The 72089-nt window shown below is 32.2% G+C and overlaps 3 protein-coding genes across 3 annotated transcripts in view; all 3 read left to right on the plus strand.

Moving 5' to 3' along the window:
* The window catches only part of LOC119603383 (WW domain-binding protein 4-like), a 62510-nt gene extending 57680 nt beyond the window's left edge, over nt 1-4830 (plus strand). The window contains exon 5 of the mRNA XM_037955402.1: nt 4589-4830. The gene's annotated coding sequence lies outside the window, so the exon portion shown is untranslated. The remainder of the gene's footprint in view (nt 1-4588) is intronic.
* Nucleotides 4694-6449, plus strand: LOC119603382 (calmodulin-lysine N-methyltransferase). Its single transcript, XM_037955400.1, has one exon. It carries the CDS (start codon nt 4749-4751, stop codon nt 6186-6188), a length of 1440 nt encoding a protein of 479 aa, XP_037811328.1. The 5' UTR covers nt 4694-4748; the 3' UTR covers nt 6189-6449.
* Nucleotides 6450-25851: 19402 nt separating this feature from the next.
* Nucleotides 25852-58345, plus strand: LOC119603387. Its single transcript, XM_037955406.1, has 6 exons — nt 25852-26086; nt 53548-53803; nt 53885-54087; nt 54157-54412; nt 56562-57250; nt 57375-58345. The coding sequence occupies exons 1-6, from the start codon at nt 25852-25854 to the stop codon at nt 57644-57646; spliced, it is 1911 nt and encodes a 636-aa protein (XP_037811334.1). The 3' UTR covers nt 57647-58345.
* The last annotated feature ends 13744 nt before the right edge of the window (nt 58346-72089 follow it).

A 72089-nucleotide genomic window follows, 5' to 3' on the forward strand; every position in this document is an offset into this window, starting at 1 on the left:
AATTTCTTGGGAATGAGATTATAAAATCAAAGGAACTACCCATCCAGGAAATTGAGTTTCTAAACATCGTAGAGTACTATTTAGGTATGTAACATTATTTATGTAAAGGAGCGAACATCGGGCACGTTAGCACTTCTTCGGTTAACATCCTCCTTTCACCCTAGGTTGTTAGCATCCACTCCTGTTTTATATATGTATTTTCCAGTACTCGCCCAAATCCTTTTTCATAAAAAAGCCTTGAATTTGATGTTGAGTCAGAGGAGTCACCCAAATGTAATTTCGTAAATTGATATAAAACTGACCCGATCATTATTGGAATGAACAACAAAGGACAGAATAAGCAGGAACAAGAAGGAGTGAAACTATAAGAAAGAACCGATTGTAGAAATTAGGAGTCCTACGTTAAACACCATACCCCGTTGTAGACCAGAAATTTCAGAATACAGTAGTTTTCCGATTTAACGAACCCATATGTTGTCAGGCCTGTTCGTAAAATTGAAAAGTTCGTTATATGCAGTACTAACTAAAACGTGGGTTTTTGGTAGGAAAATAATTAAAAATAGGTACATAAAATATTTTTTAAATGTATTTTTTAAAAATTAATTCTTTTTTTTATAAAAATAAACACAAAATTCCGAATCTTATATACCCACCTTCAAACCATATTTGTGTCGAATTTCATCGCTGTATTTTTAATTCAGTCATGAGCGTTAAAGTTATTTCTCGAAGTTCATCGCTATACTCGTATTTTTAAGCGAGTAATGAGCGTTGAAGTAATTTTCTTAAGGGGGCCTGATATGGAGGGTAAGGTCAATTATGGACCGATTCCCATAAAATTTGTTAGAGATTTCGGTTAGTATAGAACATGTTTGAATCGAATTTCATCGGCGTACTCGTATTGTTAAGCGAGTAATGAGCGTTAAAGTCATTATCTGAAGTACGGACGGACATAGCTACATCGAACTAAAATTTAATAAGAACCCAGAATGTGTTACAGTTTTGGGTATAAAAGCACCGCTACAACTTAGGTTATTTGTTATTTTTGATAAATGTCATTTTATCTTCATTTAAATAATAATATTTTCATTAGTTCGTTAAACAGAGTACAAAAAACAAGTTTTGTTCGTTATTTAAGGTAGTCAATAGGAAAAATTAGCTTGTTCGTTAAATGCGATGTTCGTAGAATTGAATGGTCGTTAAATCGGAAAACTACTGTAATAAGCTCCAGTATTCTTTCACAATACATTACTAGAGCTGGACAACTACATAGAAGATGTGATATAGTCTTTTGTTCCTCTTATTCTTCTAATATGATTGCCAAATCTACACTGACAGGTAAATGACTGGGACTTTTGGAGACCTATAAGATATATAAGATTATCCAGAATATATCCATTCTAGGATCAATTGATAACGCAAGAATACTTTTGAGACCAGCGATCGAGAGATTCCATAAAACATATTTTCGAAAATATGATGATTCTTAACGGCTAAGAGGTGAATACCACGAAATTGGTCTAGGTTTAAAATATCGAAGTGCTATTTTTTTGGGACGATTGTTGGACCAAAATACATGAATGTTATTTGGGAGATGGCATTATTTAGTCATCAATAAATACAAACATTGGCAAATAACGTTTTATAATATTTCACCCTGTATTTACTACATTCTAAATATAGTATGTATCACATTTCAATTAAATTGTTGTTGTTGTTGTTGCCGTCAAAGTTAAATGTGAACTCAATAAATGAATGAACTCGATATTTTTTCTGTAAAATTTTCTATGTCATTTTCAGATTTGTCTCTACATATCCCTCAAACATTCATCCTCCTATATCTAAGTATATCCTTCCAACTATTTGCCTGCATTCTATTATTTCTGTTTTCTTTTTTTTTGGAGACATTTTTATACGACTCGTAAATGTGTGTTAAAGATTGACGCCAACATTAAAAGCAGTGATGGAATATAGAGATTTTAAAGGAAAACTAAAACCATTTAGACTTTATGTGCCATTAAAGACTTTTCCAACTCTGGGTTTTGAAAGAAAAGAAGAAAACAAAAACAGGAAATGAAACATTCAACCAATCATTTATTAAAGCTTTCATCCGACCACAACTCAGTTAGGAAAGTTTATAAGTAGAGTGGCAGAGGAAAGTGGGAAGTGAATGAAGTGGTCTACTTATTTAGACATGAAATATGATGGCAGAAACGGATGTTCATTTTGACACTGTTTGGAGAGGTCTAAATAATAAATAAAAAGGACACTCTCTTAAATGTTTGAAAATAGTAATTATATATTTGACAATTTATAGCATAAAGAAAACTGTGTATTGGACGTATGTATGTGTAAGTAAGGAGTATTTTCTGGATTTGTGGGTTAAAGCAGTGGGAAATTGTAAGAGAATAAATGATTTACATGTTTATTTATTGGTCTTTATACATGTCTGTTCGGGTGTTACTGAGAGGGTGAGGCTTAATTAAAAGTGAATAATGTTGTGGTTGACTAAATTACTCAAAAACAAAAAACAAAATCGATTTATGTAAAGAACACATTTCATTAAAATAAGCACCTTTTACTTCTTGTTGACCTTTTAACCAAGTAATTGCCCGTAGATACTAATTACACAGTAATTTACATATTTTCGATTAATATCTTGATGGAAGATTGTCTACAAATACATATACTTTATTATACGTTTTAACGATTTTTACAACATTTTCAAATTGTTCGTTTAATAGAAACTTTTGAGGAAGACCACTTGCTGTCAAGACGATAAAAAAAAATCCCAAAATTGTGAGTTTTTGGATTTGGATGTTAGTCTTTTTAAAACGAAGGCGCCAATCCTCATAATGACTCCACATTTATACTGATCTATAGTCAAGACTATAGACTGATCTATAATCAAGACTATAGACTGATCGATAGTCAAGACAATAGAATGATCCATAGTCAAGATTATAGAAAGATCTGTAGTCAAGACTGATCTATAGTCAAGACTATAGACTGTACTATAGTCAAGACTATAGACTGATCTGTAATCAAGACTATAGACTGATTTATAGTCAAGACTATAGAATGATCTATAGTCAAGACTATAGACTGATCTATAGTCAAGACTATAGACTGATCTGTAATGAAGACTATAGACTGATCTGTAGTCAAGACTATAGATCGATCTATAGACAAGACTATAGATAGATCTATAGTCAAGACTACAGACTGATCTATAGTCAAGACTACAGACTGATTTATAGTCAAGACTATAGAATGATCTATAGTCAAGACTATAGACTGATCTGTAGTCAAGACTATAGATCGATCTATAGACAAGACTATAGATAGATCTATAGTCAAGACTATAGAATGATCTATAGTCAAGACTATAGACTGATCTATAGTCAAGACTATATACTGATCTATAGTCAAGACTATAGACTGATCTATAGTCAAGATTATAGACTGATCTATAGTCAAGACTATAGACTGATCTATAGTCAAGACTTTAGACTGATCTATAGTCTAGACTATAGACTGATCTATAGTCAAGACTATAGACTGATCTATATTCAAGACTATAGACTGATCTATAGTCAAGACTATAGACTGATCTATATTCAAGACTATAGACTAATCTATAGTCAAGACTATAGACTGATCTATAGTCAAGACTATAGACTGATCTATAGTCAAGACTATAGACTGATCTATAGTCAAGACTATAGACTGATCTATAGTCAAGATTATAGACTGATCTATAGTCAAGACTATAGACTGATCTATAGTCAAGACTATAGACTGATCTATAGTCAAGACTATAGACTGATCTATAGTCAAGACTATAGACTGATCTATAGTCACGACTATAGACTGATCTATAGTCAGGACTATAGACTGATCTATAGTCAAAACTATAGACTGATCTATAGTCAAAACTATAGACTGATCTATAGTCAAGACAACAAACTGATTAATAGTCAAGACTATAGACTGATCTCTAGTCAAGACTATAGACTGATCTCTAGTCAAAGCTATAGACCGATCTCTAGTCAAGACTATAGACTGATATCTAGGCAAGACTACAGACTGATCTCGAGTCCAAACTATAGTCTATAATCTATATTCAAGGCTATAGACTTATCCATAGTCAAGACTATAGCCTGATACATATGACTGATCTATAGTCAAGACTACAGACTGATCTATAGTCAAGACTACAGACTGATCTATAGTCAAGACTATAGACTGATCTACATTTAAGAATATAGACCATTCGAATTTTCGAAAACTTTTTACAAAATTTAAGAATCTAGGGACTTATAACCTTTTAATTTATGCATTAAATTTACGAAAATCTGAATTCTTTGTTATGTGAACAATTTATTTTACTTTGACCAAATATTTTACTTTGACCATGGCTATCAATTTAATGCAACCTTCAACTACTTTAAGTGTTTTTTTTTTTTTTTTGGCAAACAATATGTTACTCATACTAGCGATATTCATGCACCAAAAACTTTCCTATTTGAACGAATATTTTCAATAAATTGTTTATTTTATATATTTTTTATTTTCTATCTATTTCCAGGATTATCTACACTTTCATACAGCACAAACTCTTTTATGAAATGTTAAGAAACTGTGAAAAGGAAATCTTCAAAACTATAGAAAAATCATATCAAAACTTGTTTAAGATAAAACAATAAAAAAAATAAATTTTAAATCAAATAAAAAATAAATTAAAAATTATGTCAAATTCATCAGTACAAAATATTTCTATTTCTTCTTCTACTATCGCTACTACAACTATTGCTACAACTGATAAAATCGTTACCTTGCAACAGCCACAACAACAGCAACTGTCAACCATATCAATAATGTTGGATTATGATATTGACAACACTCTCAATACGATCAAAGAAAACGGTGCTCATTTATTGCAACAAAACGAAACTACTTTAACTGAATCTCCTGCTACTCCTACGCCACCTGCTGCAACAAATTCAAATTGTGATACTGCCACCATGTCGTCTGAGGCTACAAGGGAAATTGTACTCAATGGCACGGCGGCAGCACTGAACGATGTTAATGTCAAGAAGTCTGTTATAAGAAATTCAAATACTAGTCTACAAATGAAACCTCTAACGGTGAAATGTGATGATATTAAAGCCATATTACCTCTAACACCTCCAGCCACACCTGTCATACAAAACACTGCCCGCAAACGTTGGAAGATTTTAGCCAAAGTCTTGCGCAAAGACTCCGAAGAAACTGTTTCGTCATCGGGTGAAGAGTGCATTAATGAACAGACCGCCTCGGTTAGGCGTTTCAAGTCATTCGATCTACTGAGACAAGATAGTTTTGAAGATCATGGTACTCTGAATTATTTGGGTAAACCCGAGAATTGGTACAAATACAAAGTGATATTGGATGGTCAGACCCAACAGGAGTTTACGGTGAATATACACCATATGGAAAGACATTTGACCGCTACCGATTTAATGGGTTTCAATAATACCGGTAATATATGTGTCTGGCCCTCAGAAGAGGCTCTTACCGCTTTTGTATTGTCCGACTTAGCGGCCTATAATAATAAATGGATTTTAGAATTGGGTGGTGGTTTCACCTGTCTGTCGGGTTTGATGTTATCAAAATATGCCAAACCCTTTGCCGTACACTTGACCGATGGCAATGAGGTATCGGTGGAAAATGTCAAAAAGACTGTATGTCTTAATGAAATCTCCTGCTATACGAAATGTTCCGTCTTAAAATGGGAAGATAAGGCTGCTCGAGTACCCTCAGAGGCGGGTAAATTTGATATAATACTTTCGGCCGATTGTCTGTTTTTCGATGAAGCCCGTTCTGCTTTAGTCGATACTGTCTGGTATTATTTATCTCCTCAGGGAGAAGCTTTAATTATGGCTCCACGACGTGGTAAAACCATGTCTTTATTTATCGAAGAATCAATGGCTCGAGGCTTTATGGTGAAATTAACACAACGTTATAATGAAACCATTTGGAAGCGACATTTAGAATTGATGAACTCATCATTGTACGATGAGGATTTACATTATCCTGTATTATTAAGTTTACGTAAATCTCATAAGCAACACCCACAACACGCACAAGAAATTCAAACAACAACCTCCGGCTTATTACCCATGGATGTATGCAAAGAAGAATCCTAGGTGTTGATGGCATTAGTAATATTGTGATGCTACTCCTGCTGCGGTTGATTACATCAAGTATTTTTTTTGTTTATTTTTTTTTTTTTTCAAATTAAAATTTTCAAAACAACAACAATTTTTACTTCAATAATTCCACTTTTAATTCCACATTAAGATGATGTCGTCATATGATCCTATATACGTATCCCTTAAATATTACATACACATACATACCCTAAATATTTAAATTTACTTTATTATTATACTTATAAAAAAAAAAAACATAAAACAAAATTTTAATATTTAATTTAATTTACATACATATACGGTTGAAGGACAGATACCAACACTAACACTTAAGTAGAACAAATTTACATTATAAAATTAAATTATAAATTTAATGGGCTTATGAATTTTTCAACACAAACACATCCATCCTTCATTCAAAATATGAAGAATGATAAATGTGAGAAGTTTTGTTTTTTGTTAGTTAAACATTAATTAAGTGTGAAATATCTCATGAGAGTTATTAAAATGATTTAAGTTTAACACTTATTAACATTTCTTGAATGTCATTTTTAAGAATTTTTTTTAAATAAATTTAGGAATTAACGGTTTTAGGCGAATTTGTACGCTATCTCGGTTTCCAGAACAATAATAGTCTACCCATTTTAGACTTAACAAATATTTTGCTCCGAAAATGTTGTGTGGAGTTTCCCTTTCATCTATTCCTTTTGAGTTCATTTCGATAACTTCCATATTTCATTACAGTCCCATCATTGTTTTAATAAGATCTTCCAAATTGTCAAATTAATGCATAATCTGACTCCTTGGCGAAGATTTTCAAACCCTTTCTCACATTTTAAGGTCTATTTCGTATGGAGGATATGTAAAGCATAAACATTTTCGGAGTCTATTAAGTAATGAGGATCCGCCCTTTTAAATCTTGTAAACAAATCACAGATCACAATCTTCGATATAATTTAATGAACTTTGATACATATGCATCTTTTGACGAAGCTTGTTGAAAATGGTTGAAATCGGTTCATTTTTCATCTAACCGTACCCCTTGAATAGGGCCTTGGAATTCATAATTATGTTAAATGTCTAAATGCCACTGTCGATGATCCCTAAAATCGGTGGAAACTAATCAGAATCTGGGGCTCATAAAATACTCATTTAGAGGAGTCGATTAAGTCATGTGGGTCCGTCCATTTGAATCTTGTAAACAAATAACAGGACGCATCATGATATTTTGATGAATTTTGATACAAACGTTTCTTTTGACGAAGCTTATTGTAAATGGTTCAAATTGTTCATTATTTTATCTAACCGTACCTATTGAAGGGGCTTTGGAGTTCATAATTATGTTAAATGTCTAAATAACACTGTCGATGATCGCAATGATCGTATCTCCTTTAACCTTAGCCTCCCTAAAATCGGTCGAAACTAATCAGAATCGGGGACTCATGAAATACTCTTTTAGAAGATAGGATTCTATTCTCCTAACAAAAGTAACAGTGATCAAAAAATGAGCGCATGAATGATTATTTTAATCGTGAAGAAGACTCATAAATGACCCAATTTTGACTCATAATTGACTGTTATGAAAATAGTAAAAACTTTTAACATAAACGAAAGATTCTTCTTCATCATAGAAACTACTTCTGCAATAACTCATAAATGACTCGATTTTGAGTCATAATTGTTATGAAAAACTTAAAAACTTTTAACATAAAAGTACTTTTTTGAGAAAGATTCCTCTTCTTCTTCATCATATAAACTACTTCTGCAATAACTGTCACTGCTCATACGATCTTGATGTACGTCATAAACGTACTTTTTGGCAAATATTCTTCTTTTTCATCACATAATCAACATACTTCTGCAATAACTCATTTTTGACTCGATTTTGACTCATAATTGATTGTTATGAAAAAAAGTAAAAACTTTTAACATAAAAGTACTTTTTGAGAAAGATTCTTCCACATCATATAAACTACTTCTGCCGTAACTATCACCTGAAAAGCTCATACGATCTTGATGTACGTCATAAACGTACTTTTTCATTATAAATCACTCGATTTTGACTTATAATTGATTATTATGAAAAAATTAAAAACTTTTTACATAAAAGTACTTTTTGAGAAAGATTCTTTTTCTTCATTATATAAACTACGTGAAAAGCTCATACGATCTTGATGTACGTTATAAACGCACCTTTTGGGAAAGATACTTCTTTTTCATCACAAATCACTCGATTTTGACGCATAATTGATTGTTATGAAAAAAGTAAAAACTTTTAACATAAAAGTACTTTTTGAGAATGATTCTTCTTCATCATCATATAAACTACTTATTCCTCCAATCATTCATTGCGTGTCCTGTAAGTTTGCCTATAAAAAGCATTAACGGATTCCTATTAAGAGTTAACAGTGCTAAGTATATTCTGCCAGAGGACCATAGCGATCTTATCGAGTTCTATTTCTTATGTTGCCCATACTGCAATGATGTTCGATACCAGTGAACTGTTTTATGCAACATTTTCGTAAAAATACGAGGTTGTTGCCAACATCATGAGAAGAGTATTGAACCTTATAACATTAGAGTTGAGGGCCTGGTCGACGTAACGAAAATTAATTCTCAAATTCTTCTTGCCCCAGATTTCATATTGAAATACGTAGCAAGCTTTTGGAAATCTGATGAAGACTAAGTTTAGAGTATCTTCTGTTTTAGGCTGAGGTTGCATTAACCCAAAGTCATCTTTTGATTCGAAATGTCCTGCAAAGTTTCGTATATATTGTACATAATATATCTACTGCTTCAAAATCTGCCTGTTTTAACTTTTGGAGAATGGTATCATGATCAATGCGTTGATATCATGAAATGCTCAAGGTTCTGAATCTAAGAGCCGATAGCGTCGCACAGTGGTATAGGAAAAAAAAAAAGAGGGAAATAATTCGGTAACTTCTAAACGGTTAATCCGATTTTAATGAAATTTGGTGTGCACAAAGAGGAGGTGTTGTCGAGTTTAGGTTTTGAATTTGGACCTTATAGGCCAACCAGGGGCCCGGCGGGGGGTCCTCAAATTAGGACACCTCGGCTATGTTAAATTTTTAAAACGATCCTATTTCTTCATTTGAGTTCCGATTTAAAAAAAATTTCGTATATAGAATCTCCTCATCGAGCACTATAAAAAATGTCGTAGCAGTAAATTATCTCTTATAGTTTAGGAGATATTCGCATTTGAATATTAAAATTTTAAAATTTTTACCGTCCTTACTTTAGTTTTTTTGATAATAGCAGGTCCAAATATTTCCGATTTTCGCCATTTTTTTTTTATTTGCTTAACAACAAGTTTATATACCAAGCAGTGAAAGAATTATGTAAAAATCATGACTGAGTCCAAAGTTATAGGCATTTAAATTTAAAAAATTAAAAAAAGGCGATTTTTTGTCATTTTTTTGGGAAAAAAGTATCTTTTTCTTTTTAAGTTATCTAAAAAGTTTCTAAGAAGATGTATATAGAATTTATACTTTTTGGAAAGCTGACTTTACATAAAATACGATAAATGAAACAAAACCTAAAAATTTTTGATACCGAGGGGACCAGGTCCATCCAAAAAAACCCTATTTTTTATGGAAAATTAAATTTTGAGCAAAAATTCTCAAATCGCATAGTCGATATCAAATTATAGTGACCTGTTTTATATGACCCAATAAGTTCTTAATCATTTTGTAACGGGTTTCGATAACCCCGCCCCTGGTATGGATATAATAGGCAAAAAACCAAAAAATCCCATTTTTGGGATTTTTTAAAACTTTTTTGGGAATTCCGGGATTTCTAATAAGAAAATTCGAAATTTTTATTTAATTTTGGATTTTGAGTAAAAAAATCTACCTAACTGTAAAATTTCATCAAAAAATATTCATAAATAAAATTTTTATTGCAATTTGAAAAATTTGTATCTTCGCAAAAACTGAATAAAAAACATTTTTTAATTTTTTTTAAAAAAAGTATTCCGCGAATTTTTTAATTTTCAAAAATTATATACAGTTTTGAAAAATAGACAAAATTACCTTTCCATTGATATATAACATGCCTACCTAATGTTTTTTAAGTGACAAATTAATTAGGGAAAACTCAACACCTTTTAGAAAATTTGCCTAGCACTATTATTTTCATCCATAAGGTTAACTCTTAAATTTGTTACATATATGAAGAAAATAGGATGAAGAAATAGGATCGTTTTAAAAATTTAACATAGCCGAGGTGTCCTAATTTGAGGACCCCCCGCCGGGCCCCTGGTTGGCCTATAAGGTCCAAATTCAAAACCTAAACTCGACAACACCTCCTCTTTGTGCATACCAAATTTCATTAAAATCGGATTAACCGTTTAGAAGTTACCGAATTATTTCCCTCTTTTTTTTTCCTATACCACTGTGCGTCGTCCAAAAGTTTTCTCTGGTTCTGATTCGGAAAGTTGTGTTAATGTTTGGTATGTGAATAGTGCCAAGACCAAGGCAATCGTATTTGGAAATGCTCAACTCTTTAGGTTTAAGAGCAGTTCTAGTAGTTCCTGCAGTATCATATACAAAACGGACTCAACATCAGAAAAATAGGCCAAAATACTTATTATATATAAATATGTAGCAACAATTTATTATAAATTATGATAAATGTTTTTTTTTCTTTTAATTCCATAGTATGGAATCCATACTATAACAAATTCCTCAATACATAACCTAGATTTTATATTATACCTCCCCCATAGAAAAATTTCCAATTAAACTTCAACTAAACAGTAATTAATAATAATTTATGCAAGTCAGTCCTTCAACCTCTATGTAATTAAACATTAAATATACATATTAATTATATATATAAAAAAAGAAACCAAAAAAAAACTTATTTCCAGCTTAGTTCCTTTTTGACTTAAGACACTAATTCAATATCCTTTTTATTAAATTTATTTATATTTATGAAAACAAATAATAAATACAAAAAAAAAAAACTTAAAACCTCCCAGTATAAGAAAAAAATCTTTTTTTTTATTAGATTTGTATATAAAATTTAAGGTAATAAAAGACTTAAATAACAAAATTTATATATATTCTATATAATATAACAAACAAACATACTTATACTACAATAATATTACATATTCTACATACATACTTATATAGTATAGAAATATATATTATTGATAATAGTTATTAACTAATTTAGTAACCTAATATAGAAAATAATAATAAAATTAAACTAAAAGAAAACAAATTGGAACCAATATCTTTAGAAAAAAATAAATAAATCAATTAACTGTTAGAAACCACAGAAAGAAAATTACTATATAAGAAAAAACTATATATATTTAATTATTTAGTTAGATACATGCTGCGTACTTGCTGGTATTAGGTACAATAATAATAAAACCAGCTGGATGAATAACAAGGCCTTAAATATAAAGGCTTCCTTAAAATGTAAAAACTATTGAAATACTACAGAACTAATTAAGAATATATACTTTTTGGAAAAGGTCTTCCAGAGTAAAGGTAAGTAGTTTGATTAACTCTTAAACAAATATAAAGAAATTACTATAGAAGACCTTTTGCCTTTTTAATAAGGCCTTTTTTTATTCAACTATTCCTGCTGGTATTTATTAGAAACTAATACAACTACATTTTTATACATATACAATAGTTAGCAATGTATGTGTGTGTGTAGCCATGAGAAAGTAGTTAAGATTATTATTAACCAAATTCTCACTATATACTTACATCAAAATTAAACAGATATTCTAAAGATTGAACTCATTTTCGATCATCTATAGTCTAGACTACAGACCGATCTATAGTTAAGACTATAGACTCAAGAGTATAGAGTAATATATAGTCAAGACTATAGAGTCATCTATAGTCAATGCTATATAGTGATTATACAGACTGAGCTATAACTTATATAGATTGATCTATACTCAAGAGTATAGATTGGTCAATAGTCAAACATATAGATTGGTTTATAGCCAAACATATAGATTGGTCAATATTCAAGACTATAGATTGGTTTATACTCAAGACTACAGATTGGTCTATAGTCAAGACTATAGAATGATCTATAGTCAAGATTATAGATTGATCAATAGTCAATACATTAGATTGATTTTATATAGATTGCTCAGTAGTCAAGACTATAGATTGATTAGTATTCAAGACTATAGATTGATCTATAGTCAAGACTACAGATTGATCTGTAGTCAAGACTATAGATTGATCTATATTCAAGACTATACAGTCATGACTATAGGTTGATCAGCAGTCAAGACTACAGATTGATCTATACTTAAGACTATAGATTGCTCTATAGTCAAGGCAATAGACTGACCTATAGTCAAGACTATAGATTGATCAATAGTTTAGATTGGTCTATACTCAAGAATATATGGTCCGTATTCAAGACTATAGATTGGTCTACAGTCAGGACTATGGAATTATCTATAGCCAAGATTATAGATTGATCAATAGTCAAGACTATATATTAATTAGTATTCAAGACTATAGACGGATAACTATTCCAGACTATAGATTGGTCTACAGTCAGGACTATGGAATTATCTATAGCCAAGATTATAGATTGATCTATAGTCAAGGCTATAGATTGATCTATAGTCAAGACTATAGATTGATCTATAGTCAAGACTATATATTGATTTGAATATATATCATAGATTGATCTGTAGTCAAGACAATAGACTGACCTATAGTCCAGACTATAGGTTGATCTACACCCAAGACTATAGATTGATCTATGCTCAAGACTATTTATTGATCTATAGACTATAGAGCCATCTATAGTCAAGAATATATGTATATCAGACTATAGATTGGTTTTTAGTCCTGATCTAAAGTCAAAACTATAAACTGATCTATAGTCAAGACCATAGACTGATCTTTAGTCAAGAACATAGGCTGATCTATAGTCAAACCATAGACTGATCTAAAGTCAAAACTGATCTGTAGTACAGACTGTAGACTGATCTCTAATCAAGACTATAGACTGGTATATAGTCCAGACTATAGACTGATCTATAGTCCAGACTATAGACTGATCTATAGTCCAGAATATAGACTGATCTATAGTCTAGACTATAAACTGATCTATCGTCCAGACTATAGACTGATCTATAGTCCAGACTATAGACTGCACTATAGTCCAGACTATAGACTGATCTATAGCCCAGACTATAGCTTGTTCTTTAGTCCAGACTATAGATTGTTCTTTAGTCCAGTATATAGTCTGATATATAGTCAAAATTATAGATTGATTTTTAGGACAGACTATAATAATATAGTCAAAACTGATCTGTAGTACAGACTGTAGACTGATCTCTAATCAAGACTGTAGACTGGTATATAGTCCAGACTATAGACTGATCTATAGTCCAGACTATAGACTGATCTATAGTCCAGAATATAGACTGATCTATAGTCCAGACTATAAACTGATCTATCGTCCAGACTATAGACTGATCTATAGTCCAGACTATAGACTGCACTATAGTCCAGACTATAGACTGATCTATAGCCCAGACTATAGATTGTTTTTTAGTCCAGACTATAGATTGTTCTTTAGTCCAGTATATAGTCTGATATATAATCAAAATTATTGATTGATTTTTAGGACAGACTATATACTGATGAATGGTACATATTATATACTGATCTTTAGTGCAGACTATAGACTGATCTCTAGTTCAGACTGATCTATAGTCAAAACTGTAGACTGATCTTTAGTCCACACTTTATTCTGTTCTATAGTCCAGATTATAGCCTGATCTTTAGTTCAGAATATAGAATTGTCTATAGTCTTTAAAACTTAATTACATTTTTACAGACAAATAGATCTTTTGATATCTTGATATATGGCATTACGAGACCATTTCCCCGCAATAGAATAATTAAAAATTGGAAGCATTTTCTGGATTTTTTCTTTTTTACAAAAACAAAAAATTAAATGAAAAACGAAATCACTCTTTAGAACTTCTATATCAAGCAGATACTAAGGCGATGAATGAAAAACGTCACCAACCTTAAAAAACCCGTTGTTAGAATGACAAAAAAAGAAATGAAAAAAATACAAACTAACGCACACACACAAACAAATGTTAACACTTAGAAAATCATAGACACAGACAGATATATTATTTACGCATACAATCACAGACATATGTTTTGAAATCCTTACAAGCATACACATACAAACACATACACAATTACTGAAAAAAAAGCTCCTTTGTGTATTATTTTAAGAATTTATCGATTATCCTTTCTGTTTCGGTTTATTTATTTTTTTATTCCATTTTTTTGTCCTACGTCAAAGTATTTTACGTTTTTTTTTATTATTTAGATAACTTGTTTATTTCTATGTACTAATGTGTATGTATTTGGTTATAATTGTATATTAAACATATGTTGTCAAGTACAAATCCCAATTATGTCAGAAAATACAACCAACAAATACTTAAAAATGATTACTTACGAAATAGAAGAAAAAAACACTTACATATACATATCTGTAGTATGTGTATGTATGTATATTCAGTCGTCCTCATACTAAGTATCTGTGTTACGGAGACAAGTTTAGACATACTCGTACAGGCATGGGCAGGATGGAAAGTCCTTTACTGAGAACAATACAGACTATAAAGAGCTGACTACAAACCAGACTACTGACAAGATTATATTCCAAACAATAGACTAGATCATAGTCCAAACTACAGTCTAAAATTTAGACTATAATCCAGACTATAAACTTGACTATAGTTCAGACTATAGAGTAGATTATAGTCCAGACTATATAGAAGATTATAGTCCAGATTATAGAGTAGACTTTAGTCCAGACTGTAGACTACACTATAGTCTAGACTATCGACTTCACCATAGTTCAGAACTTAATATTATCCATACTGTAGGTAAGACAATACTATAGAGTAGTCTAGATTATAGAGTAAACTATAGTCCAGACTATTAGCCCTGACTGTATAGTAGACTATAGTCCAGACTATAGAGTAGGCTATAGTCTATAGAGTAGTCTATAGTCCAGACTATAGAGTAGACTATAGTTTAGACTATAGAGTAGTCTATAGTCCAGACTATAGAGTAGACTATAGTCCAAACTATAGAGCAGGCTATAGCCCAGACTATAGAGTAGACTATAGTCCAGACTACAGAGTAGACTATAGTCCAGACTTTAGAGTAGACTATAGTCCAGACTATAGAGTAGACTATAGACCAGACTTTAGAGTAGACTATAGTCCAGACTATAGAGTAGACTACAGTCCAGACTATAGAGTAGATTATAGTCCAGACTATAGAGTAGACTATAGTCCAGACTATAGAGTATAGAGAGACTATAGTCCAAACTATAGAGCAGGCTATAGTCCAGACTAAAGAGTAGACTATAGTCCAGACTATAGAATAGACTATTGTACAGACTATAGAATAGACTATTGTGCAGACTATAAAGTAGACTATAGTCCAGACTATAGAGCAGACTATAATTCAGATTAGAGCAGATTTTAGTCCAGACTATAGTGTAGACTATAGTCCAGACTATAGAATAGACTATAGAGTAGACTATAGTCCATACTATAAAGTAGACTATAGAGTAGACTATAGTCTGGATTATAGAGCAGACTATAATCTAGACTATAGAGAAGACTATAATCTAGACTATAGTCTAGAATATTGAGCAGACTATAGTCTAGACTATCGTCACTATAGAGCAGACTTTAGTCGTGACCATAGAGCAGACTATAGTCGTGACCATAGAGCAGACTATAGTCGTGACCATAGAGCAGACTATAGTCGTGACTATAGAGCAGACTATAGTCCAGATTATAGAGTAGACTATTGTCTAGACAACAGAGTGGAATATAGTCTATACTATAACATAGACTACATTCCAGATTATGGACTAGATTATTTGACTAAAGTATTTGACAGCACTATAAACTAGATTATAGTTTGGACCATAGTCAAGTCTATAATATAGTTTGGACTATAGACTAGATTATAAACCATATAAAAATACAGTTAAAATATAGGTTATTGAAAATGTCAAGAAATCAATCACTTCAACATTTGTAAAAAACTTATCAAACTGCCCACCTTCATACAAATTCACTTGTTTGTATGTATACTAGAGTATGTAACTAAATCAACACACCTTTATAGTACTATTTCGTAAATACTATTATAAATCTATATGTAGGAAATAATACAAACTTATGTCAAGGTATACACATATTTCAGTATGACTATAGATTTCTACAATAGGTTCGCGTATTTTTAAGTGTAATAGAAAAAATTTTTGTACTATTTAGTACACAATAATACACACATGCATACATATATAGGTATATACAATTTTAAAGTGGTTCTTCAGGCGAACAATATGTCACCTGTCACTACTATATTATTAAACTTTTTTAACGTTCTTTTTGTTTGTCTTAAAATTTAAAGAAAGGGATTTTTGTTATACTACTTATATTGATAAACACTTGTGTACTAAAGGTAAACAAAAACATATTATTCTTTTTAGAGATTTCCTTTTTTGTTGAGCTTAAAGTTCAGAAGGAGTTTGTTTAATAAGGGAGAACAAAAATGTATATACTTTTATTTGTTCCTATGATTTATAGGAACAAATAAAAGTATATACAAAAAAACAATCCGTTGTCAATAGTGAGCTTACCACGTTTGTTAACATTTAGACAACGTATGTGTAAAAAATTTAGATTTCGACAACGAATTGTTGCAATGTTGACAACGTTGCGACATAGTGTTGTCGTACGTATGTATATACTTTGACAACGGTTGTTATTGAAAAATTACAAACTCTTTGGTGCCAATTTGGTACCAAGCGTGTATATTTCTTTTTCCCTCTGTGTAAGTGAAACATATGAAGGGACTGAGTGTTTTATTTAAACTTCACTATAGTAAAGAAGTGCTCAATCATGGACCAAAGTGAGCTTTTGTATTCTCCACATCTGGTCTAAATTTGACGATATTTGAAAAAAAATCCGTTATTAAACATCGTTTGTATGGTTAATGCTTTAAATTTCATAAATGAATGAATTTCATTTCGAAAGCCTACAAAATCAATATTAAAATTGAATTAGTATTCACAGAAAAAGTTAATGAAATGTAAAAAATCATTTTCCCCTTTGAAGTTTAAAAATTCTGACAATGATTTTGCTTTAAAAATCTTTAACAGAGATCAGTGAATATTTTTCCTTTGAATTTGTTTAAAACAGTTAACCCCCTTTACATGCACTGAAAGGAATTAATTCATTTATAATGAATTATGAATTAATCTTTTTATAAAAGATTAATAATTTTTCATACTTTCAAGTGTCCTGACTTAATTATAAATTCGTATAAAAAACCCCTACAAAAGCTCTTCTCATTTTCCTTCATAATTATATTCAACAACCATTAAGTTGTTAATGTTTGCTGGGTAAGCACGTTTTTAATTCAATAACCTCTTCATATGTATATGTATGTATTTCACAGAAAGTGTATAAAAATATCTATGTCTATGTATTTAAGTACACGAGTCCTTCACTTAGATTCTACAATAGATAAAATTGGTACTTGTCATTAAAAGGAAAAAACAAAAAATTATAAAAAATCGTTTAATTTCTCTTTTGTTATACAGTTTTTATCGTTTACTTTATGGTTTTCACAAAAAACACTTCAAACCTTACAGAAATCCTTAAAAATGTAGAACATCATTACCAAACAATAAGTTTAAATAAATTTAATTTAAAAAATTTATTATTAACTTTTTTATTTTGGACACACAATTAGAGTTTTCTTTTAGTTTTAAATATATTTAAATACAAATTCACAAGTCACACAAAACAAAAACTGTAATAAACTAAAACTAATAACGAAAATAAAAAAACAAAAAGTTCAAGCAAATTTACTTTAGAAAGCCAGTTCCGAATAAAAACTGCTGCTTTAGTTAAATAAAAAAAAAAATACTTGAAAAAGATTCAAAATGAACAAAGAAAATCAACAAACTTAAATTTTAAGCATATTGTTAAAAAAAAAAAAAAAATACTTAAAATTTTAGTTAAAAAACTTAAAAATAATATACTAAAATAAAAATTATATATAATAGAAAAGGAAATCAAAGCTGAATTTTATTTCAAAATGGCACCTAATTTAAAACAAAGGTAAGAAACAACATAATCCCGATAATACTCGAAACAGATATAAATTGTTTTTCGATAAAGATATAGTCTGTCTGCCCCAAAGTGCTCTATTGTCAAGACTATAGACCATTATATAGTCACGACTACAGACCATTTGTCAAGACAGTAGACTATTCTATAGTTAAGACTATAAACTACTACGACAAGACTTTAGACGATTAAATAGTAAAGACTAAAAACTACTCTATTGTCAAGACTATAGACTATTCTATAGTCAAGACTATATACTGCTCTATAGTCAAGACTATATACTGTTCTATAGTCAAGACTATATACTGTTCTATAGTCAAGACTATAGATTGTTCTATCGTTAAGACTATAGACTGTTCTATAGTCAAGACTATAGACTGTTCTATAGTGAAGACTATAGACTGTTCTATAGTCAAGACTATATACTGTTCTATAGTCAAGACTATAGACTGTTCTATAGTCAAGACTATAGACTGTTCTATAGTCAAGACTATAGACTGTTCTATAGTCAAGACTATAGACTGTTCTATAGTCAAGACTATAGTCTGTTCTATAGTCAAGACTATAGACTGCTCTATAGATAAGACTATAGACTATTCTATAGACAAGACTATAGACTATTCTACAGTCAAGACTATAGACTATTCTATAGTCAAGACTATAGACTATTCTATACTCAAGACTATAGACTATTCTATAGTCAAGACTATAGACTATTCTATAGTCAAGACTATAGACTATTCTATAGTCAAGACTATAGACTATTCTATAGTCAAGACTATAGACTATTCTATAGTCAAGACTATAGACTATTCTATAGTCAAGACTATAGACTATTCTATAGTCAAGATTATAGACTATTCTATAGTCAAGACTATGGACTATTCTAAAGCCAAGACTATAGACTATTCTATAGTCAAGACTATAGACTATTCTATAGTAAAGACTATAGACTATTCTATAGTCAAGACTATAGACTATTCTATATTCAAGACTATAGACTATTCTATAGTCAAGACTATTGACTATTCTATAGTCAAGACTATTGACTATTCTATAGTCAAAACTATAGACTATTCTATAGTCAAGACCATAGACAATTCTATGGTCAAGACCATAGACAATTCTATGGTCAAGACTATAGAATATTCTATAGTCCAGACTATAGCCTATTCTATAGTCCAGACTATAGCCTATTCTATAGTCAAGACTATAGACTATTCTATAGTCAAGACTATAGACTATTCTATAGTCAAGACTATAGACTATTCTATAGTCAAGACTATAGACTATTATATTCTATAGGCATGGTTAAGTCTATAGACTGTTCCATAGTTAGACTATAGATTTTTCTATATTCAAGACTATCGACTATTATGTACTCAAGACTAATCTATATTCAAGGCAATATACTATTTTATAGTCAAACCACAGACTATTCTACAGTCAAGACTATAGACTATTCTATAGCCCAGACTATACTATAGTCAAGACTATATGCTATTCTATAGTTAAGACTATAGACTAATCTATAGGCAAGAATGTAGACTATTCTACAGTCAAGGCTATTGACTATACTATAGATTATAGACTATTCTATAGTCAAGACTATAGCCTATTCCATAGTCAATACTGTAGACAATTCTCTGGTCAAGACTATGGACTATACTATTGTAAAGACTACTAACTAATCTAATCACAGTTAAGACTACAGACTATTCTATAGTCTAGACTTTAGACTATTCTATATTCAAGACTATAGACTATTCTATAGTCCAGACTATAGACTATTCTATAGTCCAGACTATAGACTATTCTATAGTCAAGACTAAAGACTATTCTATAGTCAAGACTATAGACTATTCTATAGTCAAGACTATAGACTATTCTATAGTCAAGACTATAGACTATTCTATAGTCAAGACTATAGACTATTCTATAGTCAAGACTATAGACTATTCTATAGTCAAGACCATAGACTATTCTATAGTCAAGACTATAGACAATTCTATAGTCAAGACTACCGACTATTCTATAGTCAAGACTATAGACTATTCTATAGTCAAGACTATCGACTATTCTATAGTCAAGACTATCGACTATTTTTAGTCCAGACTATAGATTATTCTATAGTCCAGACTATAGTTTATTCTATAGTCCAGACTATAGTCTATTCTATAGTATAGACTATTTTATAGTGTATAGTATAGTCTAGATTAAATAAGACTATTCAAATCTGTTATTTCATTACATTTCACGTAAAACTTATTTATGTGTACCCGGGAATGGGGCTGATTTTCTTTTATTTCCTATATTTTTTCTCACTAGTACACAAAATGCTTGTGTATGCAAACAAAAATAAAAATCTTGCCGCTTTAAAGTGGATGGACGAATGGTTGTTTGACTGTGTATGTATTCATTCAATTCATTCATTCATTCACATTTTGTATTCATGTTTTTTTGGTGGGGGTTGAGACTACTCCCCACTACACCTGCCAGACAAACAGTTTACCGACTGACGACGTTGTCGACGACAACAAAAATTACGCTTCATACAAATTTATTATTTATTTATGTTGATAAAATACAGCACAACATGTACAATAAAAAAAATTGCAAACAAAATAATATGTGGCGGAATACAATAAAAATTAGTTTACGCTTGTCGCGGCCGCAGATTTATTATTGGGGTCGTATTCAGCCACAAACATGTTGGCAGAGAACTTAGAACAATAATAATAAGCAAGTGAAAAAAACGTAAGTATATGTTTACAACTTGTTTGATACAACCATTGGCATGTTGTAATGATTTTGTCGAGAGCAGTGATGAGATTTACAAATTATTATTTCGTACTAAAGCATTTTGAAAAGGGTACCAAATTATAATATGTTGTACCAAAATTACAGACGAGAAACTTTTTCGGATTTTAGGTTTTGCAAAATCGCTTCATTTTAGTACCTTATAAAAAATTGATAAATTCGTATAAACTGCTTCTCTTTATCTCTCTCCTTATATTTGTTCAAAAGATTTTGAAATTTGAGTTTGATTAGTTGACATTGAGCGCTATATTATGGAAATTTGATAACATGTCAGATATTTAGACATATTTTATAAAGTTTACGTATTTTAACTTTAGCCAAAGAGAGAAGTGACTAAAACTACAAAAACGCTATGTTGTCAGCACCGTTTGAGTTGTCTGATAACACAAAGATGTTGCAACAGAACATGCTTGAGATAAAACTAACACCATTTCCAATAAGAATGTTACTCTGATTGGTAAAGCAAAAACATCACGGCGGACATGTTATGAAATTTCAAAGCAAATACCACAGTTCAAAAAAATTTTCACACGGTGTCTAAAGAAACCTCTCTAAAGCATTGAGGAGCCCTAAATTCGAATGTATCATGTACAACAAGTTTTAAAGATAATATTTGCAAAAATAACGCTTTTGATCATATTTGAGACATTATAATAGCGCGAGATCATCTGAAAGTCTAATCTATCGACTTTAAAATAAAATTGTATTTCTCTTTTTCAAGATATCTTAATCTAATGCTTGGAAATTCAAAATTCATGTTCAGTACTTATCCATTATTAAGTCAAAGACAAAGGAAAATTCAATGGTATCACTATTCTATAGTCAGGACTATAGACTATTCTATAGTCAGAACTATAGACTATTCTATAGTCAGGACTATAGACTATTCTATAGTCAGGACTATAGACTATTCTATAGTTAAGACTATTCATAGACAAGACTATACACTTTTCATAGTCAAGACTACAGACTATTCTATAGTCAAAACTATAGACTATTCTATAACAAAGGCTATAGTCAAAACTATAGACTATTCTATAGTCAAGACTATAGACAATTCTATAGTCAAAACTATAGACTATTCTATAGTCGAGACTATAGACTATTCTATAGTCAAGACTATAGACTACTCTATAGTTAAGACTATAATCTATTCTATAGTCAAGACAATAGACTATTCTATAGTCAAAACTATAGACTATTCTATAGCCAAGACTATAGACTATTCTATATCCAAGACTATAGACTATTCTATAGTCAAGACTATAGACTATTCTATAGTTTTGACAATAGAATAGTCTATTGTCTTGACTGTAGAATAGTTTATAGTCTTGACAATAGAATGGTCTATAGTCTTGACTATAGAATCGTCTATAGTCTTGACTGTAGAATCGTCTATAGTCTTGACTATAGAATAGTCTATAGTCTTGACTATAGAATAGTCTATAGTCTTTACTATAATAGACTATAGACTATTTGATAGTTTTGACTATAGAATAGTCTATAGTCTTTATTATAATAGACTATAGACTATTCTATAGTCAAGACTATAGACTATTCTATAGTATTGACAATAGAATAGTCTATTGTCTTGACTATAGTATAGTTTATAGTCTTGACAATAGAATCGTCTATAGTCTTGACAATAGAATCGTCTATAGTCTTGACTATAGAATCGTCTATAGTCTTGACTGTAGAATCGTCTATAGTCTTGACTATAGAATAGTCTATAGTCTTGACTATAGAATAGTCTATAGTCTTGATTATAGAATAGTCTATAGTTTTGACTATAGTCTTTGTTATAGAATAGTCTATAGTTTTGACTATAGAGTAGTCTGTAGTCTTGACTATGAAAAGTGTATAGTCTTGTCTATGAATAGTCTTAACTATAGAATAGTCTATAGTCCTGACTATAGAATAGTCTATAGTCCTGACTATAGAATAGTCTATAGTCCTGACTATAGAATAGTCTATAGTCCTGACTATAGAATAGTCTATAGTCCTGACTATAGAATAGTCTATAGTCTTTACTATAATAGACTATAGACTATTTGATAGTCAAGACTATAGACTATTCTGTAGTTAATAGACTATTCTATAATTAAGACTATGGTCAAAACTATAGACTATTCTATAGTCAAGACTATAGACTATTCTAAAGTCAAGACTATAAACTATTCTATAGTCAAGACTATAGACTATTCTATAGTTTTGACAATAGAATAGTCTATTGTCTTGACTATAGAATAGTTTATAGTCTTGACTGTAGAATCGCCTATAGTCTTGACTATAGAATAGTCTATAGTCTTGACTATAGAATAGTCTATAGTCTTTACTATAATAGACTATAGACTATTTGATAGTCAAGACTATAGACTATTCTATAGTTAATAGACTATTCTATAATTAAGACTATGGTCAAAACTATAGACTATTCTATAGTCAAGACTATAGACTATTCTAAAGTCAAGACTATAAACTATTCTATAGTCGAGGCTATAGAATAGTCTATAGTCAAGACTATAGACTATTCTATAGCAAAGACTACAGACTGTTCTATAGACAAGACTATAGACTATTCTTTGGTCAAGACTATAAACTATTTTATAGATTATTCTATTGTCAAGACTGTGGATATTGTATAGTGAAGACTATAGACTATTCTATAGTCCAGAATATAGATTATTGTATCCAGGGTGTTCTGAAAACTGATTTTAACATACACACAGACAGATAAAAAGACGGACATGGCCCCTATTATGGGGCTATAAGAATCTGTTACAATATTGACTATTTTCAATACAAACTAACCCATATAAAAAGTATAGATTTTTTTCATGGGAACCTCCTAGAAAATATAAACTTTTTCATTCTTCAGCTTATCTTAAGTTAATTATAAATAATAATTTTCATATAATTGATCTCAATCAAAAATATCATTTATTTTCAGAATAATTCTCATAATCAAAAAATATATAACAAAAATAAAAATTTTATAAAAAATACTACTTTCATTTCTCAAACAAATTTCCTGCCAAAAAATTCCATTAAAATAGATTTATGATAAGAAATTTGAAATTTCTAATCAACAACAACTTTCGCTACCGTAACCATAATCTTTTGTATGTTCTATTATTATTTTTTTTTTTTTTTGATATTTTTTTGAAATAAACAAATCTAAAAACCCAGTTTTAATACTATTATTATTGAAATTATTACTGCTGTTTTTTGTTTGGTTTATGTCAAAACAATAACTTTATTAAAGATTAGTGTGATAAAAAGACTACTTTTTACCTTTGTGTTTCACTTTTTTTGAGGCTAATTGATGCTCAACTAACCATATTGACCCATTGACATGACAAACTACATGTCACAGCATTCTAAAGCCACACAATAGAAATTAGAACATTTAACAAAAACTTAAATAGCTTTAGGTTGCATAAAATTAACTAAAGTTGAATGAATAGAGACGATAAGTAAAAGTCAAAAACATTGTTGAAAGATCTTTTCATCATAAATGCAAATGAAAAGTTGAGGAAGAAAGTTAAATTAAGAAAACTTAAGGCAACACGTATATAATAAAGATTTTATGCCCTAAATTTAAATAAACATGGTTTATTTTTGTTTTGTTTGTTTCTTTGGGTTGTTGAACAAAATAGAAAATTTAATAAAAAATACCAACGAAAATTTAACAAAACATAACAAATGTTCTGTAGTAGTTTTTTTCTAAACAAAACCATAACAAAATTCTGTTTTATTAAGATATAGGGAGAGTTAAGAAAACAAAGCTTTTACTCAAACACTCAAAAGCTGGCTTAAATGTTACTCTTTAAAAGCTAACTCAAATGTAACTACTTGCAACAACAGCCTTGGCAATGACTTTGATTGTTTGTTTGTTTGCTTGCTGTGTACAGCTGTTTGGCAGAGCAGCAGTTTAAGACAACAAAACGAAACAGTTGTTAGTTGTTAAAAGAGTTTGCTAGCCAAAGGTTGTGGCTAACGGGCGTTTTATCTGAAATCGTGTTGAAATTAAAAAAATCTCTAAAACATTTCTATTCCAACAATAATAATGTTTGTTGCTTAAGTCTTTTGTTTGCTGGCTTTATTAAAACCTTAACACTTAAAGTTTGTTGCTTAAGTCTTTCGTTTATTCTAATCTTACTACTCAAACTAAATAAAAATCAAGCAAAACCTTTAAATATCTAAAAAAAAATCCTGTAAATGTTGAAAAAAATTTAAACAAGTGCGTGTTTATTATAAATAAATTTTAAATTTATGTAAAATTTTCTTTTACTCATTTCAACATTCAATCATTTAAATTAAATTTTTACTTAATTAGTGTTATAACAACATCATAAAATCTTAAAAAAAAAAAATAAAGAAAAGCAAATAATTTTTAAAACGTAAAATTCATAAAAAAATTCATAAAAAATGAGAGTGTATTCTTCACCAAGCTTAAACAATTGTTTTAGAAAAAGTGCAAAAAATAAAACAAATTTAATGCAGTTCAAACAACAAAAACATCATGATCATCATGATGATGATGATGATCGCAAGCCATGGTCATTGCCTATAAAACATAGTTATTTTTTCGCTTTCGTCTTCGTTACGCTTTTCATGCAACATTATGTGATTATTGCGGCCGCAAATGATGCTACACAATTCAACAGTGGCTCTTTGGTTGATGGTGTAACAAAAGGATTTAGAAATCGCATGCGTTCACCTAAAATCTCCAGTATACACAATGTCCAAACTGTATCCAAAAGTCTACCAAAGAGTCGTGTTGCTTTGGAGTCAGCAGTAGCTGCTGATAATCAAACAAATATTATAGCACCAGCTGGTGGTAAATTTGGTAAGTTGTATAAAAAGTATTAAAGAGTGGTTGATGTTGGTGGTTGTGGCTAGTGTCTTGTGCCATCATTGTAACAGTCAAGTTCAAGGACATGGTTATTGGGAAAATGTTGATTAAAAAAATGTTATAGTTTGTCTTTAAATTGTTTGGTTTTTATCAACAATTTCAAAACCCACAGTTTTTCTTATAGATCCTTATTCAAACAGTTCCGCTCGTAAATTCTCTAATAGGGGAAATTTGGGAAATATTGATATTGTCATTCTGTTTGTAACATATCCAAATATTGGTCATAGACCCACAAAAGTATATATATTCTAGGTCCCTATCAGGTTCTAAGATGACCAAGCCATGTCCGTCTGTCTGTCAGTTGAAAGCACTATAGAGTCTGAACGGAAAGAGCTAGAAGGTTGAAATTTTCCACAACTGTTTCTAAGAGACAAGGTTTGTTTGGTATTGAAAATGGGCAATATCGTATGACGTTTTCGGATAGCCCCAATACAAGTGGACCCCCGAAAAACAGCATAACTGTTTTAAAAGTTCAAGTATAACGATGAAATTCGATATAAATAAGTTACATCTGAGCCAAAATGTCTCTAACAAATTTTATTAGGATCGGTCCGTACCCCCATCTAAGGTCCCCTACAAATATAACGATGAAATTCGACATAAAAAGATTTCATATGAGCCAATATCTCTCTACCAAATTTTATGTGGATCGGTCTATAATTGACCCTACCCCCTGTATAAGATTCCCTTCAGAAAATGACTTTAACGCCCATTACTGACTTAAAAATACAAATATAGTGATGAAATTCGACACACATAAGTTCTATGAGAGCCAAATTATATCCACCAGTTTTTTTTAGGATCGGCCCGTAAATGGCCCTATAAGATCCCCTTCAGAAAATGACATTATTGGCTTAAAAATACCCATATAGCAATGAAATTCGACACACATAAGTTTTATGAGAGCCAAAATCTCACCACCAAGTTTTTTGAGGAACGTCCTATAAATGACCCTACCCCCAACTAAGGTCCCCTTCAGAAAATTACTTTAACGCTCATTACTGGCTAAAAAATGTGAGTATAGCGATGAAATTTGACATAAGTAAGTTTCTTATGAGCCAACACCTCTCTACTGACTTTTATGGGAATCGGTTCATAATTGACCCATACATCCCATATAAGGTCCCTTTCAGTAAATTACTTTAACCCTCATTACTGGCTTAAAAATACAAGTATGGCGATAAAATTTGACACAAGTAACTTTCTTTCGAGCAAGAGAAAGGCTCCGCTCTTTCTTCTAAAATTCTTATCTTCCTAAAAGATAACTTCCAATCCTATCCATTCTACAAACCAAGACCCTTAGAGTTTGGGGCAATGAAGCAAAACATGTATGACTAGCTTAAATTAGATCTCTATTAATTTGAGAGTTGATCTGTTGTGTCTTAATGCACGACAGATCATGTTGCTTCATCAGTATTTATTGAAGGTGTAAATATTAAGGAATCAGAAGTTCTTGATGTACAGGGCATGAGAATTCAGTGTGTTATTCGCTGGACTACACACATATTTCAAGTGTTGAAAGAAGGATTTAAGTGTCTTGGTTTTGTAAATCGGTATAAGACTAAACTATGTCTCCATCTGATCTTCTCACTATATATACCACTTATATCCGACTAAAATTGGAAAAAAAACTCTCTTGTATGCACCGGTATTTCAAAGTGTATTTTGAGACTACTTGACTGCATTCAGGAGAGGTCTAGTGTAATTATCGGTCAAGTAAAAGTAAAGTAATCAACTCTATTGAAAGGTAATTCTAAGGGTATCACAATGGGCCACAAGGCCTCCGAGTGAACTCGCTAACTAGCGAGCAATCCATGTAACTAACCTAACTCTATTGACTCACTAGAGCACCGTCGCAATGTGGGACGTTCTACTACTACTGATACTACAATTCGTTTGAAATTAAAGAACTAATTCTCGAAACCCGCGCAACACATGTCTTTCATCAAGAACACACCCATATATTCTCAGTTAGGCAGTGGATAGCACAATGCATTACAGTGAGAATTAGTTCCTTATGTCGGTATGTGGAACAAACTTCCCCCCAGAAGTCTTCCCTGGGAGAAGTATGTTCCACCTGCAATGTAAGTAAGTTTAAATCGAATATTCCCAAACACTCTATCCTCCTTCGCATAAGCTATTTACCTAGTTCCAACACTATGTACTGCATAAGTAAGAGTCATCACCGGAGTGCTGGTCCTAAAAATAAAAAATGGACTAAAAAGGTGTAATTTCTATTCTGAAGTGAAGCTTGTCCTATAATAAGCGTTCTGCATCGAAACACATAGTACTTGGAATGAGCAAGGTGAGTGGGACAAATGGTTTAATGCTCCCTGTGTTTAATATACGAGTTATCTAACACAATGCTAACTGTCAGACTGATGGACATAGCAGCAACATTAACACAAACGCATAACATCCTCCCCACAACAGAGGTTTAGTAGATAAATAGTCATTTATTTCTAAGCAAATAATGTCACGCCTAGTCCAACCTTTAAAATAAATATATAATTAGCAAATTCTTGAAGTCACCTTTATAATTAAAGGTCACACGTACATCAAAATTTCTATTCAACTCGAAAGAAAAATCTTAATTTTCATTTCAAAACATTTTTACGGTTACTATGTCAAACACAAATACAACTTATTTATTTAACAACAAAATTCTAGACAAGTTAAAATTTTCAAATACTCATCAACCAAATACTTGGTTGGCACATCATCAACATAAAGAATGTTAAAAAACAACAACAACAACATCATCATCATCACAAACAACAACAACAACAAACATTCAAATCAAAACATCAGCAGCAACATCTTAAGAATCATTATTTCTTATAAACAACTGCGAATTTGATGTAAAATCTAAATGTACGAATGTCTGTATAAAACGCAAGTAAAAACAAAGAAAACTTATAATTTTAAATAAAAACGCAAAGTTTTTGCTGTTTTTTTTTTTTAATCATAAACAAAATATTCAAAACAACATTGTTAGAGTAAATAAATGACACCATTCTGGTTTTTAATGACTTTAAAGTTTTTTGGAGAATGAATAATGACTGTCATAATGAATATGACAACAACGCAAATGTTTAACAACATATACAACAACATTAAACAAACAACAACAACCAGAAACAACATCAACAGCAGCAGCAAGCATCAACAAGCAATAAGTTTGCTGTGCATTTGACAACAAAATATAAACAAATATGGCATTAAATTTTGAAAATTTACACATCTCCTCTAAATGTCAAACATACAAACAAATATACACTTAAGCTCACTTGCTTAAACGCAATAAATTTTGTATGAGTGTATACTTGCACATGTATGCTGTTGTGATAACCCAATAAACAAACAAATTGTAGTAGAATTCTACTCCATATATCGCTATTAATACAAGCAATCAGTAAATTTAAAGTTATTTTATAAAACGGGCTTTATACTTATATGGACCACTTTTTGCTTTATATATGGATTTAGGCTGATTTACATATTCAAAATATCTTCAAGAGATTTCTGAGTCTTAAATCAAATTAGAGAAAGGATCCACATCCAGATCATGGCCTGCTTAATAAATGATTTTCAAACACTTCGATCTTATGGGTCTCAAGTTTATAATACCAAGAGTTTTCGTATATTCTTTCATCAGAGTGTCGATTTTTCCTATCTACGCTTTCCGTAAAAGTTTTCATCTTATATCCTTCTGGCTGGAACGTTCATTTCCATTCGACCTACATGTCTGAACAAACGCAATCGTTATATACTCTTCATTCACTCTGATGGGTCCATATATTTTACGAAGTATTTCCTAAATCACATCAAATATTGCTTCATCTGCCTTCGCAAATACAGAGAGAGGACTCTGTTTTGCAGCTGTTTACTGAGTCCAAAGTAGTATCTATATGCCACAACCCTTATTTTTATCTCAGTGCTGAAATCGTTTCTCTGTTTAATAGCTGATCCGAGGAATACAAATTCGTCGACTATACGACATTGCAAATATTAGGCAGCATTATTTTCGTTTTGCCCCCATTTATCCATTTTCGATGACTCAACTAACCTGCCCAACCAGCAGATGCATACTAGGGATGCCAATCCCGAAATCCCGATCCCGAAAATCCCGGGATTTTTCGGGATTGGCAAATCCCGAATCCCGGGATTTGGAAAATAAATCCCGGGATTTTTTCGGGATTAGGATTTGTGTCAAAAAACTGTTTTTATTTTCTTTTTTTGAGCCATAATTTTCATTAATTTGAAAATTACGATCTTTTTTTCTTATTTTTGACTCATGCAAAACAAAATTCCGCAGAGCTAATTTTATACATATTTGAACCTTTTATTTTTTAAAGTGGTATGAGTCCGTACACATAGCACATATAAATTTATTTATTCACTTCGTTTTTATACCTTACACCACTTTAGTGGGGAGGGTATATTGGGTTTGTGCTGATGTTTGTTACACACAATAATATTGGTCCTATACCTTAAAGTATACCAATCGGCTCAGAATTATTTTCTGAGTCGATTTAGCTATGTCCTTCCGTCTGTCCGTCCGTCCGTGTAAACCTTGTAATCAAACTACAGCAATTTTGAAGATAATTCAATGAAATTTTGCATGATCTTCTATTGTACTAGAGACGGATCCTATTGAAAATGGATAACATCGGTCCAATATTTGACCTAGCCCCCATACAACTGAACCCCCCAAATAGGGTTTTTAAGTTCATAATTATGTTCAATATACTCGTAACTCGACAAAAAGCTGCAAAACCAAGTTCTATACTAGCCTTCATGACCCTGATGTATTTTTTGATGATGCGGCCTCATTTGACCCTAGCCCCTATGCAAAGCCCCCTTCGAAATATGACTTAAATGTACACAATTTTATTCAACAAAAAATAGCTAAATTATATCTGAGGCAAGGTACAATTCAACTTAGATGCTTTATTATGAACAATAAATCACATTTTATTTTTATAACTGGTGTAGGGTATTATATGGTAGGCTTCGCCCAACTATAACTTTTTACTTGTTAGCACATTGCAATGTTGGTCGTAGACCGACCCAAAAAGTATACACATTCTGTGTCTGTAAGCTGAAAACACGAGTTAGAAGACTCATTCTATTTGGGCTGAAAATTTGGACCAAAATTGACACAAAAAAACCTAATTGGACCTCCTCTGAAAATCACATTGATGCTGATATTAATATCAATACATTACAATATTTTGATGGTGGGTATTTAATTTCGGCACAGTCGAATACAAACTTTATTTTTCAATACTAGAGGATTTTACATTTCTAACTTTCTACAAATCTGAATGATACCGGTAAAGGTAAATTACCTTGTTCTGAATGCACCTAAAATTTTAAATTAATATTACGAATATAATAATATGTTCCAAAACTAATATGTATTTTGAGTAAAATTCCAAATATTTTTCAAAGAATAGGTTCTAAATTGATGTTCGAATAATTGAATTGGTATCTGTTATAATTATTAGTTCACATGGAACAGTATGAGGTTTTAAAAAGAGCTTATGTCTAATTTCGGAACTTGATATTTATTTTTATTTAGGAAGTAAGTATGTATTTAAAAAGTTTCTGAAATTATGCAATTCTGAAAGTTTTTATTTAAAAATTGGAATTAATTGGATTGTTTTAATTTAAATCTTCTGTCTGTTAAATTTCCACAAAATTAAACAATTTTCTTTACAAATATGATGATTTAAAGATTTTCATATATAAAATAATTAAATTCATGTAATCCCGAAATCCCGTAAAATCCCGAAATACCGAAAAATCCCGGGATCCCGAAAAATCCCGGGATCCCGAAATATCCCGGGATCCCGGGATTGCAATTTTCAAAATCCCGAATCCCGGGATTTGTAAAAGCCAGTCCCGTTTGGCATCCCTAATGCATACTACAGGATCCTTGAAATACCAACACCCTGCTCTCAATATAATCCCAAGTCTATTGATTCGGCAACAGTATAAAATACCCTTGAACCCCAAAAGGACCTCACTAACAGCCAGAACAGTACATATTCTGCTGACAACTGGTTCCACGGCCATAACAAAAGTCAATTGAAACCGAGAAGTCAATTCACTCCTGCAGTTTAAGGCCCAGTGAGAGACTGGTATGGTTTTAATTTTGCGACTCTATAAAGTATATATAATTCTCAACCGTACGTATATATGTTTCTTAAAATCAATTTTCTGAAGGCCCCAGATATTTTCGAGTTTCAAATCTTGTTTCTTTCTTATCAGACATGATTTCAAGAATAGTTCCTATATAAAACCCGAAAACTCGGTCTATAAATATTGGATATATGATAAACAAACGATTTTAAATAGCAAACTTCTCGAAAACACGTCTGATAGAAATATTTAATACATAAGTTTGCTGGGTTATTGTACATTTGCAAGTACATGCTTGCCGTTGTAATAATATGGGTACATGTGTGGTATTGTTATGCATGTATTTTATACATGTGTCAGTGTAGAATCCGTAGTAAGTAATAAGCGCCATATCCATATGCCTTAGAAATTTTCTACGTCTTCTATTTACGTTTGTTTTTGTTGTTGTTTATCTGTTTGTTGTTTGTACGTTCAAAACTGACTTGTAAAACGAAACTTAGAACATCTTCCTTAATTTTTAACATGTTTGCAAAAAAAAAAAACTTACAGATATTTGTTAGTAATATACACAAGGTATGTGTGTGTGTATCTGTAATGGCCCAATAGGCAGTGGAACCAAATTCGATTTGATGATGCTATGTACTAGCCCGTTTGATATTGAAATAACTAGTTAATGGTGAACAATTCGGTGGCGCATCGACAATTTGCTTGGCCAATGATTGCTATAAATATGTATATCCAATAGATGACTTAGTTGGTGAAAGGTTATGCAAAGAAACCAACATAATTTAAAATTATGGATGAGAAGCGATAGAATTAGTGCAAAGCTGACAGTCTTCATTATAAGTGCTGCAGGGCACTTTTACGTGTTTTGGTATCCAGTCATATAGTATGTTTTTATATGTTTTTATGACGACAACATGCAGCAAAATACATTAAACGCAGCAAACAACACATAAAACTTAGCAACAACAACTTTGTTAACAAATTTTCATTGCAAGCAAACAGCTTAAAATTGTTTGAAACAGAACTTAAAGTTTGCCAACATCAGAACTTATCAGATTTAAATTAAAAAATTTTAAAATTTTGAGTCTATAGTCTAATCTATAATCTAGTCTATAGTCTAGTCTATGGTCTGTCTACAGTCTAGTCTATAGCAAGTCTATAGTCTAGTTTAGAGCTAGTCTATAGTCAGTTTAGAGTCTATCTATAGTCTAGTCTATAGTCTAGTCATGTCTAGTCTATAGTCTAGTCATATCGTCTATGTCTAGTCTATGGTCTATTCCTCTAGTCTAGTCTATAGTCTAGTCATAGTCTAGTCTTAGTCTAGAGTCTATAGTCTCTATAGTCTAGTCTATAGTCTAGTCTATAGTCTATTATATCTAGTCTATAGTCTAGTCTTAGTCTGCTAGTCTAGTCTTCTAGTCATAGTCGAGTCTATGCTAGTCTATAGTCTAGTCATAGGCTGTCTATAGTCTAGTCTATAGTCTAGTCTATCTAGTCTAGTCTAAGTCTAGTCATAGTCTGTCTATAGTCTAGTCTATGTCTAGTCTATAGTCTAGTTATAGTTAGTCTATAGTCCTATCTAGTCTTGTCTAGTCTTAGTCTAGTCTAAGTCTAGTCTATAGCTGTCTATAGCTATCTATATCAGTCTATTCTAGTCTATAGTCTAGTCTATAGTTAGTCTCTAGTCTATAGTCTAGTTATAGTCTAGCTATATAGTCTAGTCTATAGTCTAGTCTATAGTCTAGTCTATAGTCTAGTCTATAGTCTAGTCTATAGTCTAGTCTATAGTCTAGTCTATAGTCTAGTCTATAGTCTAGTCTATAGTCTAGTCTATAGTCTAGTCTATAGTCTAGTCTATAGTCTAGTCTATAGTCTAGTCTATAGTCTAGTCTATAGTCTAGTCTAGTCTAGTCTATAGTCTAGTCTATAGTCTAGTCTATAGTCTAGTCTATAGTCTAGTCTATAGTCTAGTCTATAGTCTAGTCTATAGTCTAGTCTATAGTCTAGTCTATAGTCTAGTCTATAGTCTAGTCTATAGTCTAGTCTATAGTCTAGTCTAGTCTAGTCTAGTCTAGTCTATAGTCTAGTCTATAGTCTAGTCTATAGTCTAGTCTATAGTCTAGTCTATAGTCTAGTCTATAGTCTAGTCTATAGTCTAGTCTATAGTCTAGTCTATAGTCTAGTCTATAGTCTAGTCTATAGTCTAGTCTATAGTCTAGTCTATAGTCTAGTCTATAGTCTAGTCTATAGTCTAGTCTATAGTCTAGTCTATAGTCTAGTCTATAGTCTAGTCTATAGTCTAGTCTATAGTCTAGTCTATAGTCTAGTCTATAGTCTAGTCTATAGTCTAGTCTATAGTCTAGTCTATAGTCTAGTCTATAGTCTAGTCTATAGTCTAGTCTATAGTCTAGTCTATAGTCTAGTCTATAGTCTAGTCTATAGTCTAGTCTATAGTCTAGTCTATAGTCTAGTCTATAGTCTAGTCTATAGTCTAGTCTATAGTCTAGTCTATAGTCTAGTCTATAGTCTAGTCTATAGTCTAGTCTATAGTCTAGTCTGTTCTAGTCTGTAGTTTAGTCAATAGTCTAGTCTATAGTCTAGTCTATAGTCTAGTCTATAGTCTAGTCTATAGTCTAGTCTATAGTCTAGTCTATAGTCTAGTCTATAGTCTAGTCTATAGTCTAGTCTATAGTCTAGTCTATAGTCTAGTCTATAGTCTAGTCTATAGTCTAGTCTATAGTCTAGTCTATAGTCTAGTCTATAGTCTAGTCTATAGTCTAGTCTATAGTCTAGTCTATAGTCTAGTCTATAGTCTAGTCTATAGTCTAGTCTATAGTCTAGTCTATAGTCTAGTCTATAGTCTAGTCTATAGTCTAGTCTATAGTCTAGTCTATAGTCTAGTCTATAGTCTAGTCTATAGTCTAGTCTATAGTCTAGTCTATAGTCTAGTCTATAGTCTAGTCTATAGTCTAGTCTATAGTCTAGTCTATAGTCTAGTCTATAGTCTAGTCTATAGTCTAGTCTATAGTCTAGTCTATAGTCTAGTCTATAGTCTAGTCTATAGTCTAGTCTATAGTCTAGTCTATAGTCTAGTCTATAGTCTAGTCTATAGTCTAGTCTATAGTCTAGTCTATAGTCTAGTCTATAGTCTAGTCTATAGTCTAGTCTATAGTCTAGTCTATAGTCTAGTCTATAGTCTAGTCTATAGTCTAGTCTATAGTCTAGTCTATAGTCTAGTCTATAGTCTAGTCTATAGTCTAGTCTATAGTCTAGTCTATAGTCTAGTCTATAGTCTAGTCTATAGTCTAGTCTATAGTCTACTCTATAGTCTAGTCTATAGTCTAGTCTATAGTCTAGTCTATAGTCTAGTCTATAGTCTAATCTATAGTCTATAGTCTAGTCTATGTTTTTTAGAGGTCTGCTTCCTCTGGAATCCATTTCACCAAAGATCTGAATTTAAACTTCAGTAGATTAGATTATCTTTAAGTCATTAATGTGATGACGCTGCCAATTAAGCTACTATGTTTGTCACTGAGAAATCGGCTTGATCAAAAAACTCTATGAAAAAGTTACTTTAAAGCACTGCTTATTATTTTCTTCCATAGCACATACACATACATACATACTATGTAAGTATAAAACTGTAGGATGCATGTGTGTCTGTCCATCCAACCACATGTCTGTCCATACGTAAGAATACAAGAAGTATAAGTCTAAGTAGAATGTTAAGTCGTGACAAGAATTTTCCTCTATTAACTTCTTCCGAAGACCAATGTGTGTTTGTTGATAATGTTCTTTTCATTTTCATTTTTTATTCTTCTTCTTGTTTTTTTTTTTTTTTGCTTTTTTGAAGTCATCAAATACAACGTTTGTATTTTACAACTGACTTCTCATATTCAGTTATTGCAGTCAGTAGTTGTACGTCGACTTGCAGAAAAACTTTAAAAAAGAAAACACCATTTTTACCTTTAACATTTGTTTCTTTCGATATGACTGTGTGTATCTTAACCAAAAGGCTTATTTTAACTTGGTCATGTCAATTCAATGGAAGAACAAAGATACAAATAGTATATGAGGATGTGTTTGCTTGTTTATCTTCTACAGAAAGATACGAAGTAACAACCATAAAATTGATCGTATAAATAATAGAACGCATTGTAGATTCTTCTTCTTCGGCTACTTTTATTCCCCCGGGCAGTAAATAAAAAGCATATTTTTAGTTTAACAAAAATGTCTTTACTACTCTGTTGCCTTTTTTTAAAGAAATTAAAAAAGGAAATTTTAAATTGAATTAACTGCGAATTGTAGGTCTATCTATGAGGATCACTGATCCTAACTTGTTTTCAATTTGACAAAATGTTTATTAAAGAAAATAAATATGAAAAACTGTAGACAAGAATATGGACCATATTTAAAATAAGAGTAGATTATAGAATAGACTATAGACTAGACTATTGACTAGACTATAGATTAGACTATAGACTAGACTAAAAACTAGACCATAGACTAGAGTATAGACTAGACTATAGAGTAGACTATAGACCAGACTATAGACTAGACTATAGAATAGTCTATAGACTACCCTATAGACTAGGCTATATACTAGATTATAGACTAGACTATAGACTAGACAATATATTGGACTATAGGCTAGATAAATATACTGGACTATATGCTAGACTATAGCCTACACTGTAGACTAGACTTCATACTAGACAAAAGACTTGACTATAGACTAGACTATAGACTAGACTATAGACTAGACTATAGACTAGACTATAGACTAGACTATAGACTAGACTATAGACTAGACTATAGACTAGACTATAGACTAGACTATAGACTAGACTATAGACTAGACTATAGACTAGACTATAGACTAGACTATAGACTAGACTATAGACTAGACTATAGACTAGACTATAGACTAGACTATAGACTAGACTATAGACTAGACTATAGACTAGACTATAGACTAGACTATAGACTAGACTATAGACTAGACTATAGACTAGACTATAGACTAGACTATAGACTAGACTATAGACTAGACTATAGACTAGACTATAGACTAGACTATAGACTAGACTATAGACTAGACTATAGACTAGACTATAGACTAGACTATAGACTAGACTATAGACTAGACTATAGACTAGACTATAGACTAGACTATAGACTAGACTATAGACTAGACTATAGACTAGACTATAGACTAGACTATAGACTAGACTATAGACTAGACTATAGACTAGACTATAGACTAGACTATAGACTAGACTATAGACTAGACTATAGACTAGACTATAGACTAGACTATAGAATAGACTATAGACTAGACTATAGACTAGACTATAGACTAGACTATAGACTAGACTATAGACTAGACTATAGACTAGACTATAGACTAGACTATAGACTAGACTATAGATTAGACTATAGACTAGACTATAGACTAGACTATAGACTAGACTATAGACTAGACTATAGACTAGACTATAGACTAGACTATAGACTAGACTATAGACTAGACTATAGACTAGACTATAGACTAGATATAGACTAGATTATAGAGTAGACTATAGAATAGACTATAGACTAGACTATAGACTAGACTATAGACTTGACTGTAGACTAGACTATTGACTATACTATAGACTATACTATAGACTAGACTATTGACTCGACTTTAGACTAGACTTTAGACTAGACTTTAGACTAAACTTTAGACTAGACTTTAGACAAGACTTTAGACTAGACTTTAGACTAGACTTTAGACTAGACTTTAGACTAGACCTTAGACTAGACTTTAGACTAGACTTTAGACTAGACTTTAGACTAGACTTTAGACTAGACCTTAGACTAGACTTTAGACTAGACAAGACTTTAGACTAGACTTTAGACTAGACTATAGATTAGACTTTAGACTAGACTTTAGACTAGACTTTAGACTAGACTTTAGACTAGACTTTAGACTAGACTATAGACTAGACTTTAGACTAGACTTTATACTAGACTTTAGACTAGACTTTACACTAGACTTTACACTAGACTTTAGACTAGGCTTTAGACTAGACTTTAGACTAGACTTTAGACTAGACTTTAGACTAGACTTTAGACCAGATTTTAGACTAGACTATAGACTAGACTTCAGACCAGACTTTAGACTAGACTTTAGACTATACTTTAGACTAGACTTTAGACTAGACTTTAGACTAGGCTTTAGACTAGACTTTTGACTAGACTTTAGACTAGACTTTAGACTAGACCTTAGACTAGACTTTAGACTAGACTTTAGACTAGACCTTAGACTAGACTTTAGACTAGACTTTAGACTAGACTTTAGACTAGACTATAGACTAGACTTTAGACTAGACTTTAGACTAGACTTTAGACTAGACTTTAGACTAGACCTTAGACTAGACCTTAGACTAGACTATAGACTAGACTTTAGACTAGACTTTAGACTAGACTTTAGACTAGACTTTCGACTAGACTTTAGACTACACTTTAGACTAGACGTTAGACTAGACTTTAGACTAGACCTTGGAATAGACTATAGACTAGACTTTAGACTATAAACTAGACTTTAGGCTAGACTACGGTATAGCCAATACTGTAGACTAGACTATATTCAATATTTAAATCTGATTTAGATTGATTGATTTCTCAATTCTAAAAGTAGGTTAGAATTCTTTACATTTTGAACTCTTTCCAAACATTCAAGTTTCTTTAACATGAAAACAATGAAACAACAAGAGGTCATCAAAACTGGGTGACATCCTAAATACTAGCACGAACCGTTAAATGTGCGCGAATTTTCGAACATAAAATCTTTTAATTTATTTGTTTATGTTTGCAAGAGTTTTCAAGCATTTGATTTTAAAAATAATTTTGTCTAATTCTGGGTCTTTTGTTAGTTTTTTTTTTTGTAGCTAATTTATTGCAACAACTTCATTTTCAATTGTTCAAAATTTCGTAGAGATTTCCATTGTTGTGAGTTGTTTTTTTTTTGCGGTGATTGTTTAAATTTCTACCATTATTTTAAAATTATTATTGAATTTAAGTATTTAAAAAAACAAATAAAAGAAAAACTAGCAAAAAAATTGATTCATTTAAACTTAAAAAAAAGTGGAGAAAAATATAAACTTTCACTCTCATGCCCAATGAGCAGTTAAAGTTTTTACTTTTTTCCTCAAAAATAGCGAGAACAATAGACAATTACCTATAAACCAACAGAAAGACAGACAGACAGACATATAGATAATATTTAATTTTCGGACAATTGCCTAATGCGGTCAAATGGTGAAATGTTCGGTTTGTTGGTCAAAAATTAATCGTCCATTGTTGAAATGAGATGAAATACGCTTGGACCACTATTAGGAGAAAAAAAAGTAATAAATAAAATTTCTTTTTGTTAAGCAAAAACATTTAATGAATTATTAATTTTAGTTAAGAAATGTAACAAACAATAAAGGTAAATAATGGGTGTATTCTTGTTAGTATTCTTTGTTTTAAGAAAAATTTAAATTTCCAAAATAACCATAGGAAGTGCCAGTGGTGATGGTGTTGCTGCTGGTACTATTTAATTACTAAATACTATACTATATCATTTAACTACTAAATACTATTTCCACATACTACTTATTACTTTTACAATCATTTATAGAAAGTCTTCATTCCGAACGACCATCATTAATCATATTTGTTTCCATTTTTGGTTTTAGTTTTTGCCTTTAGTGTGATGTTTTGTGGTCAAGTGTATCGAAAGTTTTTTCTTTCAAATTTATATGTAAATTTGTTCGTTGTTTTTAGGTGTTTAGCGGTAAATTTTGTTTTGAAATTGTTATTCTGAGCCGGAAATTATATATTTGAGTTGTTTGTGTTTCTTGTTGTTTTGTTCTTTTGTTTAAAATTTTGGGGTTCTTTAAGAATTTTAATACGAAGGTTAAGTTGGAAATATTGAAATATTGTATAGTTATTTTACACAACATAAAATCTTTAATTACATGGTACTAAAAGATAATATTTCATAATAAAATATAATATTATCTCACAAAGTTTAATTCTAGTTCAGTTCTAGTTTAGTTCTAGTTCAGTTCTAGTTCAGTTCTAGTTCAGTTCTAGTTCAGTTCTAGTTATGTTCTAGTTCAGTTCTAGTTCAGTTCTAGTTCAGTTCTAGTTCAGTTCTAGTTCAGTTCTAGTTCAGTTCTAGTTCAGTTCTAGTTCAGTTTTAATTCAGTTCAGTTCTAGTTCAGTTCTAGTTCAGTTCAGTTCAGTTCTAGTTCAGTTCTAGTTCAGTTCTAGTTCAGTTCTAGTTCAGTTCTAGTTCATTTGTAGTTCAGTTCTAGTTCAGTTTTAGTTCAGTTTTAATTCAGTTCAGTTCTAGTTCAGTTCTAGTTCAGTTCTAGTTCAGTTCTAGTTCAGTTCTAGTTCAGTTCTAGTTCAGTTCTAGTTCAGTTCTAGTTCAGTTCTAGTTCAGTTCTAGTTCAGTTCTAGTTTAGTTCTAGTTCAGTTCTAGTTCAGTTCTAGTTCAGTTCTAGTTCAGTTCTAGTTCAGTTCTAGTTCTAGTTCAGTTCTAGATCAGTTGTAGTCCAGTTCTAGTTCAGTTCTAGTCCAGTTCAGTTCTAGTTCAGTTCTAGATCAGTTGTAGTCCAGTTCTAGTTCAGTTCTAGTCCAGTTCAGTTCTAGTTCAGTTCTAGATCAGTTGTAGTCCAGTTCTAGTTCAGTTCTAGTCCAGTTCTAGTTCAGTTCTAGTTCAGTTTTAGTTCAGTTTTAATTCAGTTCAGTTCTAGTTCAGTTCTAGTTCAGTTCTAGTTCAGTTCTAGTTCAGTTCTAGTTCAGTTCTAGTTCAGTTCTAGTTCAGTTCTAGTTCAGTTCTAGTTTAGTTCTAGTTCAGTTCTAGTTCAGTTCTAGTTCAGTTCTAGTTCAGTTCTAGTTCAGTTCTAGTTCTAGTTCAGTTCTAGATCAGTTGTAGTCCAGTTCTAGTTCAGTTCTAGTCCAGTTCAGTTCTAGTTCAGTTCTAGATCAGTTGTAGTCCAGTTCTAGTTCAGTTCTAGTCCAGTTCTAGTTCAGTTCTAGTTCAGTTCTAGTTCAGTTCTAGTTCAGTTCTAGTTCAGTTCTAGTTCAGTTCTAGTTCAGTTCTAGTTCAGTTCTAGTTCAGTTCTAGTTCAGTTCTAGTTCAGTTCTAGTTCAGTTCTAGTTCAGTTCTAGTTCAGTTCTAGTTCAGTTCTAGTTCAGTTCTAGTTCAGTTCTAGTTCAGTTCTAGTTCAGTTCTAGTTCAGTTCTAGTTCAGTTTCAGTTCTAGTTCAGTTCTAGTTCAGTTCTAGTTCAGTTCTAGTTCAGTTCTAGTTCAGTTCTAGTTCAGTTCTAGTTCAGTTCTAGTTCAGTTCTAGTTCAGTTCTAGTTCAGTTCTAGTTCAGTTCTAGTTCAGTTCTAGTTCAGTTCTAGTTCAGTTCTAGTTCAGTTCTAGTTCAGTTCTAGTTCAGTTCTAGTTCAGTTCTAGTTCAGTTCTAGTTCAGTTCTAGTTCAGTTCTAGTTCAGTTCTAGTTCAGTTCTAGTTCAGTTCTAGTTCAGTTCTAGTTCAGTTCTAGTTCAGTTCTAGTTCAGTTCTAGTTCAGTTCTAGTTCAGTTCTAGTTCAGTTCTAGTTCAGTTCTAGTTCAGTTCTAGTTCAGTTCTAGTTCAGTTCTAGTTCAGTTCTAGTTCAGTTCTAGTTCAGTTCTAGTTCAGTTCTAGTTCAGTTCTAGTTCAGTTCTAGTTCAGTTCTAGTTCAGTTCTAGTTCAGTTCTAGTTCAGTTCTAGTTCAGTTCTAGTTCAGTTCTAGTTCAGTTCTAGTTCAGTTCTAGTTCAGTTCTAGTTCAGTTCTAGTTCAGTTCTAGTTCAGTTCTAGTTCAGTTCTAGTTCAGTTCTAGTTCAGTTCTAGTTCAGTTCTAGTTCAGTTCTAGTTCAGTTCTAGTTCAGTTCTAGTTCAGTTCTAGTTCAGTTCTAGTTCAGTTCTAGTTCAGTTCTAGTTCAGTTCTAGTTCAGTTCTAGTTCAGTTCTAGTTCAGTTCTAGTTCAGTTCTAGTTCAGTTCTAGTTCAGTTCTAGTTCAGTTCTAGTTCAGTTCTAGTTCAGTTCTAGTTCAGTTCTAGTTCAGTTCTAGTTCAGTTCTAGTTCAGTTCTAGTTCAGTTCTAGTTCAGTTCTAGTTCAGTTCTAGTTCAGTTCTAGTTCAGTTCTAGTTCAGTTCTAGTTCAGTTCTAGTTCAGTTCTAGTTCAGTTCTAGTTCAGTTCTAGTTCAGTTCTAGTTCAGTTCTAGTTCAGTTCTAGTTCAGTTCTAGTTCAGTTCTAGTTCAGTTCTAGTTCAGTTCTAGTTCAGTTCTAGTTCAGTTCTAGTTCAGTTCTAGTTCAGTTCTAGTTCAGTTCTAGTTCAGTTCTAGTTCAGTTCTAGTTCAGTTCTAGTTCAGTTCTAGTTCAGTTCTAGTTCAGTTCTAGTTCAGTTCTAGTTCAGTTCTAGTTCAGTTCTAGTTCAGTTCTAGTTCAGTTCTAGTTCAGTTCTAGTTCAGTTCTAGTTCAGTTCTAGTTCAGTTCTAGTTCAGTTCAGTTCTAGTTCAGTTCTAGTTCAGTTCTAGTTCAGTTCTAGTTCAGTTCTAGTTCAGTTCTAGTTCAGTTCTAGTTCAGTTCTAGTTCAGTTCTAGTTCAGTTCTAGTTCAGTTCTAGTTCAGTTCTAGTTCAGTTCTAGTTCAGTTCTAGTTCAGTTCTAGTTCAGTTCTAGTTCAGTTCTAGTTCAGTTCTAGTTCAGTTCTAGTTCAGTTCTAGTTCAGTTCTAGTTCAGTTCTAGTTCAGTTCTAGTTCAGTTCTAATTCCTAAATGTCCATAACGGTTCCAAAAAAAGTCTAAGTAAATGTTAATGTTCGACATCTCGAAAGTTAAGAGCCCCTCATTTCATATAGGTATTAGTAGCTTTCTTTAAGTACAGTTTTATTTTTAAACAATTCACAAAAAACACACACACTGACTTGCTTGACCTTAAAATTCTTCCCACAATAAATTTATCTAAACAAAAAGTAGGCCTATTGAATTTAATTAACATTCTTTAAAGACCTAACAAAATTCTAATGCCTGCGGTGTTGCATTTGTTGTCTTTTTTTAATTTAATTTTATTACAAAAGAAAAACTAAAGAAACAGTTAAAGAACGAACCCACCTCCCATTGTCAACTGTGTGTCTGAATGCGTTTTAGTTTATGTGTTTTTTTATTTATACATTTATTTGTTGTTGTTGTTATTTACACAGCCACTGGGATTAAAAATTGTAATTGAATAACTTAGACAATTAAAAAACAGGGGAAAAAAGAAAACATATTTTACCAGCACTTGGTGTGGAACAATAATTTCTTTAGCAGACACTAGGGCTTAGACTCAGACAGAACTTTAAGGTAACATAAACTAAACAAGAACTTTTATAAGCTTAATGCTACAAAAATTAAATCATTCTTTGCAAACGCTGAATTGCATTTAAGAATTACTATAATAGTGACATGGTTGACATGACAACACTATAATCATGTTAAATGAAAAAAAAAAAAAAATTAGTTAGACTGACGTCTGTTTGTCTGTAACTCTGTGTCCGTCTGTGTTTGCCTCTCTCTCCATCTGTATCTGATAATAATGACAATGATAATAATGACATAGTAAAACGTTGTAACAACCATTTAACAATGTTTCTATTAACAAATTGATGCGTTTAAATAACATGTATTACATCAGTCTTAATGACACATTAAAAACGATTATTTTACCATTTTTCTAGTAAATATTTTTTTATGCACATTTAGATACATACACATACATCCATAGCGGTTGTATAGTAAAATTGTGCATGGAATAGATGGGACACGTACATACATAAGTTGGTTAAATGACACTTTGTGTTGTGGTTCCATTTAAATGTGGCAAAAATTCTTGATACTTTTTAGATCAGTTAATCACAAAGAATAGGATTCAATTCTTGCCAGTCGGGGTTTGCTTGAGAGAGACCAAGAGGTCTCAAGATTTCAATACTTGCCCAGCTTTTGAAGGAGCAATTTTCTCCGAAATAAGAATCCGTGTATTATATTTTAGAGTGTTGTCTATTTTGCAGTTAGCCCCTGTATCTAGCAATGCTTTCAATTTCATTATAATAAGATCTAATAACATATTATCCTATTAATATTGGTTCCAAAATATGAGATCATTTAGAGAAATTAAATAACGAAACTGTGGAGCAAAGGGATGTTTATATTCTTCTAGTTTCGGCATCTAAAGACTTTATGTATAAGATCCACTATTACTAGTACCGTATATATCATATGGTTGGGTAGCAATCTTGACGTGTAATCGACTCTGTATAGTTTTTTCTCGAGATAATGAATTGAAACCCTTCTAAAATCAAAGATAATCTTTCTCCTCCCTATTTCCCTATTATTATTTTCTATTTCTCCTTATAAATCTTTCCCCACTAGTAATGTTTATATGGTTAATAAGAGTCCGGATGACCTGGTAAAAGAAGATAATTAACAAATAGCTCCCAAAAAAACTCGGACCATTTTCCTAACACCTAGTCCAATTTATTTACGCCGTCATCTTACATGTCTAATATCAACGAAAGTTAACCCCTAGTTTTCCTAACCCCTAGTCCAGTTTATTTACGTCGTCACTGAAAGATAGTTCATCATCTAATGTGTCTAATCTCGATATGTAAAGTGGCCCCCAAACACATATCGAGGTTTCAGGCAGTAACAACTGGACATTGAGTGTCACTTTGGCTCCCCTTCAACAATTACCGTCACAGTTTCAATTACAGAGAAAATAAACAGAATTTTACATTCTCTACGAGTGCCCCGATATAGCTATCAAGAGAAAAGTTTACTTGGCAGCTTCATACTATCCAATCTTGATGAGTTCAACCTGGATCTTGACTTCAACAACTATTATCACATTTGAAATTACAAGGAAAAAGAAGAAACGGCCGTCAGCATTCTCCGTAAATGCTCGGCCCTTGTTATCAAGACAAACTAATTTCTTAGGAACTATTAGTCATAACGAAGGTCGTTCGAGTCTACTTAACTGTTTCCAAAAAAAAAACCTGGAATAGCGCCCCTACCGAAGAACTTCTGGTTTTATCATTACATAGAGTCCCTCAAAGATGTTTAACAAATGGATCTAATCAAATTTTGCACAAAAACCTCTTAATTTTATCGAGGGCTATAAAATATATAAAATAAAGCTTAGAGAAAGGAATGTTAAAAGGTATGAGGCCTACGAGTGATCCGTATAAATTAATAAGTTTTTTTTAAAGAATTTCGTTATTGACGAGTACACTAACGTAATTCTAAAGAACAATTTTTGGGGAATAATTGGGTAAATTATCACCACCACTGTAATAGGACTGATATCAATAACTTATATGTAAAAAAGTAACAGTTTATTTACATCATAACGATCATGTTGACATTATGATCATAATGATTGGCTATATCTCTTACAATAACCTTTAACAGATCTTTGTAACATGCATACAAATTGTCTAAATCAATTGTTTTTTATATTATGATAAATTAAGCCAGAGAGAAAGAGAGCATTAAAAACTTAATCAAAAACGCTCAGTACAAAGTTTACTGCAGTTGAATAGAGTGAAGTTCATTTGAGTTCAATTCAAATCAATTTTGTTTATACATATGCATATACATATATATATGCACATAGTTCTAGTTAAAGCAGTTTAATAGTAAACTTGAGTGAATTGATGAAAAAAAAAACAAAACAGCTAAGAATTGGGTTTGTGTCTTACCGTAAGCTTTCTAACAGCAATAGGTGATCCATCGTTTGACTGATCGTTTGCTTTTCCGCTTCTTTTTGCATGAAGCTCAAGAAAACATCTTTATTAATAAATAAATACATAAATTGTTGTTGGATGCACTGAGGAAAATTAAAGAGTTTATTTTATTTATGCAAAGTGATCTTTGAACTAAAAGGGAACATGAGATCTTCCTATAGGGGCTAAGAATTCATAATATATGCATAATTAGTCAGAATATAGCCTTAATTATAGACTTGACTATAGGCGAGTCTACAGTCTTGACTAATGGCCAGTCTATATATAGTCTTGGATATAGGCCAGTCTATATATAGTCTCGACTATAGTCCAGTCTATATATAGTTTTAACTATAGTCCAGTCTACATATAGATTTGACTATAGGCCAGTTTACAGACTTGACTATAGGCCAGTCTATAATCTTGTCTATAGGATAGTCTATAGTTTTGACTATAGACCAGTATATAGTCTTGACTATAGACCAGACTATAGTCTTGACTATAGACCAATCTATAGTCTTGACTATAGACCAGTCTATAGTCTTGACTATATACCAGTCTATAGTCTTGACTATAGACCAGTCTATAGTCTTGACTATATACCAGTCTATAGTCTTGACTATAAGCCAATAAGTAGTCTTGACTATAGACCAGTCTATAGTCTTGACTATAGACCAGTCTATAGTCTTGACTGTAGGCAAGTCTATAGTCTTGACTATAGCCCAATCTATAGTATTGACTATAGGCCAGACTGGTCTATAGTCTTGACTATAGCCCAGTCTATAGTATCAACTGTAGGCCAGTCTATAGACTTGACTGTAGGCCAGTCTATAGACTTGACTATAGGCCAGTCTATAGACTTGACTATAGGCCAGTCTATAGACTTGACTATAGCTCAGTCTATAGTCTTGACTATAGGCCAGCATATAGTCTTGACTATAGGCCAGCCTATAGTCTTGACTATAGGCCAGTCTATAGTCTTGACTATGGGCCAGTCTATAGTCTTGACTATAGGCCAGTCTATAGTCTTGACTATAGCCCAGTCTATAGTCTTGACTATAGCCCAGTCTATAGTCTTGACTATAGGCCAGTCTATAGTCTTGACTATAGGCCCGTCTATAGTTTTGACTATAGGCCAGTCTATAGTTTTGACTATAGGCCAGTCTATAGTCTTGACTATAGGCCAGTCTATAGTCTTGATTGTAGGCCAGTCTATAGTCTTGATTGTAGGCCAGTCTATAGTCTTGACTATAGACCAGTCTATAGTCTTGACTATAGGCCAGTCTATAGTCTTGATTGTAGGCCAGTCTATAGTCTTGTCTATAGGCCAGTCTATAGTCATGACTATAGGCCAGTCTATAGTCTTGACTATAGGCCAGTCTATAGTCTTGACTATAGGCCAGTCTATAGTCTTGACTATAGGCCAGTCTATAGTCTTGACTATAGGCCAGTCTATAGTTTTGACTATAGGCCAGTCTATAGTTTTGACTATAGGCCAGTCTATAGTCTTGATTGTAGGCCAATCTATAGTCTTGATTGTAGGCCAGTCTATTGCCTTGACTATAGACCAGTCTATAGTCTTGACTATAGGCCAGTCTATAGTCTTGACTATAGGCCAGTCTATAGTCTTGACTATAGGCCAGTCTATAGTCTTGACTATAGGCCAGTCTATAGTCTTGACTATAGGCCAGTCTATAGTCTTGACTATAGGCCAGTCTATAGTCTTGACTATAGGCCAGTCTATAGTCTTGACTATAGGCCAGTCCATAGTCTTGACTATAGGCCAGTCTATAGTCTTGACTATAGGCCAGTCTATAGTCTTGACTATAGGCCAGTCTATAGTCTTGACTATAGGCCAGTCTATAGTCTTGACTATAGGCCAGTCTATAGTCTTGATTGTAGGCCAGTCTATAGTCTTGATTGTAGGCCAGTCTATAGTATTGACTATAGACCAGGCTATAGTCTTGACTATAGGCCAGGCTATAGTCATGACTATAGGCCAGTCTATAGTCTTGACTATAGGCCAGTCTATAGTCTTGACTATAGGCCAGTCTATAGTCTTGACTATAGGCCAGGCTATAGTCTTGACTATAGACCAGTATATAGTCTTGACTATAGAGCAATCTATAGTCTTGACTATAGACCAGTCTATAGTCTTGACTATATACCAGTCTATAGTCTTGACTATAGAGACTGTAGGTCAGTCTATAGACTTGACTATAGGCCAGTCTATAGACTTGACTATAGCCCAGTCTATAGTTTTGACTATAGCCCAGTCTATAGTCTTGACTATAGGCCAGTCTATAGTCTTGACTATAGCCCAGTCTATAGTCTTGACTACAATCCAGTTATAGTCTTTTCTATAGGCCAGTCTATAGTTTTGACTATAGGCCAGTCTATATATAGTCTTGACTATAGGTAAGTCCATAGTCTTGCCTATAGTCTAGTCCATAGCCTTGACTATAGTCCAGTTCATAGTCTTGACTATTGTCCAGTTCATACTATTGCCTATAGTTCGGACCATAGTCTTGACTATTAGCCAGTCTATAGTAAATTGTCTTTACTATAGTATTGTATATTTCTGACTATAGTCCAGGCCGAAACCATTTTATTTACAGTTGAATTCTAGATATTTATAATGTTAATCACACGTTATTTTTTACTTTTAGATTTTGTTTTTCTTTTTATAATTATAATCAATAGGATTGAAAAAATAATAAAATAGTAAGAAAACAACTTTTATCGAAATTTATTTTTTTTCACATTTTTATTTCAGTTTCTCCTGACTAAAAATAATCATTTTTGCATAAAAGCTAAGCATATTCTTTTTTTTGTGAACAGTAAATCTTTCTCTGTTTTATTTTAGCTTTTCTAACGCAATCTATGCCATTGACATAATTTCACTCGTGTGCATTTTTTTAAAAGTAGAATTTTTTTTATTTTTCATTTAATATTTCAAAGATCAGCCAGCAGCAGCATTTAGCATTGGTTTAGCTGTTCTAATGCTACAACTGGCTGCATGATGAAATGAACTAAGTCAAGACCTTCACGTTTAAATGTTGCCACTAGTAGTTGTAGTTAGTAAGCAACATGTTCTGTTCTTATTCTAATGAAACTCCTAGATGAAGGCATTTCTTTAAGCTGTAAACAAACTACTTGTTATTGTTGTTGTTTAAATAAATTCAGCGCGATCGCATACAAAAATATAAATTCTCGTTTATATGTATGTAAGTGATCATGATTTTCACTTGAAATCCCATTAAAAAAGTTTTTTCCTCTTGACAAACTCTAGTTTTATATTTAGTTTATTCTTGTTTGTATATTTTCTATATTTAAACTAAATCGCTTTTAATAATAAAACCAACGATTAACTCTTTGCCAACTTCCTCCCCAGGTTGTAAGTAAGTAGCAGGCAGGATTTCTGGTTGTTGTCTGTCATAAATATGGTGATTTGTTCTAAGTGCTTTTAATAAGAATGAATGAGAAAACTTAATGTGCTTGAATAAAACTAATGATAATGATAGTTGTAGTTGTAGTAACTAAGTAGTAGAGAAAAAAGGGAACCATAATCGATTATGTTCAGTTAAAAGAAGTTTGCTTCATAATAGATAATTTTTAAAAGTAAATGACTGTTTGCCTATAAAAACGATTGAGTTGTTACCCTGTCATTATGGGTAATAAGCTAAATATTGTTTTTTATGTCGATTATTTTAAAAGTTTTTAACAATTTGAGATATTTGATACGAAGAGATTATTTGAAAAGATTGGAGTAGTAAGCTAGTTACAAAGGATATATTCAATTTGTTAAATACTTTTCAGATTGGGGAACAATTATTCAATATATAGTCGAGACTATTGTATAGTCTATAATCTAGACCATAGTCCAGTCTCGACTAGAGCCTGTACTATAGTCTCGGCTGTAAAGTGGACTGAACTATAGTCTAGTCTATAGTCCAGTCTATAGTCTAGTCTATAGTCTAGTATATAGTCTAGTCTACAGTCTAGTCTACAGTCTAGTCTACAGTCTAGTCTATAGTCTAGCCTATAGTCTAACCTATAGTCTAGTCTATAGTCTAGTCTAGTCTATAGTCTAGTCTATAGTCTAGTCTAGTGTCTAGTCTATAGTCTAGTCTCTAGTCTAGTCTATAGTCTAGTCTATAGTCTAGTATATAGTCTAGTATATATAGTCTAGTCTATAGTCTAGTCTATAGTCTAGTCTATAGTCTAGTCTATAGACTAGTCTATAGTCTAGTCTATAGTCTAGTCTATAGTCTAGTCTATAGTCTAGTCTATAGTCTAGTCTATAGTCTAGTCTATAGTCTAGTCTATAGTCTAGTCTATAGTCTAGTCTATAGTCTAGTCTATAGTCTAGTCTATAGTCTAGTCTATAGTCTAGTCTATAGTCTAGTCTATAGTCTAGTCTATAGTCTAGTCTATAGTCTAGTCTATAGTCTAGTCTATAGTCTAGTCTATAGTCTAGTCTATAGTCTTCTATAGTCTAGTCTATAGTCTAGTCTATAGTCTAGTCTATAGTCTAGTCTATAGTCTAGTCTAGTCTATAGTCTAGTCTATAGTCTAGTCTATAGTCTAGTCTATAGTCTAGTCTATAGTCTAGTCTATAGTCTAGTCTATAGTCTAGTCTATAGTCTAGTCTATAGTCTAGTCTATAGTCTAGTCTATAGTCTAGTCTATAGTCTAGTCTATAGTCTAGTCTATAGTCTAGTCTATAGTCTAGTCTATAGTCTAGTCTATAGTCTAGTCTATAGTCTAGTCTATAGTCTAGTCTATAGTCTAGTCTATAGTCTAGTCTATAGTCTAGTCTATAGTCTAGTCTATAGTCTAGTCTATAGTCTAGTCTATAGTCTAGTCTAAGTCTAGTCTATAGTCTAGTCTATAGTCTAGTCTATAGTCTAGTCTATAGTCTAGTCTATAGTCTAGTCTATAGTCTAGTCTATAGTCTAGTCTATAGTCTAGTCTATAGTCTAGTCTATAGTCTAGTCTATAGTCTAGTCTATAGTCTAGTCTATAGTCTAGTCTATAGTCTAGTCTATAGTCTAGTCTATAGTCTAGTCTATAGTCTATCTATAGTCTAGTCTATAGTCTAGTCTGTCTATAGTCTAGTCTATAGTCTAGTCTATAGTCTAGTCTATAGTCTAGTCTATAGTCTAGTCTATAGTCTAGTCTATAGTCTAGTCTATAGTCTAGTCTATAGTCTAGTCTATAGTCTAGTCTATAGTCTAGTCTATAGTCTAGTCTATAGTCTAGTCTATAGTCTAGTCTATAGTCTAGTCTATAGTCTAGTCTATAGTCTAGTCTATAGTCTAGTCTATAGTCTAGTCTATAGTCTAGTCTATAGTCTAGTCTATAGTCTAGTCTATTGTCTAGTCTATAGTCTAGTCTATAGTCTAGTCTATAGTCTAGTCTATAGTCTAGTCTATAGTCTAGTCTATGGTCTAGTCTATAGTCTAGTCTATAGTCTAGTCTATAGTCTAGTCTATAGTCTAGTCTATAGTCTAGTCTATAGTCTAGTCTATAGTCTAGTCTATAGTCTAGTCTATAGTCTAGTCTATAGTCTAGTCTATAGTCTAGTCTATAGTCTAGTCTAGTCTATAGTCTAGTCTATAGTCTAGTCTATAGTCTAGTCTATAGTCTAGTCTATAGTCTAGTCTATAGCTAGTCTATAGTCTATAGTCTAGTCTATAGTCTAGTCTATAGTTAGTCTATAGTCTAGTCTATAGTCTAGTCTATAGTCTAGTCTATAGTCTAGTCTATAGTCTAGTCTATAGTCTAGTCTATAGTCTAGTCTATAGTCTAGTCTATAGTCTAGTCTATAGTCTAGTCTATAGTCTAGTCTATAGTCTAGTCTATAGTCTAGTCTATAGTCTAGTCTATAGTCTAGTCTATAGTCTAGTCTATAGTCTAGTCTATAGGTCTAGTCTATAGTCTAGTCTATAGTCTAGTCTATAGTCTAGTCTATAGTCTAGTCTATAGTCTAGTCTATAGTCTAGTCTATAGTCTAGTCTATAGTCTAGTCTATAGTCTAGTCTATAGTCTAGTCTATAGTCTAGTCTATAGTCTAGTCTATAGTCTAGTCTAGTCTATAGTCTAGTCTATAGTTAGTCTATAGTCTAGTCTATAGTCTAGTCTATAGTCTAGTCTATAGTCTAGTCTATAGTCTAGTCTATAGTCTAGTCTATAGTCTAGTCTATAGTCTAGTCTATAGTCTAGTCTATAGTCTAGTCTATAGTCTAGTTCTATAGTCTAGTCTATAGTCTAGTCTATAGTCTAGTCTATAGTCTAGTCTATATCTAGTCTATAGTCTAGTCTATAGTCTAGTCTATAGTCTAGTCTATAGTCTAGTCTATAGTCTAGTCTATAGTCTAGTCTATAGTCTAGTCTATAGTCTAGTCTATAGTCTAGTCTATAGTCTAGTCTATAGTCTAGTCTATAGTCTAGTCTATAGTCTAGTCTATAGTCTAGTCTATAGTCTAGTCTATAGTCTAGTCTATAGTCTAGTCTATAGTCTAGTCTATAGTAGTCTATAGTCTAGTCTATAGTCTAGTCTATAGTCTAGTCTATAGTCTAGTCTATAGTCTAGTCTATAGTCTAGTCTATAGTCTAGTCTATAGTCTAGTCTATAGTCTAGTCTTGTTTAGTCTATAGTCTAGTCTATAGTCTAGTCTATAGTCTAGTATATAGTCTAGTCTATAGTCTAGTCTATAGTCTAGTCTATAGTCTAGTCTATGGTTTAGTCCATAGTCTAGTCTATAGTCTATATAAAATCGGGACAATAGTCTTATCGATATAAAAAGCAGATATAGACCATAGTCGAGTTAATGGAAGATTATCACACCTATAAATTCCAATTAAAGAATTGCCAACAAATTTCAAGACAAGTTCTAACCCTCCATCCCATAGGAGAATGGTGTAAATTTATAATAATTTATCAATAAACAACATAAGATTACTTAAATGAAAAACCCGATTTGAGAAGACAGGACAATTATTGACTCTATTTGTTGAAATGACAAACAACAAGTTTTTTTCTAGTGGCAGACATGTGCGAATGAACTTCTTATAACGGAGTTTGATTTGCAAACATGAAACACGCAAAAAAAAACGCAATCGTACAAATTATAACAAATAAGATTAATAAAACTTTTTATGTGCAGATAAGTGCCGGTGAACTGGTTGAGGATTTAAAAGCAAAAACAAATTGTGATTTCTTTCATTTTAATTGAGCCGCAACAGGCCCAACAAAGTCCAGGCAACATACATCCATACATAGTTAATAAACATTTGTAGGCGATGTTAAGTGTCATTATTTTTTAAAGTGAAAATAAAATATTTGAGTTTAATCTATAAAAATTACATTAATTAAAATTGTATTTGTTTCTTTAATTACAGAAATACATAGTGTTTCGGGTGAACCCAACTATAAGTATGTGAACTTGACTTGGGAAGTGGAATTTGTTGGATCCGCTGATGCAGATGCTATAACAAATAGCAGCGCCGAAGTAGAACCACCCTCATCATTTCAGGTGTTCTTTTGTGAAATACAATCGTTTGGTCCACATCGCTGCAGATCTAAAGTTGTAAATGGTTCTACTTCTTTACAAATGTATGATAATACGGACAATGATTTGGAAGTAGTAGATAAAATGTAGGATTATAAAGCAACATTTTAAAAGAAAAAGTCCCATTTTAAAGTATTATTTTATTTCTTTTAACTTCCCACTTTTAGAAGACAAGTGCGCCAATATATGACCCAAGTTGATAACCTTAGAATGGCCACCAAATATAGTTTTCATATACGCTCCCTGCCCAAACATAAAAACATGAAGGTAACAGGACGTTCTGAAATCTTTAATAACGAAATTGAGGGTGAAGATTTCCTAAGTAATAATATGGTTCAGGGACAAACTATTGTTGTACCCACTAAAGGATGTAAGTTTGCTCTGTTTTAGGGAAATAAATGGGATAGTTTTAGGTTTAAAACTTGTGTCTTAAATTTAGTTTCAGCCCAAGCTACTAGATGTTTACCTACCGCTTCCGAAATTGAGGTCGAAACTGGTCCATATTTTGGTGGCAAAATCGTGGTAGATGGCGGCAATTGTGGTATTAAGGGTGATCCTAATGATGCCAAAGATAAATATGTTATGCGTATTGATCATAAAGCTTGTGGCAGTATGGTTAAACCGGAAACGAATACGGTGGAAACCTTTATAACGGTACAGGAGAATTTGGGCATATTTACTCATAGTACAAGAAGGTAACTATGAACATTTACTTTTCTCTTTATTTTTTTTTTTTTTGCAAAAAAGTTAATGACAAAATTGTCTGAACCAGAACTAAAGAAAAACTAAACTAGAAGTGATCAAAAACTATACTGAAGTAGAACTGAACTAAAACTGAACTAAAACTGAACTAGAACTGAACTAGAACTGAACTAGAACTGAACTAGAACTGAACTAGAACTGAACTAGAACTGAACTAGAACTGAACTAGAACTGAACTAGAACTGAACTAGAACTGAACTAGAACTGAACTAGAACTGAACTAGAACTGAACTAGAACTGAACTAGAACTGAACTAGAACTGAACTAGAACTGAACTAGAACTGAACTAGAACTGAACTAGAACTGAACTAGAACTGAACTAGAACTGAACTAGAACTGAACTAGAACTGAACTAGAACTGAACTAGAACTGAACTAGAACTGAACTAGAACTGAACTAGAACTGAACTAGAACTGAACTAGAACTGAACTAGAACTGAACTAGAACTGAACTAGAACTGAACTAGAACTGAACTAGAACTGAACTAGAACTGAACTAGAACTGAACTAGAACTGAACTAGAACTGAACTAGAACTGAACTAGAACTGAACTAGAACTGAACTAGAACTGAACTAGAACTGAACTAGAACGGAACTAGAACTGAACTAGAACTGAACTAGAACTGAACTAGAACTGAACTAGAACTGAACTAGAACTAGAACTGAACTAGAACTGAACTAGAACTGAACTAGAACTGAACTAGAACTGAACTGAACTAGAACTGAACTAGAACTGAACTAGAACTGAACTGAACTAGAACTGAACTGAACTAGAACTGAACTAGAACTGAACTAGAACTGAACTAGAACTGAACTAGAACTGAACTAGAACTGAACTAGAACTGAACTAGAACTGAACTAGAACTGAACTAGAACTGAACTAGAACTGAACTAGAACTGAACTAGACTGAACTAGAACTGAACTAGAACTGAACTAGAACTGAACTAGAACTGAACTAGAACTGAACTAGAACTGAACTAGAACTGAACTAGAACTGAACTAGAACTGAACTAGAACTGAACTAGAACTGAACTAGAACTGAACTAGAACTGAACTAGAACTGAACTAGAACTGAACTAGAACTGAACTAGAACTGAACTAGAACTGAACTAGAACTGAACTAGAACTGAACTAGAACTGAAACTAGAACTGAACTAGAAACTGAACTAGAACTGAACTAGAACTGAACTAGAACTGAACTAGAACTGAACTAGGAACTGAACTAGAACTGAACTAGAACTGAACTAGAACTAGAACTAGAACTGAACTAGAACTGAAACTAGAACTGAAATAGAACTGAACTAGAACTGAACTAGAACTAGAACTGAACTAGAACTGAACTAGAACTGAACTAGAACTGAACTAGAACTAGAACTAGAACTGAACTAGAACTGAACTAGAACTGAAATAGAACTGAACTAGAACTGAACTAGAACTGAACTAGAACTGAACTAGAAACTAGAACTGAACTAGAACTGAACTAGAACTGAACTAGAACTGAACTAGAACTGAACTAGAACTGAACTAGAACTGAACTAGAACTGAACTAGAACTGAACTAGAACTGAACTAGAACTGAACTAGAACTGAACTAGAACTGAACTAGAACTGAACTAGAACTGAACTAGAACTGAACTAGAACTGAACTAGAACTGAACTAGAACTGAACTAGAACTGAACTAGAACTGAACTAGAACTGAACTAGAACTGAACTAGAACTGAACTAGAACTGAACTAGAACTGAAAGAACTGAACTAGAACTGAACTAGAACTGAACTAGAACTGAACAAGAACTGAACTAGAACTGAACTAGAACTGAACTAGAAATGAACTAGAACTGAACTAGAACTGAACTAGAACTGAACTAAAACTGAACTAGAATTGAACTTGACCTGAACTAGAACTGAACTAGAAATGAACTAGAAATTAACTAGAAATGAACTAGAACTGAACTAAAACTGAACTAGAAATGAACTAGAACTGAACTAAAACTGAACTAAAACTGAACTAGAATTGAACTATATTATAATTAATTGCAAATAAGAAATTAATTAAATTTCTTCACACCATCTCCCTTTCATAGATTTGTAGTAGTTTGCAGTTATCAATCTGGTTTACAAACGGTACGAGCCAGTTTCTCAGTGCCCGGACGTGGTGGTGCCTCTGCGGTACAACAAGATCATTACGATGAAGAGGAACGAATGGGTAGAGGTTTAAAGCCCATGCGTTATGTAGACAAAAGTGAATTGGTGTTAAAAGAAACAACAGAAAACAATGAAGAAGGGGCATCAGAAGAAACTCAAGCCATGGTTGAAGAAATGGACAAACCAACAATAAATTATAATAACAGTCTTCATGATGATGCTTCTCTGGTCGCAACGGATGATGATACAACAAATGCAGTTGCAACATTGGAAAATATAATACCGGGCATAAATGAAGAACACATTAAACATCAACAACAACAAACGGAAGTCAATGAAAATGAAGAACAAAATGAACAGCAAGAGGAAGAAAGTGAGCTAAAACACAGTATAGAATACAGTGAAGGCAGTGGTGTGGCGGCCACAACTAATGTCAATGATGAAGCTAACAATGATAGTGAAGATGAGGAAGCAGATGTTGCTGCTGCTAATACGGTCGATATTGAGGCTAAACATGGTCAACAACAATTTTCAGCCAAATTTGCCAAACTAACATTAGATCGTAATGAAAATGAGCTAGAGGATGAAGATGATAGTGATGATTTTGGAGCCACACCCACAGGGCGAGGTAAAATATTAATTATTTTATATTAAAATTTTAAACAAAACTTAATTTTACACTTGATATTTTAAATATCTTACACAAAATTTCCCATTTCTCTTTCTTTTATTTTTTAAATTTTCCCATACAGGTTTTGGTTCTGGTTTCGAATTAATTTCTCTCAACATGGGCAGTGTCATGTTGACGGTTTTATTATCTGTGATATTAATTGGTATTTTCATTTATGTTTTATATCGCGAAACAAATTTACCACCTCCCATAACATCAGCATCATCTACTACTTCGCTTAGCGCCTCTAACAGACATCATCTTCATCATCACCATCACCATCAGCACCTGCACGAACTGGACGACACTTTACCCAGAACATTAAAAACCAAAAATCAGGATTTATTGGCTTAACATTAGAGAAGCCTTGTTTACAATTATCTTTTATATATATGATCGTATTTTTAAAGCAATTTTTATAATGTTTTAATAACTTTCCCGCTTTTTTTTTTTTGGTGAAACTAACTACGCTTTATTGTCTTGCTGAAATCTTGCTAAATATGAATTTAATTCGAATCGAATCGAATTGAATTTTAGTTAAATATTTCATTTCAAAACGACTAAGCGTAGGCATCGTGATGCAAATTTTCCTCCTCCTCTAATACGTATTCTTATTTTTATAAAATAAACACAGTTAATACTCGTAGCAAAGACATCGTGTTAAAGAAGATTGTTTAAAGAAAATACTAGTTGAGTTTATGGGAAAATCGTAACAGAAAAGGAAGAGGAATTCCAAAGTACCGTCAATCGCTCATCTGATTATATAAGGTCCTGCGAGCCATTTGACTTTTGCTAATTTGAAATTATAAAAATATTAACTGACAATTTGGAAGTTCCGTTAGATTCAATATATCTCTCAAGTTTCTACGAATAATTCGATTTTCTGCGAAAAAAATGGTCCTTCGAAATGACTACATTATCGAACAAAATATATCAATTCAAAGATTAATGAGTTCAAAAAGTATTTCTTCTGCATCAACTGATCTTTCTCAATCAGTTCAGTTTCCAGTTCAGTTCCAGTTCAGTTCTAGTTCAGTTCTAGTTCAGTTCTAGTTCAGTTCCAGTTCAGTTCTAGTTCAGTTCTAGTTCAGTTCCAGTTCAGTTCTAGTTCAGTTCTAGTTCAGTTCTAGTTCAGTTCTAGTTCAGTTCCAGTTCAGTTTCCAGTTCAGTTCTAGTTCATTCTAGTTCAGTTCTAGTTCAGTTCTAGTCAGTTCTAGTTCAGTTCTAGTTCAGTTCTAGTTCAGTTCTAGTTCAGTTCTAGTTCAGTTTCTAGTTCAGTTTCTAGTTCAGTTCTAGTTCAGTTCTAGTTTCAGTTCTAGTTCAGTTCTAGTTCAGTTCTAGTTCAGTTCTAGTTCAGTTCTAGTTCAGTTCTAGTTTCAGTTCTAGTTCAGTTCTAGTTCAGTTCTAGTTCAGTTCTAGTTCAGTTCTATTAGTTCAGTTCTAGTTCAGTTCTAGTTCAGTTCTAGTTCAGTTCTAGTTCAGTTTCTAGTTCAGTTCTAGTTCAGTTCTAGTTCAGTTCTAGTTCAGTTCTAGTTCAGTTCTAGTTTCAGTTCTAGTTCAGTTCTAGTTCAGTTCTAGTTCAGTTTCTAGTTCAGTTCTAGTTCAGTTCTAGTTCAGTTCTAGTTCAGTTCTAGTTCAGTTCTAGTTTCAGTTCTAGTTCAGTTCTAGTTCAGTTCTAGTTCAGTTCTAGTTCAGTTCTAGTTCAGTTCTAGTTCAGTTCTAGTTCAGTTCTAGTTCAGTTCTAGTTCAGTTCTAGTTCAGTTCTAGTTCAGTTCTAGTCAGTTCTAGTTCAGTTCTAGTTCAGTTCTAGTTCAGTTCTAGTTCAGTTCTAGTTCAGTTCTAGTTCAGTTCTAGTTCAGTTCTAGTTCAGTTCTAGTTCAGTTCTAGTTCAGTTCTAGTTCAGTTCTAGTTCAGTTCTAGTTCAGTTCTAGTTCAGTTCTAGTTCAGTTCTAGTTCAGTTCTAGTTCAGTTCTAGTTCAGTTCTAGTTCAGTTCTAGTTCAGTTCTAGTTCAGTTCTAGTTCAGTTCTAGTTCAGTTCTAGTTCAGTTCTAGTTCAGTTCTAGTTCAGTTCTAGTTCAGTTCTAGTTCAGTTCTAGTTCAGTTCAGTTCTAGTTCAGTTCTAGTTCAGTTCTAGTTCAGTTCTAGTTCAGTTCAGTTCTAGTTCAGTTCTAGTTCAGTTCTAGTTCAGTTCTAGTTCAGTTTCAGTTCTTAGTTCAGTTCTAGTTCAGTTCTAGTTCAGTTCTAGTTCAGTTCTAGTTCAGTTATAGTCAGTTCTAGTTCAGTTCTAGTTCAGTTCTATTCAGTTCTAGTTCAGTTCAGTTCTAGTTCAGTTCTAGTTCAGTTCTAGTTCAGTTCTAGTCAGTTCTAGTTCAGTTCAGTTCTAGTTCAGTTCTAGTTCAGTTCTAGTTCAGTTCTAGTTCAGTTCTAGTTCAGTTCTAGTTCAGTTCTAGTTCAGTTCTAGTTCAGTTCTAGTTCAGTTCTAGTTCAGTTCTAGTTCAGTTCAAGTTCAGTTCTAGTTCAGTTCTACTTCAGTTCTAGTTCAGTTCTAGTTCAGTTCTACTTCAGTTCTAGTTCAGTTCTAGTTCAGTTCTAGTTCAGTTCTAGTTCAGTTCTAGTTCAGTTCTAGTTCAGTTCTAGTTCAGTTCTAGTTCAGTTCAAGTTCAGTTCTAGTTCAGTTCTACTTCAGTTCTAGTTCAGTTCTAGTTCAGTTCTACTTCAGTTCTAGTTCAGTTCTAGTTCAGTTCTAGTTCAGTTCTAGTTCAGTTCTAGTTCAGTTCTAGTTCAGTTCTAGTTCAGTTCTAGTTCAGTTGTAGTTCAGGTTGTAGTTCAGTTCTAGTTCAGTTCTAGTTCAGTTCTAGTTCAGTTCTAGTTCAGTTCTAGTTCAGTTCTAGTTCAGTTCTAGTTCAGTTCTAGTTCAGTTCTAGTTCAGTTCTAGTTCAGTTCTAGTTCAGTTCCAGTTCAGTTCTAGTTCAGTTCCAGTTCAGTTCTAGTTCAGTTCTAGTTCAGTTCTAGTTCAGTTCTAGTTCAGTTCTAGTTCAGTTCTAGTTCAGTTCTAGTTCAGTTCTAGTTCAGTTCTAGTTCAGTTCTAGTTCAGTTCTAGTTCAGTTCTAGTTCAGTTCTAGTTCAGTTCTAGTTCAGTTCTAGTTCAGTTCTAGTTCAGTTCTAGTTCAGTTCTAGTTCAGTTCTAGTTCAGTTCTAGTTCAGTTCTAGTTCAGTTCTAGTTCAGTTCTAGTTCAGTTCTAGTTCAGTTCTAGTTCAGTTCTAGTTCAGTTCTAGTTCAGTTCTAGTTCAGTTCCAGTTCAGTTCTAGTTCAGTTCTAGTTCAGTTCTAGTTCAGTTCTAGTTCAGTTCTAGTTCAGTTCTAGTTCAGTTCTAGTTCAGTTCTAGTTCAGTTCTAGTTCAGTTCTAGTTCAGTTCTAGTTCAGTTCTAGTTCAGTTCTAGTTCAGTTCTAGTTCAGTTCTAGTTCAGTTCTAGTTCAGTTCTAGTTCAGTTCTAGCTCAGTTCTAGTTCAGTTCTAGTTGGTTTTGTCTTAGAACAGACTCTCAGACGTTTTTTGGGTTTGCAGTCTTGTTTTGTAATACGATTTATTTTCTTTCTCGAGTGGTCTTTCGAACCCAAATATTTTTGAATTTTATTGATTTAAAAATTAGTCAGAATTCCTACAAACTCAATTAATATTCTCTGAAAACAATTCTACAAAATGGTGTTATTTAAAATAAACTTATTTTTTTTACAAGAACAAAAAAAAAAAACATTTAATGATAAAAAATGGCACTTTTTTTATAAGACTTAATTAATAATAAGCACAAATTATATTTTAAGATAAATTCTTTTATTAGATTTTAAGTACCTACTACATATATATTTTGTATAGAAAATAATATAAATTTATAGTACATAATAAATATAAAATAAAAAAAAATCAACTTAGAAAAAGCGATTCTTTTTATTTCAAAAATACCATGGAAAATAAACGTGACTTAACAAGAAAAGCAAAACGTAATAGAACTAATAACCAGATATCTTTTCCTTGCCTCTTGAGCTCTTTTACTAGTGAAATAAGAAAAAGAAATACAATAAAAAGTGGAACAATTTTTTCACGAAGCCCTTTTTTCAGCTTCAAACAAATAAAAAAAAATAGTATAAATAAAGTAAGTATAACTAGGTTAGGTTGACTGGTCTTGTCTAAAAGTTAGGAAGCTTTAAAGCAGTCTCAGCTTAGTATCAAGCCAACCAGTCAGCACCAGAAGTATCACTATCATTTTATTCTTTTCTCTTTTTTTGTTCCTCAATATTTTTCTATTTATTTTCTAAGTAATGCGTTTTTTTTTCTTCATACTTCTAAAGTTTTAGCCATTTGGTTGGGGATTAAAGTGTGAAGAAATATTTTATACAAGTATATTTTAAGTGTTGTTCTAGGAGTGTGAGCCAGAGTATAATTTAGTGTAATAATATAAACGAATATTTTTTAAACTCTTGTTAATAATTTGTTCATATTCTTACAAGTAAATACATACATACTATTCTCATGTATACATATATTCTTATATTCTTATGTTTCATTTGGTGGCCAACAGCTTTGAAAAAATGATTGATGTAGAATGTTTAATAATAATAGTAATTTAAGATTTTTCGCATTTATGATATGGGGGGAGGGGATAAAGTAATTTCTTTTTAACTGTTAAATAAAGTAATTGAAATTCTAAGAGTTTTCGATTAGGAAGTAAATAGATTATATGGGAGTCATTATGTAAAAATTGTTTAGTAGGTCATGATTTGGAAAAGTTTAACAAATCAATATATTGTCGGAGAAATAGAGACACGAGACTTTAGTGAGAACTTTGTTAGCAATTTCATTGACTTCCCAGCAAAAGCTTTCATGACAAAGTAAGAGATTAAGTGCTAAACTTTGCTACACTTATCATGCCCGCTTAAACATAGGGAGTTAAGTAAGTAGTTCTGTTCTAGTTCAGTTCTAGTTCAGTTTTATTTCAGATCTAGTTCAGATCTAGATCAGTTCTAGTTCAGATGTAGTTCAGTTCTAGATCAGTCCTAGTTCAGTTGTAGTTCAGTTCTAATTAAGTTCTAGTTCCAGTTCAGTTCTAGTTCAGTTCTAGTTCAGTTTTAGTTCAGTTCAGTTCTAGTTCAGTTTTAGTTCAGTTCTAGTTCAGTGCTAGTTCAGTGCTAGTTCAGTTCTAGTTCAGTTCTAGTTCAGTTCTAGTTCAGTTCTAGTTCAGTTCTAGTTCAGTTCTAGTTCAGTTCTAGTTCAGATCTAGTTCAGTTCTTGTTCAGTTCTAGTTCAGTTCTAGTTCAGTTCTAGTTCAGTTCTAGTTCAGTTCTAGTTCAGTTCTAGTTCAGTTCTAATTCAATTCTAGTTCAGTTTTAGTCCAGTTTTAGTTCTAGTTCTAGTTCAGTTCTAGTTCAGTTCTAGTTCAGTTCTAGTTCAGTTCTAGTTCAGTTCTAGTTCAGTTCTAGTTCAGTTCTAGTTCAGTTCTAGTTCAGTTCTAGTTCAGTTCTAGTTCAGTTCTAGTTCAGTTCTAGTTCAGTTCAGTTCTAGTTCAGTTCTAGTTCAGTTCTAGTTCAGTTCTAGTTCAGTTCTAGTTCAGTTCTAGTTCAGTTCTAGTTCAGTTCTAGTTCAGTTCTAGTTCAGTTCTAGTTCAGTTCTAGTTCAGTTCTAGTTCAGTTCTAGTTCAGTTCTAGTTCAGTTCTAGTTCAGTTCTAGTTCAGTTCTAGTTCAGTTCTAGTTCAGTTCTAGTTCAGTTCTAGTTCAGTTCTAGTTCAGTTCTAGTTCAGTTCTAGTTCATTTCTAGTTCAGTCCTAGTTCAGTTCTAGTTCAGTTCTAGTTCAGTTCTAGTTCAGTTCTAGTTCAGTTCTAGTTCAGTTTTAGTTCAGTTCTAGTTCAGTTCTAGTTCAGTTCTAGTTCAGTTCTAGTTCAGTTCTAGTTCAGTTCTAGTTCAGTTCTAGTTCAGTTCTAGTTCAGTTCTAGTTCAGTTCTAGTTCAGTTCTAGTTCAGTTCTAGTTCAGTTCTAGTTCAGTTTTAGTTCAGTTCTAGTTCAGTTCTAGTTCAGTTCTAGTTCAGTTCTAGTTCAGTTCTAGTTCAGTTCTAGTTCAGTTCTCGTTCAGTTCTAGTTCAGTTCTAGTCAGTTTCTAGTTCAGTTCTAGTTCAGTTCTAGTTCAGTTCTAGTTCAGTTCTAGTTCAGTTCTAGTTCAGTTCTAGTTCAGTTCTAGTTCAGTTCTAGTTCAGTTCTAGTTCAGTTCTAGTTCAGTTCTAGTTCAGTTCTAGTTCAGTTCTAGTTCAGTTCTAGTTCAGTTCTAGTTCAGTTCTAGTTCAGTTCTAGTTCAGTTCTAGTTCAGTTCTAGTTCAGTTCTAGTTCAGTTCTAGTTCAGTTCTAGTTCAGTTCTAGTTCAGTTCTAGTCAGTTCTAGTTCAGTTCTAGTTCAGTTCTAGTTCTAGTCAGTTCTAGTTCGTTCTAGTTCAGTTCTAGTTCAGTTCTAGTTCAGTTCTAGTTCAGTTCTAGTACAGTTCTAGTTCAGTTTCGTAGTACAGTTCTAGTTCAGTTCTAGTTCAGTTCTAGTCAGTTCTAGTTCAGTTCTAGTTCAGTTCTAGTCAGTTCTAGTTCAGTTCTAGTTCTAGTTCAGTTCTAGTTCAGTTCTAGTTCAGTTCTAGTTCAGTTCTAGTTCAGTTCTAGTTCAGTTCTAGTTCAGTTCTAGTTCAGTTCTAGTTCAGTTCTAGTTCAGTTCTAGTTCAGTTCTAGTTCAGTTCTAGTTCAGTTCTAGTTCAGTTCTAGTTCAGTTCTAGTTCAGTTCTAGTTCAGTTCTAGTTCAGTTCTAGTTCAGTTCTAGTTCAGTTCTAGTTCAGTTCTAGTTCAGTTCTAGTTCATTCTAGTTCAGTTCTAGTTCAGTTCTAGTTCAGTTCTAGTTCAGTTCTAGTTCAGTTCTAGTTCAGTTCTAGTTCAGTTCTAGTTCAGTTCTAGTTCAGTTCTAGTTCAGTTCTAGTTCAGTTCTAGCTCAGTTCTAGTTCAGTTCTAGTTTCAGTTCTAGTTCAGTTCTAGTTCAGTTCTAGTTCAGTTCTAGTTCAGTTCTAGTTCAGTTCTAGTTCAGTTCTAGTTCAGTTCTAGTTCAGTTCTAGTTCAGTTTCTAGTTCAGTTCTAGTTCAGTTCTAGTTCAGTTCAGTTCAGTTCTAGTTCAGTTCTAGTTCAGTTCTAGTTCAGTTCTAGCTCAGTTCTAGTTCAGTTCTAGTTCAGTTCTAGTTCAGTTCTAGTTCAGTTCTAGTTCAGTTCTAGTTCAGTTCTAGTTCAGTTCTGTTCAGTTCTAGTTCAGTTCTAGTTCAGTTCTAGTTCAGTTCTAGTTCAGTTCTAGTTCAGTTCTAGTTCAGTTCTAGTTCAGTTCTAGTTCAGTTCTAGTTCAGTCTAGTTCAGTTCTAGTTCAGTTCTAGTTCGTTCTAGTTCAGTTCTAGTTCAGTTCTAGTTCAGTCTAGTTCAGTTCTAGTTCAGTTCTAGTTCAGTTCTAGTTCAGTTCTAGTTCAGTTCTAGTTCAGTTCTAGTTCAGTTCTAGTTCAGTTCTAGTTCAGTTCTAGTTCAGTTCTAGTTCAGTTCTAGTTCAGTTCTAGTTCAGTTCTAGTTCAGTTTCTAGTTCAGTTCTAGTTCAGTTCTAGTTCTAGTTCAGTTCTAGTTCAGTTCTAGTTCAGTTCTAGTTCAGTTCTAGTTCAGTTCTAGTTCAGTTCTAGTTCAGTTCTAGTTACAGTTCTAGTTCAGTTCTAGTACAGTTCTAGTTCAGTTCTAGTTCAGTTCTAGTTCAGTTCTAGTTCAGTTCTAGTTCAGTTCTAGTTCAGTTCTAGTTCAGTTCTAGTTCAGTTCTAGTTCAGTTCTAGTTCAGTTCTAGTTCAGTTCTAGTTCAGTTCTAGTTCAGTTCTAGTTCAGTTCTAGTTCAGTTCTAGTTCAGTTCTAGTTCAGTTCTAGTTCAGTTCTAGTTCAGTTCTAGTTCAGTTCTAGTTCAGTTCTAGTTCAGTTCTAGTTCAGTTCTAGTTCAGTTCTAGTTCAGTTCTAGTTCAGTTCTAGTTCAGTTCTAGTTCTAGTTCAGTTCTAGTTCAGTTCTAGTTCAGTTCTAGTTCAGTTCTAGTTCAGTTCTAGTTCAGTTCTAGTTCAGTTCTAGTTCAGTTCTAGTTCAGGTCTAGTTCAGTTCTAGTTCAGTTCTAGTTCAGTTCTAGTTCAGTTCTAGTTCAGTTCTAGTTCAGTTCTAGTTAAGTTCTAGTTCAGTTCTAGTTCAGTTCTAGTTTAGTTCTAGTTCAGTTCTAGTTCTGTTCTAGTTCAGTTCTAGCTCAGTTCTAGTTCAGTTCTAGTTCAGTTCTAGTTCAGTTCTAGTTCAGTTCTAGTTCAGTTCTAGTTCAGTTCTAGTTCAGTTCTAGTTCAGTTCTAGTTCAGTTCTAGTTCAGTTCTAGTTCAGTTCTAGTTCAGTTCTAGTTCAGTTCTAGTTCAGCTCTAGTTCAGTTCTAGTTCAGTTCTAGTTCAGTTCTAGTTCAGTTCTAGTTCAGTTCTAGTTCAGTTCTAGTTCAGTTCTAGTTCAGTTCTAGCTCAGTTCTAGTTCAGTTCTAGTTCAGTTCTAGTTCAGTTCTCGTTTAGATTATAACAGCAAAACACGATCAATTTATACCGATTTTGCATCAAGTATTTTGCATTAAATCTTGGCCATAAGGCAGAATTTCAGAATTAAGAGGTAGTGTTCATAACACTGATATTATTTTGTAAAATAAACTTTGTTATTGTTACTACATATATGCTAAAGAAACTATTTTTTCGCCAACTACTACCCCCAGAAATAAAGCTTTACAACTTAGTTCAAGCAGAACAAAAATTTCAACTAAAATACTTTCTATTGTTTGTTACGTTAAATTAAAACTGGGTGTATGTAGTGTGTAACAAATTGTCAGAAACATTTCATAATACTGACTAAATAATTAATGTTCTATGGTCAATTTAAATGTTAAACAAAAAACAAACGCAAATTGTATACAAGAAATGGAAGGTAATAAAAAAAACTGCAGATAAAAATTTGCTAACTTTTAAATTTTTAACAAAAGTTCTGCTAACTGGTTCCTAACAACAGCGATATTAAGGTGTCAGAAACATAATAAAAATCTAATTGTCTTAACAAAATGTAATAATTCTCGACTTATGATGTCTGTTCGTATAAAAGCATAAAATTTAACAAAAATAATAACCCACACACTTTTAAACATTTAAATTAACACATACATTTAGTAGTTATACTAAAAACATAAATATTTATGTGTTTTTTTTTTTTCTAAGAAAAAAACAATAAAAAAATACGCAAAAAATCTTTCACTAAAAAAAAGAGTAACAAAACAAAAGACTTAAGCAACAAACTTGTTTTTTATTCTTGACTGCATCTGCTTGATGGAACAAACAAAAAAAACTTAAATAACAAACCAAGTTTTTCTTACAATCTGTTAGGGTCTTTTAACACACTTGTCAGTTCCAGTTTTTCCTAGTTGTTTTTTTTTTTTTTTTTGTCTGCTGCTGTGTTCTTCCTCTTCTTGTCAAGCTTGAAAAAAGGGTTTTAAAGTTTATGTTGCAGTTAGACGATACATAAGTATCAAACAAATATCGCTTTATCATGGTAGCAATGGTTTAAGATGGATGTTGGTATTAAAACAAATGTTTGTAGATTTATCAAAATGTCATAAATTAGTAATGGAAACACACTACAGTTGATCTACTTGGTTGGGTAACAAACTTTGTGGAAATATTTTTAGAAAAGGTTAGAAAATACTCTCCACCTAGATAAATAACAAAACTAGCTTTTGCTGTGAAGTAGCAGAGTAGTCAGTTTGTCATAGCTGTGTGTTCACTGAACTTATACTGAAGTCAAATTGTCAAACAATCTTTCCAACTAAAGTTTTAATTATCAGTTATATAATTAGCAATACCACTTCGAAATGTAATATTAATTACATTAATTATTAATAATATTTCAGACAGGAACTATTGACTTTTTGAATTAAAATGTAACCTGGTAGGGTACATCCATCTTCTTCCTCTAACATTCCATATCTTTGACAAACAATCTCAAGCAAAACTTGTCAGTTCCACTTTTTTTTTTGCAACATATTCATTTTTTTGTCATTTTACAACTCTTTCTATTTGTTATCTTTTCATTCAAAGGGCTCTTTTTTTGTTCTCCTACATTTTCTTTTGTTATTTATCTTTGCAAAAAAACATCTTCACAACCTTTGCAGATAAAGCGAGAAAAAAAAGAACTCGTATATCAAGATATTGTCATCAGAATACGAACACAACATGCATGTTGGAGAGCGAACACAAGTTACAAGTTCATGTATTTGAATTAGAATTGAAGACAATAAAACAAATGTTTGAACATCCATCAAAATGTCAAACTTAGAAGAGATAAAAAAGAAGCAGAAAAACTTTTTAGATATTTTTTTGTCTTTGTTACATGATTGCATGATTCTTTGGGCAGATGTCAAGAAAAAGCGAAAAAAAAAGATGGGGAAAACTAATAAGAAATAAGAAATATGTTGGGTGCTGTAAAAGGGTGACAGATATGAAATGACACTAGTCCATTGACCAGTCTATGGATTAGTCTATTAACTAGTCTATGTACTAGTCTATGGATTGGTCTATTAACTAGTCTATGGAGTAATCTATGGACAGCCTATGGACTAGTCTATGGACTTGCCTATGGACTAGTGAATGGACTTGTCTATGAACTAGTCTATGGACTAGTCAATGGACTTGTCTATGAACTAGTCTATGGACTAGTCTATGGACTAGTCTATGGACTAGTCTATGGACTAGTCTATGGACTAGTCTATGAACTAGTCTATGGACTAGTCTATGGACTAGTCTATGGACTAGACTATGGACTAGTCTATTGACTAGTCTATGGACTAGTCTATTGACTAAGGACTAGTCCATGAACTATTCTATTGACCAGTCTAATGTCTAGTCTATGGACTAGTTTATTGACTAGTCTATAAACTAGTCTATTGACTTGTCTTAGGACTAGTCTATGGACTGGTCTATGAACTCGTCCAATTACTACTTAATAGACTTGTCTTTTGAATAGTCTATGGACTAGTCTATGGACTAGTCTATGGACTAGTCTATGGACTAGTCTATGGACTAGTCTATGGACTAGACTATGGACTAGTCTATTGACTAGTCTATGGACTAGTCTATTGACTAAGGACTAGTCCATGAACTATTCTATTGACCAGTCTAATGTCTAGTCTATGGACTAGTTTATTGACTAGTCTATAAACTAGTCTATTGACTTGTCTTAGGACTAGTCTATGGACTGGTCTATGAACTCGTCCAATTACTACTTAATAGACTTGTCTTTTGAATAGTCTATTGACTAGTCTATGGAATAGTATATGAACTAGTATAGTAAACAGTCTACGAACTAGTCTATTGACTATCCTATTGACTAGTCTATTGACTAGCCTATTAACTAGTCTATTGACTAGTCCTTGGAATAGTCTATAGACTAGACTATGCACTAGTCTATGAGCTATTCTATTGACTAGTCTAAGGACTAGTATATGAATTATTCTATTGACCAGTCTAATCTATTGACTAGTCTATGGGACTACTCTATTGACCAGTCTATTGAATAGGACTAGTTTATTGACTAGTCTATAAACTAGACTTTTGGCTTGTCTAAGGACTAGTCTATGAACTCGTCCATTTACTAGTCAATATACTTATCTTTTAAATAGTCTATTGACTAGTTTGTTGACTAGTTCTTGACTAGTCTATGTAATTGTCTATGACCTAGTCTTTTGAATAGTCTATGAACTAGTCTACTGAATAGCCTATTGACTGGTCTATTGACTATTACATGGACTAGTACATTGACTAGACTATTAACTAGTCTATTGACAAGTCAATTGACAAGTCAATTGACATGTCTATGGACTAGTCTATTGACTTGTCTAAGGACTATTCTTTTGCCTATTCTATTGACTAGCCTATGTACCAGTCAATAGAGTAGTCTGTATACTAGTCCATGGTCTATTTTAGCGACTAGTCTATGAACTAATCTATTGACTGATCTATGATTTAAATTATTGATTAGGACCATTCAATTGACTACACCATTGACTTTTATATGGCCTAGTCTATTGACTAGTCTATGAACAAGTATATGCCTCTTCCATAGACTAGTCTTTGTCTAGTCTATTAACTAGTCTCTGGACTAGCCCACTGACAAGATATTAAACCCTCTAGCCTATTGACTAGTCTTATTGACTTGTTTATTGAAACGTTTATTGGCTAGTATATGGACTAGCCTATTGACTATAAATTATACAAAGGATTATTTTAACCAGTTATGATCTCTTAAGACTAGTCTATTTTCCCTTTAGTTTTAATAAATTAAAAACTTTACTCATTAAACACTTCTTTGCCCCACATAAGGCCTATTCTAAATAAAACATTTTTACTTTTTTTATGCAACAAACAGTTCAACAAGCTTCACTTTCAACTAGGGAAAATACTAGAAGATTTTTCACAAACTACTTTCATATTTAAAACAAAACAAAAAAGAAATTTAATCTAAAATAGTACAAATTATCTATGAAATTCTTGGCCACAGCAGCAGAGACTGAATTTAAAAAAATGTAGATACCACTAAACAAACAAAATAATAATGATCAAAAACACGCCTTCGTAGAGAAGAAAAATGATTTTCCTTTTTTTTTTCTATGAAAGCTTTGAATTAACGGCTTTTGGTTTATAAATGCGAGTGGGTATTCTATACTCCGGCTGTCTAGTTATTTTTTCCATTTCATATTTGAACTTAAACTCTAAAACCAAACAATAATTAACATTTTTTTTCCTTTTTAATACTTTAAGACAAAACAAAAAATAAAAGAAAAAAATATAGGCGTTTGTAAATTGTTTTTTAATGTGTGCATAAATTTTACTTTTATTATAGTTTTTTGTATAATAACTTTTACACTTTTTGTTTTTAATGAATGGTTTGAATAGAAGTTGAAAAAAAACAATAGAAATAGAAATAATATTCGTATTTGGAAGACAATGAGTTGTAATGAATTGTTTGTTTGATGGTTTGTGCACCTTGTAGAAGTATCAAATGCTATGACTACGACGACGACCTTAATTACTCAAGTAAAAAGACCCAAAAGAAAGACTTAAAAGTAAAACAGTAGAAAAAAAACTAGCACTTTTAGTAAAAGTGGCAAAAAAGTGCAGAAATAACAACAACAATAATAATAAACATACAACTCATCAAAAGATCATTAATAAAGTACTGCTGGAATTATCAAATGGAAAGAAAGAATTTTTTTCCAAATAGTTACATGCTCGTTATGGGTTTGAAAGATATGTAGTTGGAAACGACAGGAGAAGATACTTCACTTTTCTTGTAGAGATATATCTATGGTCTAGTCTATAGTCTAGTCTATAGTCTAGTCTATAGTCTAGTCTATAGTCTAGTCTATAGTCTAGTCTATAGTCTAGTCTATAGTCTAGTCTATAGTCTAGTCTATAGTCTAGTCTATAGTCTAGTCTATAGTCTAGTCTATAGTCTAGTCTATAGTCTAGTCTATAGTCTAGTCTATAGTCTAGTCTATAGTCTAGTCTATAGTCTAGTCTAGTCTAGTCTATAGCTAGTCTATAGTCTAGTCTATAGTCTAGTCTATAGCCTATTCTATAGTCTAGTCTATAGTCTAGTCTATAGTCTAGTCTATAGTCTAGTCTATAATCTAGTCTATAGTCCTAGTCTATAGTCTAGTCTATAGTCTAGTCTATAGTCTAGTCTATAGTCTAGTCTATAGTCTAGTCTATAGTCTAGTCTATAGTCTAGTCTATAGTCTAGTCTATAGTCTAGTCTATAGTCTAGTCTATAGTCTAGTCTATAGTCTAGTCTATAGTCTAGTCTATAGTCTAGTCTATAGTCTAGTCTATAGTCTAGTCTATAGTCTAGTCTATAGTCTAGTCTATAGTCTAGTCTATAGTCTAGTCTATAGTCTAGTCTATAGTCTAGTCTATAGTCTAGTCTATAGTCTAGTCTATAGTCTAGTCTATAGTCTAGTCTATAGTCTAGTCTATAGTCTAGTCTATAGTCTAGTCTATAGTCTAGTCTATAGTCTAGTCTATAGTCTAGTCTAGTCTAGTCTATAGTCTAGTCTATAGTCTAGTCTATAGTCTAGTCTATAGTCTAGTCTATAGTCTAGTCTATAGTCTAGTCTATAGTCTAGTCTATAGTCTAGTCTATAGTCTAGTCTATAGTCTAGTCTATAGTCTAGTCTATAGTCTAGTCTATAGTCTAGTCTATAGTCTAGTCTATAGTCTAGTCTATAGTCTAGTCTATAGTCTAGTCTATAGTCTAGTCTATAGTCCTAGTCTATAGTCTAGTCTATAGTCTAGTCTATAGTCTAGTCTATAGTCTAGTCTATAGTCTAGTCTATAGTCTAGTCTATAGTCTAGTCTATAGTCTAGTCTATAGTCTAGTCTATAGTCTAGTCTATAGTCTAGTCTATAGTCTAGTCTATAGTCTAGTCTATAGTCTAGTCTATAGTCTAGTCTATAGTCTAGTCTATAGTCTAGTCTATAGTCTAGTCTATAGTCTAGTCTATAGTCTAGTCTATAGTGTAGTCTATAGTCTAGTCTATGTCTAGTCTATATAGTCTAGTCTAGTCTCTAGTCTATAGTCTAGTCTATAGTCTAGTCTATAGTCTAGTCTATAGTCTAGTCTATAGTCTAGTCTATAGTCTAGTCTATAGTCTAGTC

This window comes from Lucilia sericata, unplaced genomic scaffold (assembly GCF_015586225.1).
Source record: "Lucilia sericata isolate MDLA Ls3-8-SP2 unplaced genomic scaffold, ASM1558622v1 Contig000299F_arrow, whole genome shotgun sequence".
NCBI lineage: Eukaryota > Metazoa > Arthropoda > Insecta > Diptera > Calliphoridae > Lucilia > Lucilia sericata.

Bases quoted from the DNA above. Each gene is read 5' to 3' on its own strand.
- LOC119603382 (XM_037955400.1), top strand. From the start codon at position 4,749: ATGTCAAATTCATCAGTACAAAATATTTCTATTTCTTCTTCTACTATC.
- LOC119603387 (XM_037955406.1), top strand. From the start codon at position 25,852: ATGCAACATTATGTGATTATTGCGGCCGCAAATGATGCTACACAATTC. The intron at 54,413-56,561 runs GTAACTATGAAC...TCCCTTTCATAG, and splicing joins TTTACTCATAGTACAAGAAG to ATTTGTAGTAGTTTGCAGTT. The intron at 57,251-57,374 runs GTAAAATATTAA...TTTCCCATACAG, and splicing joins AGCCACACCCACAGGGCGAG to GTTTTGGTTCTGGTTTCGAA.